Below are 72,089 nucleotides of genomic sequence, written 5' to 3' on the forward strand. Positions count from 1 at the left end.
CCATCGAACCTTAACAATTGGTATCTTGTTTTGCTTAAGTCTTTTAACCTCACGATCCATTATTTCGACGGGTTCTTCGATGAATTGAAGTTTTTCGTTGATTTGGATTTCATCTAATGGAATAGTGAGATCTTCTTTAGCAAAACATTTCTTCAAATTCAAGACGTGGAAAGTGTTATGTACAGCCGCGAGTTATTGAGGTAACTCAAGTCGGTAAGCTACTGGTCCGACACGATCAATAATCTTGAATGGTCCAATATACCTTGGATTTAATTTCCCTCATTTACCAAATCGAACAATGCCTTTCCAAGGTGCAACTTTAAGCATGACCATCTCTCCAATTTCAAATTCTATATCTTTTCTTTTAATGTCAGCGTAGCTCTTTTGTCGACTTTGGGCGGTTTTCAACCGTTGTTGAATTTGGATGATCTTCTCGGTAGTTTCTTGTATTATCTCCGGACCCGTAATCTGTCTATCCCCCACTTCACTCCAACAAATCGGAGACCTGCACTTTCTACCATAAAGTGCTTCAAACGGCGCCATCTCAATGCTTGAATGGTAGCTGTTGTTGTAGAGAAATTCTGTTAACGGTAGATGTCGATCCCAACTGTTTCCGAAATCAATAACACATGCTCGTAGCATGTCTTCAAGCGTTTGTATCGTCCTTTCGCTCTGCCCATCAGTTTATGGATGATAGGCAGTACTCATGTCTAGACGAGTTCCTAATGCTTGCTGTAATGTCTGCCAGAATCTTGAAATAAATCTGCCATCCCTATCAGAGATAATAGAGATTGGTATTCCATGTCTGGAGACGACTTCCTTCAAATACAGTCGTGCTAACTTCTCCATCTTGTCAACTTCTCTTATTGGCAGGAAGTGTGCTGATTTGGTGAGACGATCAACTATTACCAAAATAGTATCAAAACCACTTGCAGTCCTTGGCAATTTAGTGATGAAATCCATGGTAATGTTTTCCCATTTCCATTCCGTGATTTCGGGTTGTTGAAGTAGACCTGATGGTTTTTGATGCTTAGCTTTGACCTTAGAACACGTCAAACATTCTCCTACGTATTTAGTAACATCGGCTTTCATACTCGGCCACCAAAAATGTTTCTTGAGATCCTTGTACATCTTCCCCGTTCCAGGATGTATTGAGTATCTGGTTTTATGAGCTTCTCTAAGTACCATTTCTCTCATATCTCCAAATTTTGGTACCCAAATCCTTTCAGCCCTATACTGGGTTCCGTCTTCCCGAATATTAAGATGCTTCTCCGATCCTTTGGGTATTTCATCCTTTAAATTTCCTTCTTTTAAAACTCCTTGTTGCACCTCCTTTATTTTAGTAGTAAGGTTATTATGAATCATTATATTCATAGATTTTACTCGAATGGGTTCTCTGTCCTTCCTGCTCAAGGCATCGGCTACCACATTTGCTTTCCCCGGGTGGTAACGAATCTCAAAGTCATAATCATTCAACAATTCAATCCACCTACGTTGCCTCATATTCAGTTGTTTCTGATTAAATATGTGTTGAAGACTTTTGTGATCGGTATATATAATACTTTTGACCCCATATAAGTAGTGCCTCCAAGTCTTTAATGCAAAAACAACCGCGCCTAATTCCAAATCATGCGTCGTAAAATTTTGTTCGTGAATCTTCAATTGTCTAAACGCATAAGCAATCACCTTCGTTCGTTGCATTAATACACAACCGAGACCTTGCTTTGATGCGTTACAATAAATCACAAAATCATCATTCCCTTCAGGCAATGACAATATAGGTGCCGTAGTTAGCTTTTTCTTCAATAACTGAAACGCTTTCTCTTGTTCATCATTCCATTCAAATTTCTTCCCTTTATGTGTTAATGCAGTCAAGGGTTTTGTTATTCTGGAAAAGTCTTGGACGAACCTTCTGTAGTAACCAGCTAGTCCTAAAAACTGGCGTATATGTTTCGGAGTTTTCGGGGTTTCCCACTTTTCAACAGTTTCTATCTTTTTCGGATCCACCTTAATACCTTCTTTGTTCACTATGTGACCGAGGAATTGAACTTCTTCCAACCAAAATGCACACTTTGAAAACTTAGCGTACAATTCTTCCTTCCTCAATACTTCTAACACCTTTCTCAAATGTTCACCGTGTTCTTGGTCATTCTTTGAGTAAATAAGTATGTCATCAATGAAAACAATGACAAACTTGTCAAGGTATGGTCCACACACTCGGTTCATAAGGTCCATGAACACAGCTGGTGCATTAGTTAAACCAAACGGCATGACCATAAACTCGTAATGACCGTAACGTGTTCTGAAAGCAGTCTTTGGAATATCATCTTCTTTCACCTGCATTTGATGATACCCGGAACGTAAGTCAATCTTTGAATAAACAGATGAGCCTTGTAGTTGATCAAATAAGTCATCGATTCTCGGTAGTGGGTAGCGGTTCTTGATGGTAAGTTTGTTCAACTCTCGGTAGTCGATACACAACCTGAATGTACCATCTTTCTTCTTGACAAACAAAACAGGAGCTCCCCACGGTGATGTGCTTGGTCGAATGAAACCACGCTCTAAAAGTTCTTGTAATTGGCTTTGCAGTTCTTTCTTCTTGCTGGGTGCGAGTCTGTAAGGAGCACGAGCTATTGGTGCAGCTCCTGGTACAAGATCTATTTGAAATTCAACGGATCGATGTGGGGGTAATCCCGGTAATTCTTTCGGAAATATATCGAGAAATTCTTTTGCAACGGGAACATCATTGATGCTCTTTTCTTCAGTTTGTACTTTCTCGACGTGTGCTAGAACAGCATAGCAACCTTTTCTTATTAGTTTTTGTGCCTTCAAATTACTAATAAGATGTAGCTTCGTGTTGCCCTTTTCTCCGTACACCATTAAGGGTTTTTCTTTTTCTCGTATAATGCGAATTGCATTTTTGTAACAAACGGTCTCTGCTTTCACTTCTTTCAACCAGTCCATACCGATTATCACATCAAAACTCCCGAACTCTACTGGTATCAAATCAATCTTAAATGTTTCGCTAACCAGTTTAATTTCTCGATTCCGACATATATTATCTGCTGAAATTAATTTACCATTTGCTAATTCGAGTAAAAATTTACTATCCAAAGGCGTCAATGGACAACTTAATTTAGCACAAAAATCTCTACTCATATAGCTTCTATCCGCACCCGAATCAAATAAAACGTAAGCAGATTTATTGTCAATAAGAAACGTACCCGTAACAGGCTCCAGGTCTTCCTGTGCCTCTGCCGCATTAATATTGAAAACTCTTTCGCGGCCTTGTCCATTCGTGTTCTCCTGGTTCGGGCAATTTCTAATAATGTGGCCCGATTTTCCACATTTATAACAAACTACATTGGCATAACTTGCTCCGACACTACTTGCTCTGCCATTACTCGTTCCGACACCATTTGTTCCTTTCGTTCTATTAACCCCTGGTCCGTAGACCTCACACTTCGCCGCGCTATGACCATTTCTTTTACACTTGTTGCAAAATTTGGTGCAGAACCCCGAGTGATACTTTTTACACCTTTGGCATAGCTGCTTCTGATTGTTGTTGTTGTTGTTGTTGTTGTTGTTGCGGTTATTATTGTTGTTGGGATGATTGTTGTAGTTGTTGTTGTTGTTGTTGTTGTTGTTATTGTTGGGCCGTTTGTTGTAGTTGCGATTGATGTTGCGATTGTTGGGATAATTGTTGCGATTATTGTTGTAATTGCTGTTGTTGTTGTATTGGTGATTCTTATCACTGTTTTCCTCCCACTTTCTTTTGACTTGCTTCACATTGGCCTCTTCAGCAGTCTGTTCTTTAATTCTTTCTTCAATCTGGTTTACTAGTTTGTGAGCCATTCTACGTGCCTGTTGTATGGAGGCGGGCTCGTGTGAACTTATATCTTCTTGGATTCTTTCCGGTAATCCTTTCACAAACGCGTCAATCTTCTCTTCCTCATCTTCGAACGCTCCCAGACACAATAGGCACAATTCTGTGAATCGTCTTTCGTACGTGGTAATATCAAATCCTTGGGTTCGTAACCCTCTAAGTTCTGTCTTGAGCTTATTGACCTCGGTTCTGGGACGATACTTCTCGTTCATCAAGTGCTTGAATGCGGACCACAGTAGTGCGTACGCATCATCTTGTCCCACTTGCTCTAGATAGGTATTCCACCACGTTAACGCAGAACCTGCGAAGGTATGCGTAGCGTACTTCACTTTGTCCTCTTCAGTACACTTACTTATGGCAAACACCGATTCGACCTTCTCGGTCCACCGTTTCAATCTGATCGGTCCTTCGGTTCCATCAAATTCCAAAGGTTTGCAGGCAGTGAATTCTTTGTAGGTGCATCCTACACGATTTCCTATACTGCTGGATCCAAGGTTATTGTTGGTATGTAGCGCAGCCTGTACTGCGGCTATGTTTGAAGCTAGAAAAGTACGGAATTCCTCTTCATTCATATTCACGATGTGTCGAGTAGTCGGTGCCATTTCCTTCAAAATAGTCAAATGGAACAAGTTAATCATACAGAATATTAAGAGTAGTTAATAGTATTTCATAGCATAATATGAACTCATTTATAAAAGCTTTTTCTTCATATTAGCGTTTTATAAGTTTAAATTCGGGTAGTACCTACCCGTTAAGTTCATACTTAGTAGCTAATATACAATTCAACTACTACAATTCTATATGAAAAACTGACTATAATAATATTTCGCATTCAAACTTTTACACAATATTTTACAAACTTACAATACCGCTTATTTTACATATAGCATGAAATATAGCACACAATAAATTTTGATACAAGATAGTTGTGAAGATAATTCTAGTTAGTACACAAGTGGTTCAGCAAAGGCAATAAAGACACGTAATTCATATGTCCAGAAACAAGTCATGCATTCTGGTTTTACTAAGACTACTTTCCATCCTTGGTCTTGTGGAACATAACCGTTATGGCCGTTGATAAGACAGCGTGTTGTAACATCGTTAAAGGGACGAGGGTTACGTAATGTCCAACAGTCCCATAACAATCTAAAAACCTCATTTCTTACCCCAATTACCGACTCCGTCACTTGTGGGAATGTTTTGTTTAATAGTTGTAGCCCGATGTTCTTGTTCTCACTTTGGTGAGAAGCGAACATTACTAATCCGTAAGCATAACATGCTTCTTTATGTTGCATGTTAGCCGCTTTTTCTAAATCACGAAGTCCAATATTCGGATATATTGAGTCAAAATAATTTCTTAACCCATTGCGTAAAATAGCATTTGGATTCCCCGCAATATATGCGTCAAAGTAAACACATCGTAACTTATGGATTTCCCAATGTGATATCCCCCATCTTTCGAACGAAATCCTTTTATAAACCAAGGCATTCTTGGAACGTTCTTCGAATGTCTTACAAACTGATCTCGCCTTAAATAGTTGTGCCGAAGAATTCTGACCGACTCTAGACAAGATTTCATCAATCATGTTGTAACGACCCGGAAATTTCCGACCAAATTTAAACCTTAAGCTTTATATGTTTCCGACACGATAAACAAAAACCTGTAATGTTGAGTCTAGAAAGTCTGAAATCTATATTTGAATAATCAGTTACTCTTCAACCATGCCTGACGATTTATGAACAATTAATAGTAACTAGATATGTGTGTATATATATGGTAATGTATAAATAATAAATAGTAAATAAATATTATTATAACTATTGAATATTACAAAATTAATAATTTGTAATGTTAAATGTAACTAGAAGATAAAATATAATTATTATAATAGTCTTATTATTTACATTAATAACATTGATATCGATACTGTCTATAAAATTATTATATATAGATATGAAATTGGTCAAACATAAATTGCTATGTCAAATTTTATTAGGGTTGTCTTTATTACTATTATTAATAATATTATCAATTATATAATCTATAGATATAAACGTTTGATAGTATTATTATTAATACCAATACAAGTGTTAGTTGTTATTATTATTATTATTATTATTATTATTATTATTATTATTATTTAGTGTTAAACTTTGTATTTTAATAAAATTTCCAAATATTATCATTATTATTGTTATAATTATTGATATAAAAAGATTACAATTTATTGGTATATTTTTAATAAAATTATTATCATTTTTATAATTAATATCATACTTAGTATTACCATGGTATGATTACAAGTATCATATTTCTTCATATATATATTTCTGTATTATTATTAATTAATACTAATAAAATTAATATTATGAATATTAAATGTATTATTAATTATATTTATATAAAAATCGTTACACAGTTATATATATATCAATGCGTATGGAATTTTATTATTATCTGTTTTGTTTTTATTCTTTATTCCTGCACAACCGTGAATCTCTGTCGAGTACCTATCTTCCTTATAAATTTTCGATCAGTTCCATTCATGGGGGAAACCAGTTATCATTTATCAGCGAAAACCCCTAAATTATCTGATGCTTTTTGAATCAAAACTAAAAACAAGAACCGATATTTTTAGCTCAAACCCATTTAACTTTTGAATCGGTTCGAAGTGAATTGACAAAAAGTAGAATTGCAGAGGTATCCTAAATCAAGTCGAGAATGTTTCCCTAGATTCACAGGACTTAATTCGTTATATTATACTCGATTTCTTGGGTCAAGGTTTATTAGTCTAAAGTCAAATCGAGTGTTTTTGGGTGAAGTTTAAACTTGCTTTGATGAACTGAGTTCAATTAATGTTCTCAACAGATTTTAGACGTGATTTGAAACACAATTTGTGTTATAAACTTTGTCTAAAACGATTTCGTTTTCAAAATCAAATTCAAGGTGGTTCATCGTGATTTTGTTTCTGTTATCCAAATTATTCAGTTTTCTGATTTAAACAAACTAAAGCAACAAAAACGAATTGTTTTCGGGTTCAAGCAAACTGATAATGAGTCGTTTTAATTGAATGGAAGCTGGGTTGGGTCCAAGGTTTTAAGTTTGGATTTGGTAAAAATTGTTATACGCATAGGAGGACCCTGGTCGAATTCAGTTAAAGGGAAGTAGAAGCAGCAGGTTATACGAGTTATATGAATTAGGAAAAAGATTGTAACAGAAAGAAGGATGAAAATAAAATAAGCGAGTTATAAACAGAAAAGCAAAGCAGACGGATTGGTTTGGGTGTTGGGTCGATTAACGAGAGGTCACGGGTTCGAGCCCCATCATGGGCAAATCTTTTTTGACAAGTTTTCAAAAGGGTATAATTTTTATACTTCTATCTCTTTTATTATTATTATTATTATCTATCATTATTATTGTTGTTAATATGTAATTATTATAACTACCAACCTTAATAATAAAATTATTAGTATAATTATTATTATTATCATTATTGTTATTATTGCTATCATTAAAATAAAAGTAATAAAATTTATTAGTATTTTCTTTAAAATTTGTATTATTATCATTTCATAAATTACTAGTATCATTATTATTGTTAATAATAAAAGTATTATTGATATTATCATTATTATTAGTTTTACAAAAATTATTATTTTGTTATCATTAAAACTATTAATTTAATTATTATTACTATTATTAAAATAATAGTAACTATGCAGATAAAAGTATTAAGTGACGTTGTCAAGTTGATATTTATAAAAATAAAGAATATAGAAATAAAAATATATTTAAATTACATAACTTGATTATTATATATATAAAACGAATATATATAAAATACTACTAACTAATTTATTTATTAATATCACATACAAATTTTTATGTATATTAATAGTAATATATATATATATACTTGTCTAATTGTTGTTATAAGTTTTAATAAATATATATAAATAATATAGGTTCGTGAATCGAAGGCCAACCTTGCACATGTTAAATGATGTTATATGTATTTTTACTACAAAATACAGTATGGTGAGTATATAGTCCCTTTTAAACTTTAAATATTTTTGGGCTGAGAATACATGCGCTGTTTTTATAAATGATTTACGTTATGGACACAAGTGACTCAAATTACGTTCTACATGGGTTTGAATCAAAAATCCCCTAGCTTGGTAACTTTAACTATTGGTTTATGAACTGGTAGGCGCGAATCCTAAAGATAGATCTATCGGGTTTTACACCCCCACCCAGATGTTGTTCTAGTAAACTAGAAGAACGGGTGTTTAGTACTTCGAGGTTAACGGAACGCACTTGATTCGGTGCACATATTATTATAACTCAGGGGTACACACTCTTGTTAAGGCTAGTTACCGGGTGCCTACTGCTTGGAATGCTTTTCATACACTTGCGAGTGTATTATGTTTATAAACTTTAAATCTTGTGGTCCATAGTTATAACGCTGCTAGCATCAAACCTATATATCTCACCAACTTTATGTTGACTTTTTAAAGCATGTTTATTCTCAGGTACGGATTAAGTCTTCCGCAGTGCATTAGCTCATACTAAGGACCTTTTTTTGGAGTCGATCATCGCAATGGAACCAGATATTGATGATTCCGTCTAGGGGGACTTGGACGGGGTCTGACAGAATGGTATCAGAGCGTTGGTCTTAGTGAACCAGGTCTTGCATTAGTGTGTCTGACTAGTAGTTGTTAGAATACATTAATGGGTCTGGACTTTGACCGTGTCTACATGTCAAAAAGTTTTGCTTATCAGTCTTAGTCGGAAACCATCTGCTTATTATCCTTAGGAAATTTCCTGCCTATCATTCTCAGGTCTAGACACGTTCTACTGCATATAGTGCATCGATAGTGTATGGACGAAATTCATATCTTAGCGTATCTGATAATTCCTATCTTGGAGTATCTGTAGATTTGCCTGTCATATGCCGTAGGTTCCTCTGTAGTCTACGAAATCTTTAGTATTATGTATATAGATATTCTACATAGTTAGAATATCATCCTATATTCGAAAATTATTTCACATCGAAGAACTATTCCATTCATCGACTTTCTCTTGGCAATGAACCTGAAAGCACTTACCGGCGAACCTGTTCGAGAAACCATTTACCCTCTCATTTCTAGAAATATCCCGTTACGATTATATATTTCGAATCTTACTCACCCGCTCGTTTCAATCGTCAAATCATCCTGACATAATATAAGAAGTTAACGAACTACGTGATCGAGTAATGGCTTTGGAGAATCTGGTGTGGAGACACCAGCAGTAGTACCAGCAGCATAATCCGTACCACCATCCTCAACGCCGACAATATTCTTATCACCCCAACCACAAACACGTCATAAATTTCAACATCACAAACTATACCTCGGATATCAACCTCACCCGCCTCAATATTACCATCTGTACTCCGAGTATGAACTTCGTTTTACATATCGTTCCACATTGAATACCTTCGCTTTACGTATCGTTCCACCTCATATATTTTCATTTGGCATGGTGATTGTGTAATTTCTAAAGTTTTAGAGATTATGTAATCTAGTATTAACTATAAATCAAGTGAGTTTAATATCTTATTGACTCATTAAATCTATGATTACATCCGAAGAAAATATATATGCAAGTATATTTTCATAAAGATTGTAATTAAAAATTCTTTTGTACAAACTGTTAATGATGAAAATATTTTAACGGGTGGGTAGTACCCGAGGAATATTTAGAATTCACATTAATAAGTTACACTATACATTCTTCGAATCTGATTCAACAATCATTTACTATCCTACTTACAACTACCGATATACATATCCGTTCACCACAGAATAATCATTTCTATTCAAATTTCATATTTGGATTTTGACCTATCAGAATCCAACAAGTGGCATAACGAAGAAAACAATGGACAAAAATAAAAAGTGTTAGAAACAAACGAATTAATTAATTGGAATTGTGATAGGATTTCACGCTAACTGTTCCGGCTAACTGTTCCCAGCTAACTGATTAACATTTAATTTATCGCAATTTACATTCTCGCAATTTACATTCTCGCAATTTTATTTATCGTCATTTAATTTCTGTTATTTATTTTACGCACTTTATTTATCGTCATTCTGTTATTTACGCATTTTAAATATCGGGACACGTATACAAGGTTTCGACCTATCATATCGACCCATCTATATATATATTTCGAAACGACCATAGACACTCTATAGTTGGCTATACAGGGTTGAGGTGGATTCCAAAATATATATATGGTTTGAGTTGTGATCGACACTGAGACCGGTACACGGGTCACGATACGTATTATTTAATTCGAATATTATATATTAAATTATATATGAATCATTGAATTATTGGACGGACTGCTAACTTTGGACAATTAAAATGAATTAAAATATTGATTATAACATATGAAACTAAACAATTCTTCAAGTTTGCCACTTGATTTCATTCTAAACCTCATTTGTACCTCGACAATCATAATCTTCGTTCGAATCTTTTCATAATTCTTGAAAACACCTCGATCGAGAAGTTGAACCAGCCGCACCTCGTTTACGGAAGAAAGATTTATGCACCTTAATAACTTTCGAATCCAAATTCATAGTTTAACACATATCGTGTTGAATCCTTTGCCATTTATTAGCAAAAACAACCCTACAATTTCTTTTCGGGAAGCTAATTTTGTCACAGCTCCACTTCGACTTCTCAGTGAGACTACTCTTATCTAGATATTTATACCTTGTCCTTCCGCCGTCGCTACCGGAGAACTTTTTATATTTCGCAACATCATCAGCAGATGTACCAGCAACTCGTTATGTTTTTGGCGAAATCCGCAAATCAGTATTTTGAAATTCTCGTAGAAATTCTCCCGTCATACCTACAACGTATATCCCTAAGAGTTACATATTTCGAATTTGAAGTTCTGAAAAACACCCTGAACTGCGAACTAGTTCATGAAATGCCGACGAAGCAGCATGTTGTGGATGGTCTTAATGACCAAAAGTTGATAATAGAAGGAGGAATGTTAGGAACGCTCGATAGAAAATTTAGTGCTGAAAAATGGATTGGGCTAACCGTGAAGGAAACAAAGAACAAATACAAGGAATGAACCTGCCTTCAAATAATGCAAATGATTCAGTGTCTGTTGAAACCGTCAGTATGAACCCTACTCCTTATTCTAAACTTTTTCAGATGATATTATTCATCATCATCTTATCTTAGATATTATAAGATATCTTCATATTTTCCGCTATACATATTCTCCATAATTCTAAAGATATTTTCACAGCTATTCCTATCTGCAATCATCTATCTCCCCGTAATATCTGCGTTACAACATAAAAGAAACTGTGGTAGTTTCTAAATTCTGAAATCTTAAAGTTTAAAATATGAATGTTTTGAAGCAGTGTTGGGAACTGATGCGTGAATTAGTATAATATAATGAAACTTGATCAACTTCATTATATTACAGTAAGTCATGTTGAGTTTCTAATGGAATGTGATGATTCACAGTACCATCATCATATGCCATGTTACACGGCTCATACATTCTATTCAAACTCTAAACATATCAGGAAAATATTCTCTTGATGATTCGATCTTTTTCAGGGTATTCTGGTAACTTGACAAATCAAAATCGTGCTATTACCATTTCTTTCTAAGAGCATTAGCATGTTCATTTCAAATTTCATACCTACGAATTTCGGATCATTACTCGCTTGACTCGAAGTCGGGAAGAGAAAACGAAAGCATGAAACTCCGAAAAATAATGAAGGATATAAAACCCAACAACCACCCAGGATTTACAAACCATGTATATCAATACGTATTGCAATGTAAAGACACGGGAGAATTAAAAACATTATAATTCCGAGGAAATGATAGAAGTGAATAGATTCTTCTGGCGGTAAATGAAAGAGAAAAATGAAATATATGAAAGTTAGAAGTATAACAAGAATCAGAACGGGATGGAGCAATTTAAGGAATACTTTAAGGTATGAATTGAGAGAGAAATGATAGAAGAAGTGAGGTATGGAAGTAAGGAAAGAAAGGAGTGGATTTATAGTAATATATCCGACAGAGAAATCGAAACAGATTGCCGCATTAAATCAAAGAAAATCCTGATTTTCTAAATCGCCGAAACACCAAATCTTACTGTGAAGATTTTCTTTAAATCCCGTGAATTCCGACAATAAATCATAATTACGTCATCGGTTAGAACGATCATATTTTTATTCATCTCACTCTTTTACGATAGCTTCACTTTTATTCTCCGCATAAACAAATCGTTTTATCTATATCTCTTAATAATGATAAAACTCCATTATTACCTTGTATTCGTCATAAAAACATTTCTATTGTTATCCATGACGACCTCTATCAAATTTCGGGGACGAAATTTCTTTAACGGGTGGGTACTGTAACGACCCGGAAATTTCCGACCAAATTTAAACCTTAAGCTTTATATGTTTCCGACACGATAAACAAAAACCTGTAATGTTGAGTCTAGAAAGTCTGAAATCTATATTTGAATAATCAGTTACTCTTCAACCATGCCTGACGATTTATGAACAATTAATAGTAACTAGATATGTGTGTATATATATGGTAATGTATAAATAATAAATAGTAAATAAATATTATTATAACTATTGAATATTACAAAATTAATAATTTGTAATGTTAAATGTAACTAGAAGATAAAATATAATTATTATAATAGTCTTATTATTTACATTAATAACATTGATATCGATACTGTCTATAAAATTATTATATATAGATATGAAATTGGTCAAACATAAATTGCTATGTCAAATTTTATTAGGGTTGTCTTTATTACTATTATTAATAATATTATCAATTATATAATCTATAGATATAAACGTTTGATAGTATTATTATTAATACCAATACAAGTGTTAGTTGTTATTATTATTATTATTATTATTATTATTATTATTATTATTATTATTTAGTGTTAAACTTTGTATTTTAATAAAATTTCCAAATATTATCATTATTATTGTTATAATTATTGATATAAAAAGATTACAATTTATTGGTATATTTTTAATAAAATTATTATCATTTTTATAATTAATATCATACTTAGTATTACCATGGTATGATTACAAGTATCATATTTCTTCATATATATATTTCTGTATTATTATTAATTAATACTAATAAAATTAATATTATGAATATTAAATGTATTATTAATTATATTTATATAAAAATCGTTACACAGTTATATATATATCAATGCGTATGGAATTTTATTATTATCTGTTTTGTTTTTATTCTTTATTCCTGCACAACCGTGAATCTCTGTCGAGTACCTATCTTCCTTATAAATTTTCGATCAGTTCCATTCATGGGGGAAACCAGTTATCATTTATCAGCGAAAACCCCTAAATTATCTGATGCTTTTTGAATCAAAACTAAAAACAAGAACCGATATTTTTAGCTCAAACCCATTTAACTTTTGAATCGGTTCGAAGTGAATTGACAAAAAGTAGAATTGCAGAGGTATCCTAAATCAAGTCGAGAATGTTTCCCTAGATTCACAGGACTTAATTCGTTATATTATACTCGATTTCTTGGGTCAAGGTTTATTAGTCTAAAGTCAAATCGAGTGTTTTTGGGTGAAGTTTAAACTTGCTTTGATGAACTGAGTTCAATTAATGTTCTCAACAGATTTTAGACGTGATTTGAAACACAATTTGTGTTATAAACTTTGTCTAAAACGATTTCGTTTTCAAAATCAAATTCAAGGTGGTTCATCGTGATTTTGTTTCTGTTATCCAAATTATTCAGTTTTCTGATTTAAACAAACTAAAGCAACAAAAACGAATTGTTTTCGGGTTCAAGCAAACTGATAATGAGTCGTTTTAATTGAATGGAAGCTGGGTTGGGTCCAAGGTTTTAAGTTTGGATTTGGTAAAAATTGTTATACGCATAGGAGGACCCTGGTCGAATTCAGTTAAAGGGAAGTAGAAGCAGCAGGTTATACGAGTTATATGAATTAGGAAAAAGATTGTAACAGAAAGAAGGATGAAAATAAAATAAGCGAGTTATAAACAGAAAAGCAAAGCAGACGGATTGGTTTGGGTGTTGGGTCGATTAACGAGAGGTCACGGGTTCGAGCCCCATCATGGGCAAATCTTTTTTGACAAGTTTTCAAAAGGGTATAATTTTTATACTTCTATCTCTTTTATTATTATTATTATTATCTATCATTATTATTGTTGTTAATATGTAATTATTATAACTACCAACCTTAATAATAAAATTATTAGTATAATTATTATTATTATCATTATTGTTATTATTGCTATCATTAAAATAAAAGTAATAAAATTTATTAGTATTTTCTTTAAAATTTGTATTATTATCATTTCATAAATTACTAGTATCATTATTATTGTTAATAATAAAAGTATTATTGATATTATCATTATTATTAGTTTTACAAAAATTATTATTTTGTTATCATTAAAACTATTAATTTAATTATTATTACTATTATTAAAATAATAGTAACTATGCAGATAAAAGTATTAAGTGACGTTGTCAAGTTGATATTTATAAAAATAAAGAATATAGAAATAAAAATATATTTAAATTACATAACTTGATTATTATATATATAAAACGAATATATATAAAATACTACTAACTAATTTATTTATTAATATCACATACAAATTTTTATGTATATTAATAGTAATATATATATATATACTTGTCTAATTGTTGTTATAAGTTTTAATAAATATATATAAATAATATAGGATCGTGAATCGAAGGCCAACCTTGCACATGTTAAATGATGTTATATGTATTTTTACTACAAAATACAGTATGGTGAGTATATAGTCCCTTTTAAACTTTAAATATTTTTGGGCTGAGAATACATGCGCTGTTTTTATAAATGATTTACGTTATGGACACAAGTGACTCAAATTACGTTCTACATGGGTTTGAATCAAAAATCCCCTAGCTTGGTAACTTTAACTATTGGTTTATGAACTGGTAGGCGCGAATCCTAAAGATAGATCTATCGGGTTTTACACCCCCACCCAGATGTTGTTCTAGTAAACTAGAAGAACGGGTGTTTAGTACTTCGAGGTTAACGGAACGCACTTGATTCGGTGCACATATTATTATAACTCAGGGGTACACACTCTTGTTAAGGCTAGTTACCGGGTGCCTACTGCTTGGAATGCTTTTCATACACTTGCGAGTGTATTATGTTTATAAACTTTAAATCTTGTGGTCCATAGTTATAACGCTGCTAGCATCAAACCTATATATCTCACCAACTTTATGTTGACTTTTTAAAGCATGTTTATTCTCAGGTACGGATTAAGTCTTCCGCAGTGCATTAGCTCATACTAAGGACCTTTTTTTGGAGTCGATCATCGCAATGGAACCAGATATTGATGATTCCGTCTAGGGGGACTTGGACGGGGTCTGACACATGTCTCCGGGTAGGTCTCTTAAAATATCGGGTTGTCTATCCATTTTGTGTTTTTATACTGTAAAATAGACAAGAGTTAGATTTATAAAAAAAAATACTTATTAATACAAGCAATTTTTTTTACATATATCATAAAGCATATATTACACCACACGAATACAACTATCTTATTCCGACTCGCTCATTTCTTCTTCTTCGGTTTTGGTTCGTTTTGCCAAGTTTCTAGGGATATATGATGTTCCCCTAATACGAGCCGTCGTTTTCCACATTGGTTTAGAAAAACCTGGTGGTTTAGAGGTTCCCGGGTCATTGTTACAACTTAAGGACTTCGGGGGTTGACGATACATATAAAGTTCATCGGGGTTGGAATTAGATTTCTCTATTTTTATGCCCTTTCCCTTATTATTTTCTTTTACCTTTTTAAATTCAGTTGGGGTAATTTATATAACATCATCGGAATTCTCGTCAGAATCCGATTCATCGGAGAATTGGTAATCCTCCCAATATTTTGCTTCCTTGGCGGAAACACCATTGACCATAATTAACCTTGGTCGGTTGGTTGAGGATTTTCTTTTACTTAACCGTTTTATTATTTCCCCCACCGGTTCTATTTCTTCATCCGGTTCCGATTCTTCTTCCAGTTCCGACTCTTCTTCCGGTTCCTCTTCGGGAACTTGTGAATCAGTCCATGAATCATTCCAATTTACATTTGACTCTTCATTATTATTAGGTGAGTCAATGGGACTTGTTTAGAGGTAGACATCTATCACATAATATCAAACGCGTTAAGAGATTAATATATCACATAATATTCACATGTTAAAAATATATAGTTTCCAACAAAATTTGTTAAGCAATCATTTTTCAAGTAAACACGGTCGAAGTCCAGACTCACTAACGCATCCTAACAAACTCGATAAGGCACACTAATGCAAAATTCTGGTTCTCTAAGACCAACGCTCGGATACCAACTGAAATGTCCCGTTCTTATTGATTAAAAACGTTCCATATTAATTGATTTCGTTGCGAGGTTTTGACATCTATATGAGACGTTTTTCAAAGACTGCATTCATTTTTAAAATAAACCATAACCTTTATTTCATAAATAAAGGTTTAAAAAGCTTTACGTAGATTATCAAATAATGATAATCTAAAATATCCTGTTACACACGACCATTACATAATGGTTTACAATACAAATATGTTACATCGAAATCAGTTTCTTGAATGCAGTTTTTTTTACACAATATCATACAAACATGGACTCCAAATCTTGTCCTTATTTTAGTATGCAACAGCGGAAGCTCTTAGTATTCACCTGAGAATAAACATGCTTTAAACGTCAACAAAAATGTTGGTGAGTTATAGGTTGAACCTATATATATCAATTCGTAACAATAGACCACAAGATTTCATATTTCAATACACATCCCATACATAGAGATTAAAAATCATTCATATGGTGAACACCTGGTAACCGACATTAACAAGATGCATATATAAGAATATCCCCATCATTCCGGGACACCCTTCGGATATGATATAAATTTCGAAGTACTAAAGCATCCGGTACTTTGGATGGGGTTTGTTAGGCCCAATAGATCTATCTTTAGGATTCGCGTCAATTAGGGTATCTGTTCCCTAATTCTTAGATTACCAGACTTAATAAAAAGGGGCATATTCGATTTCGATAATTCAACCATAGAATGTAGTTTCACGTACTTGTGTCTATTTTGTAAATCATTTATAAAACCTGCATGTATTCTCATCCCAAAAATATTAGATTTTTAAAGTGGGACTATAACTCACTTTCACAGATTTTTACTTCGTCGGGAAGTAAGACTTGGCCACTGGTTGATTCCCGAACCTATAACAATATATACATATATATCAAAGTATGTTCAAAATATATTTACAACACTTTTAATATATTTTGATGTTTTAAGTTTATTAAGTCAGCTGTCCTCGTTAGTAACCTACAACTAGTTGTCCACAGTTAGATGCACAGAAATAAATCGATAAATATTATCTTGAATCAATCCACGACCCAGTGTATACGTATCACAGTATTGATCACAACTCAAACTATATATATTTTGGAATCAACCTCAACCCTGTATAGCTAACTCCAACATTCACATATAGAGTGTCTATGGTTGTTCCAAAAAATATATAGATGTGTCGACATGATAGGTCGAAACATTGTATACGTGCCTATGGTATCTCAAGATTACATAATATACAATAAAAGTTGATTAAGTTATGGTTGGAATAGATTTGTTACCAATTTTCACGTAGCTAAAATGAGAAAAATTATCCAATCTTGTTTTACCCATAACTTCTTCATTTTAAATCCGTTTTGAGTGAATCAAATTGCTATGGTTTCATATTGAACTCTATTTTATGAATATAAACATAAAAAGTATAGGTTTATAGTCGGAAAAATAAGTTACAGGTCATTTTTGTAAAGGTAGTCATTTCAGTCGAAAGAACGACGTCTAGATGACCATTTTAGAAAACATACTTCCACTTTGAGTTTAACCATGATTTTTGGATATAGTTTCATGTTCATAAGAAAAATCATTTTCCCAGAAGAACAACTTTTAAATCAAAGTTTATCATAGTTTTTAATTAACTAACCCAAAACAGCCCGCGGTGTTACTACGACGGCGTAAATTCGGTTTTACAGTGTTTTTCGTGTTTCCGGGTTTTAAATCATTAAGTTAGCATATCATATAGATATAGAATATGTGTTTAGTTGATTTTAAAAGTCAAGTTAGAAGGATTAACTTTTGTTTGCGAACAAGTTTAGAATTAACTAAACTATATTCTAGTGATTACAAGTTTAAACCTTCGAATAAGATAGCTTTATATGTATGAATCGAATGATGTTATGAACATCATTACTGCCTTAAGTTCCTTGGATAAACCTACTGGAAAAGAGAAAAATGGATCTAGCTTCAACGGATCCTTGGATGGCTCGAAGTTCTTGAAGCAGAATCATGACACGAAAACAAGTTCAAGTAAGATCATCACTTGAAATAAGATTGTTATAGTTATAGAAATTGAACCAAAGTTTGAATATGATTATTACCTTGTATTAGAATGATAACCTATTGTAAGAAATAAAGATTTCCTGAGGTTGGATGATCACCTTACAAGATTGGAAGTGATCTAGCAAACTTGAAAGTATTCTTGATTTTATGTAACTAGAACTTGTAGAATTTTTGAAGAACACTTAGAACTTGAAGATAGAACTTGAGAGAGATCAATTAAATGAAGAAAATTGAAGAATGAAAGTGTTTGTAGGTGTTTTTGGTCGTTGGTGTATGGATTAGATATAAAGGATATGTAATTTTGTTTTCATGTAAATAAGTCATGAATAATTACTCATATTTTTGTAATTTTATGAGATATTTCATGCTAGTTGACAAATGATGGTTCCCACATGTGTTAGGTGACTCACATGGGCTGCTAAGAGCTGATCATTGGAGTGTATATACCAATAGTACATACATCTAAAAGCTGTGTATTGTACGAGTACGAATACGGGTGCATACGAGTAGAATTGTTGATGAAACTGAACGAGGATGTAATTGTAAGCATTTTTGCTAAGTAGAAGTATTTTGATAAGTGTATGGAAGTCTTTCAAAAGTGTATAAATACATATTAAAACACTACATGTATATACATTTTAACTGAGTCCTTAAATCATCATTAGTCGTTACATGTAAGTGTTGTTTTGAAACCTTTAGGTTAACGATCTTGTTAAATGTTGTTAACCCAATGTTTATAATATCAAATGAGATTTTAAATTATTATATTATCATGATATTATCATGTATGAATATCTCTTAATATGATATATATACATTAAATGTCTTTACAACGATAATCGTTACATATATGTCTCGTTTAAAAATCATTAAGTTAGTAGTCTTGTTTTTACATATGTAGTTCATTGTTAATATATTTAATGATATGTTTACTTATCATAATATCATGTTAACTATATATATATATATATATATATATATATATATATATATATATATATATATATATATATATATGTCATAACCCGTCCTTAACCATAAGAACGCGTTAGATAACGTATGATTTCATTGCGAGGTATTGACCTCTATATGAGACATTTTTGAAAGAAAACTGCATATATTATACATTACAAACCATAACCATTATTTTTGTTACAAGCTTAAGACAATAAAAAGAAGATTAACGTTTAGCGATAATCTTCGACTTACAAACTTTACAAATGATGACAACAACACGGTTTCTAGCATATTTTACAATACAACATCTCGGATATGCAGTTTTATTTTTGACACAAACATGCGTACGCAAGATCCTGGTTAGATCCAACATGATGCAACGGAAGCTTTAGAAATCACCTGAGAATAGACATGTTTTAAAAGGTCAACATAAAGTTGGTGAGATATAGGTTTAATGCCGGCAGCAATATATATATAGACCACAAGATTTCGTATATAAACAGTTTAATAAAAGTATTCTAAGTGGTTGAGCACTTGGTAACCATACTTAACATTTTCACGTCGCATATTCCCTTTAATATGAAATCTTACTACACCGTACCAAGTGTAGTCACAAAACGAAGTACTGTGCAACCGTTGAATACTGGTCGTCCAGTCCGGTTGGGGTTGTCAGGCCCGATAGATCTATCAACAGGATTCGCGTTTACAATACCGCTGTAAATATTAGTTACCAAGCTACAGGGAAGTATGCCAGTGGTACAACTCAACGTAGAATATATTTTTCAGTTACTTGTGTCCATAACGTAAAACATAAAATACATGTATTCTCATCCCGAAATATTTAGAGTTTAAAAGTGGGACTATATACTCACCCTTGTCTTGATGATATATATATTTTGACTCGGTCTTCCGGTTGATATCACGAACCTATCCATATATAATATATCAATACCTTTTCTTTTTAAACAAACGTTATATATATATATATATTTGTTATACTTTTAATACTTTGAATATTTCCTTAGTCCGAAGTTAGCAGTCCGAGGTTAGCAATTCAATTTTAATGGTTCATTTTTAGATGTTTAATATACCCGCAATGAATAAATACAACCCCCAATGAAATAAATAAAACTCCCGTAAAACCCCATCATAAATGTATTGGTCGAGATTAATCTTGACCCATGGTACCGGTGTTGTCAAATGACGTGTTGCGTACATAAAGTACCGGTGTTGTCAAATGACGTGTTGCGTACAATCATGGGATCTTATGATTAATCTTCTCGTGTTGTTTACGGGTGATCCTGAACCATATAAAATTGAATTGTAAGTACATATATATAAAATATCATGTTATCTTAGAAGTATGTGATTTTATGTAAATTTTTCCAATGAATCCCGAAGTCATTTAAGTCTTGGATAACCAATTTTGTTTCGGTCATAGTTTCTTCGTTACAAGTCCGTTTTCGTTGATTCAACTTGCCATCTCCTTGGATCGAGTCCCTCTTTAAGACTATGAACTGTAAATACCTTAGTTTGTATTCAAAATCATACGGCATAAGTGAAACATTAGTGAAACATATGAAGTTAAACATTTTTGGTTACAACAAAATCCTTTAATGACCATTTTTCTAAAAATACTTATACTTTGAAAAACCAAGTTTTACCTTGTTAAATTAGCATATACATAAGTTATATTACAGGTCTTGAAGTATTTTAAAAGTTAAGTTAGAAGGATCTATTTAGTTTGCAAACAAGTTTGAAAACATTCAAACTATGTTCTTGTTGTTAAACTTTTGTACCACAAAATAAGATAGCTATATATATATGAATTGAATAAGGTTATGAACATAGATTCTACCTCAAGTTCCTTGGATAAGTTTGCTGTAAAAGAGGAGTAAGAAGCTAGAATCAAAAGGGTGATAGAAGTGGATGAAAGATTGGAAGTAAGTTGGTGTTCTTGGAGGGTTTTCTTGAAGTGTTTTTGTATGGTTTTCTTATGGTGTTTTAGTATGGTTTTTGAAGCTAGATCTTTATGGAATTTTGCTGGGTTGTTATGGAGTTTAGAGAGTAAGAAAGAGTGTGTGTTTTAGCTAGGAAATTGAAGTAGTAAATGAAGCAAAATGATCATGTATATATACTACAAAAAAACGTGGCATAAGGAGTATATGGACAAAATTTTCAAGTAATCATTTTATGTATCTAGTCCTAATTGTTTCCAAATACAATTACCTAGCTCTAAGGGCATGAACATGGCTGGTTAGGTGGTGATTTTGATGTGTATTTACTATTAGTAAATACGTATAGAAGCTAGGTATGATACGAGTACAAATACTCTAAATATACGTATAGAAATTTTGTGAAAAATGGAATGAGGATTCAAATATAGCTATCTTTTGTGAATACACTTATATGATTTTATGTATTTAAGTTCTTAAAAGTGATTAAATACATTACTTATACAATATATGTATAAACATTATAGTCTTAAGTATTTAAGTCAAATAACGTTACGTATTGTTATCGTTTTGAAAACTTAAGTTAGTAGTTTCAAAATACACATATAACTTGTTGTTATTAATACAAAATGAGATATTAAAACATTCATTAATCATGTTAAATATGTATATATACATATATATATACACAAACGTATAATTATCATATATTGTATAGTTCGTGATATCATCGGTCAAACTAGACGGTCAAACGTTGTGTAAAACTCTTTTCGGAAATATAAGTCTCGACAATTTGGATTGCTTATCATGTTGGCAAGGTTTAATTTATGTAAATATTAATCTTATAAGTATAGAATGATCGAAAAAGTGCGGGTCGTTACATTACCTCCCCGTTAAATAAATTTCGTCCCGAAATTTTAAAATTGTACCTATTTTGCGTCATCGAGAAACAAATGCAGATACTTTCGTTTCATCTGATCCTCTCGTTCCCAAGTAAACTCGGGACCTCTTCTAGCATTCCAACGAACCTTAACAATCGGTATATTGCTCTGTTTGAGCTGTTTAACTTCACGGTCCATGATTTCAATTGGTTCTTCGACGAATTGTAGTTTCTCGTCGACATGGATTTCTTCAAGAGGAATGGTGAGGTCTTCCTTTGCAAGACACTTCTTAAGGTTTGAGACGTGAAAGGTATTATGTACTCCGGCGAGTTGTTGCGGTAACTCGAGTCGATAAGCTACCGGTCCAATGCGTTCGATGATCTTGAACGGGCCTACGTACCTTGGGTTCAGTTTACCCCTTTTGCCGAAACGTATTACACCTTTCCAAGGTGACACCTTTAGCATAACCATGTCCCCGACCTGAAACTCTAATGGTTTCCTTCGAACATCGGCGTAGCTCTTTTGGCGACTACGGGCTGTTTTCAATCTCTCCTTGATTTGTACAATCTTCTCATTCGTTTCGTGTATGATCTCGGGACCCGTTAATTTTCGATCTCCTACTTCATTCCAACAGATAGGAGATCTACACTTCCTTCCGTACAATGCTTCGAATGGCGCAGCTCCAATGCTCGCATGATAACTATTATTATTCGAGAATTCTGCTAACGGTAGATATTTATCCCATCCGTTTCCAAAATCGATCACACATGCCCTGAGCATGTCTTCAAGAGTCTGAATTGTTCTTTCACTCTGCCCGTCGGTTTGCGGATGATATGCGGTACTCATATCCAAACGAGTTCCTAGTGCCTCCTGTAGTGATTGCCAAAACTTTGAGGTAAATCTACTATCACGATCGGATATAATGGAAATAGGTATTCCATGCCTTGAAACAACTTCCTTTATATACAATCGTAATAGTTTCTCCATTCTATCTGTTTCCTTTATAGGCAAGAAATGTGCAGATTTGGTAAGACGATCAACAATTACCCAAATGGTGTCGTATCCCCAGGCAGTCTTTGGTAACTTCGTGATGAAATCCATGGTAATACCATCCCATTTCCATTCTGGGATTTCTGGTTGTTGAAGTAACCCTGACGGCTTCTGGTGTTCTGCTTTGACTTTGGAACAAGTTAAACATTCCCCAACATATGTTGCAACGTCTGTCTTCAAATTAGGCCACCAATAATGCGTCTTAAGATCTTGGTACATCTTTCCAACTCCAGGATGTATCGAATATCTTGTCTTATGTGCCTCGTTCAATATCAACTTCCTTAATCCACCCAACTTCGGTACCCAAATACGATTTGCAAAATATCGAATTCCATCTTCCCGCATAACGAGTTGCTTCTCATACTTCTTCATTATTTCATTTCCTTTATTTTCTTTAGTAAGTGCTTCTCGTTGAACTTCTTTGATTTGTGAGTTGAGATTCATGCGAATTTTTATATTCATTGCTCGAACTCGAATTGGTTCTCGTTCCTTTCTGCTTAAAGCATCGGCCACCACGTTCGCCTTTCCGGGATGATAACGAATTTCACAATCATAGTCGTTTATTAACTCGACCCACCTACGTTGCCTCATGTTCAATTGTTTCTGATCAAAAATATGTTGAAGGCTTTTATGATCAGTAAACACAGTGAATTTAACCCCATACAAGTAGTGTCTCCACATCTTTAATGCAAACACGACTGCTCCCAGTTCTAGATCATGCGTCGTATAATTCCGCTCGTGAATCTTCAATTGTCGGGATGCAAATGCAATTACTTTCTTTCGTTGCATAAGAACACAACCAAAACCTTGTCGCGAAGCGTCACAATATATTTCAAAATCATCGTTCCCTTCTGGTAACGATAAAATAGGCGCCGTAGTTAACTTCTTCTTCAGTATTTGAAATGCGTTCTCCTGCTCCGAGGTCCATTCATATTTCTTCCCTTTTTGTGTTAACGCTGTCAACGGCTTAGCTATTCGGGAAAAATCTTGAATAAACCTTCTATAATAACCGGCTAAACCCAAAAATTGGCGTATCTGTGTTGGTGTCTTAGGAGTCTCCCATTTTTCAATAGCTTCAGTTTTTGCTGGATCAACCTGAATTCCTTTGCTACTAACAACGTGGCCAAGAAATTGTACTTCTTTCAACCAGAAAGCACACTTAGAAAATTTAGCATAAAGTTGTTCTTTTCTCAACAACTCCAGTATCAACCTTAAATGCTCTTCATGCTCTTGCTCACTCTTGGAATAGATAAGAATATCATCAATGAAAACGATAACAAACTTATCTAAATACGGACTACAAACTCGATTCATGAGGTCCATGAATACAGCTGGCGCATTCGTCAATCCAAACGGCATAACCAAAAATTCGTAATGACCATAACGTGTTCGAAAAGCAGTTTTCGGAATGTCCTCTTCTTTGACGCGTAGTTGATGATAGCCCGATCTTAAGTCGATTTTTGAATAAACACATGATCCTTGCAACTGATCAAATAAGTCATCAATTCTCGGTAGTGGATATCGATTCTTGATAGTTAACTTATTTAATTCACGATAGTCTATACACATCCTAAAAGATCCATCTTTCTTCTTAACAAACAAAATTGGAGCTCCCCACGGTGAAGTACTCGGTCGTATGAATCCACGGTCCAGTAATTCTTTTAACTGACTCTGAAGTTCTTTTAACTCGGACGGTGCAAGTCTATATGGAGCACGAGCCACTGGTGCAGCTCCTGGTACTAAATCTATTTGAAATTCTACCGATCTAAATGGAGGTAATCCCGGCAATTCTTCCGGAAAAACTTCAGGAAAATCTCTTGCCACAGGCACATCGTTGATACACTTTTCTTTCTTTTCAACTTTATTAACATGTGCTAGAATAGCATAACATCCCTTTTCTAAACACTTCTTGGCTTTCAAACAGCTAATGAGTTTTAGCTTTGAATTACCCTTCTCTCCATAAATCATCACTGGCATTTTATCCTTACCAGGAATACGAATTGCCTTCTTGGCACAAACAACTTCCGCTCCTATTTTGGACATCCAGTCCATGCCGACTATTACATCAAAACCTCCTAATTCTACGGGTATTAAGTCGATTTTAAACGTTTCTCCGGCTAGATTTATTTCACAACCACGACAAATTTTATCGGCTTTAATTAGTTTACCATTAGCTAACTCAATCAAGTACTTAGCATCTAGAGGTAATGATGAACAATTCAATTTAGTGTAAAAATTTCTACACACGTAACTTCTATCGGCGCCAGTATCAAATAAAATAGATGCTGATAAGTTATTAATGGTAAACGTACCCGTAACAAGCTCCGGGTCTTCACGTGCCTCTCTAGCATTAATAACAAACGCTCTTCCACGTGCAGGTCCGCCATTCTGATTCGGGCACTGACTCTTATAGTGACCTTGTTTTCCACAACCAAAACAAGTAACGGTAGCCAAAGCAGTTCTATTTGCGTTGGTGGCAGGAGTTTTGTTACCATTTGTAACGAGAGCCTTACAATCTTCAGCAAGATGACCCTGTCGATTGCATTTGGTGCACAACACACTACAGTAACCAAAGTGATGTTTGTGACATCGGTTGCATAAAGGACTTTGTCCTTTGTAACCAAAGCCTGAACCGCTACCCGCACCTTTCGTGGTTTCTTGTTTCTTATAAGGTTGTTGTTGGTTACCTCGATCATAACCTCCATTCCACTTTTTCTTGTTCCCCAATACCTTCACCTCAGTATTGAATGCTTTCTTGTCCAAAATGACCTGATCCATTAGCTCGTTCGCCATGGTTATAGCTTCATGAATTGTCTTAGGTTTCGACGCCGTAACGTTTGCCTTGACCTTTTTGGGCAAACCACCTTTGTACATTTCAATCTTCCGTGCTTCGGTTGGAACCAATTCAGGACATAGCAAAACTAATTCCATGAATCGCTGGTTGTAGTTGGTGATTTCAGTACCAACCACCTTCAAACTTCGTAACTCATCTTCTAACTTAATAACCTCATTCCTTGGACAATACTCGGTGATTATCATTGCTTTGAATTCTTCCCATGGAGTATCATAAGCTACATCTCCTCCTACCGCCTTCACATAATTCTTCCACCATGTGAGTGCACTATCTTGTAAAGTGCACGATGCATACTTGGTCATGTCTTTTTCATCACAACCGCTGATTTTGAACACCGTCTCCATCTTTTCTATCCATCGGGTTAAACCGATAGGTCCTTCCGTTCCACTGAATGATGATGGCTTGCAAGCTTGAAACGTCTTGTAGGAGCATCCTACACGAGGATTTGGATTAACTGCAGCAGCTCTTGCAGCCTCAACCCATAACATTCTGTCGTTCACTCGCTGGTTGATGAGTTCCTCGAGTTCTTGTTCCGTCATTCGATTCAATCGCGCCATTTCCTAATGAAAGAAAATAATTATTCACATGGAATATTATAGATGTAGTGTGTATTTATAGTACATTTATAGCTTGTTAATAATATGAACCAGGTATTATTATAAAAGCCTTTTCTTCTTATTAGCGTTTTATAATTATATCTTGGGTAGTACCTACCCGTTAATGTTCATACTTAATAGCTTAGTACAGAATCAATTACTACAATCTAAATAATACTTAACCATGGAAAATTATTGCATTTCATACTTCGCTATTTTACATATGCTTACATCAAACTTTAAACAAACCACACTAATAATATTATACAAAACATTATGTGATTCCATGGTTTAATACGGCAGCGCATCATTTGGTCTATTTCCCAAAACATTTATGTCCAGGGAATCCCCCAACGCGAATCCTAGCTGTCTCCCTACGTTTTGGCTGAGGTGCCGAAGAACTAGATGCGGGGATAGCACTAATAGGAATAGCGGGGATAGGGGTGGTAGTGTTGAGTGGAATTGGTGCCACTTCATTCTCATTAAACTCGGGATTTGGATTTTCTAATTCACTAGCTTTTCGTTTCTTTCCTAGTTCGAACTCGTCTTTTGTAATTTCCTGTATTTCTTCCTCGGGTTCACTTTCCTCCTCGGGTTCACTTTCCTCCTCGGGTTCACTTTCCGATATTTCTATAGTTGGTTCATCCGGAAATTGTGAGTCTTCTCCAAAAATACCACTTTCGTCATCGGATATGTTAATGACTGAAACACAATCTGAAGGTTCTGATTCGGAGTCGCTGAATGTGATAATAAGTTTCGAGCCCGACATCTATCACATAACAACTAACCCATTAGTACTTACATAATATTTACATATAAATTTTTAACCAACAGTGATAAGCAATGGTTTTTTTTTAAAATCAGACCCGGTCAAAGTCCAGACTTTACTAATGTATCCTAACGACTTCTTGGTTAGACACACTAATGCAAACCTGGTTCGCTAAGACCAACGCTCTGATACCACATGTCATAACCCGTCCTTAACCATAAGAACGCGTTAGATAACGTATGATTTCATTGCGAGGTATTGACCTCTATATGAGACATTTTTGAAAGAAAACTGCATATATTATACATTACAAACCATAACCATTATTTTTGTTACAAGCTTAAGACAATAAAAAGAAGATTAACGTTTAGCGATAATCTTCGACTTACAAACTTTACAAATGATGACAACAACACGGTTTCTAGCATATTTTACAATACAACATCTCGGATATGCAGTTTTATTTTTGACACAAACATGCGTACGCAAGATCCTGGTTAGATCCAACATGATGCAACGGAAGCTTTAGAAATCACCTGAGAATAGACATGTTTTAAAAGGTCAACATAAAGTTGGTGAGATATAGGTTTAATGCCGGCAGCAATATATATATAGACCACAAGATTTCGTATATAAACAGTTTAATAAAAGTATTCTAAGTGGTTGAGCACTTGGTAACCATACTTAACATTTTCACGTCGCATATTCCCTTTAATATGAAATCTTACTACACCGTACCAAGTGTAGTCACAAAACGAAGTACTGTGCAACCGTTGAATACTGGTCGTCCAGTCCGGTTGGGGTTGTCAGGCCCGATAGATCTATCAACAGGATTCGCGTTTACAATACCGCTGTAAATATTAGTTACCAAGCTACAGGGAAGTATGCCAGTGGTACAACTCAACGTAGAATATATTTTTCAGTTACTTGTGTCCATAACGTAAAACATAAAATACATGTATTCTCATCCCGAAATATTTAGAGTTTAAAAGTGGGACTATATACTCACCCTTGTCTTGATGATATATATATTTTGACTCGGTCTTCCGGTTGATATCACGAACCTATCCATATATAATATATCAATACCTTTTCTTTTTAAACAAACGTTATATATATATATATATTTGTTATACTTTTAATACTTTGAATATTTCCTTAGTCCGAAGTTAGCAGTCCGAGGTTAGCAATTCAATTTTAATGGTTCATTTTTAGATGTTTAATATACCCGCAATGAATAAATACAACCCCCAATGAAATAAATAAAACTCCCGTAAAACCCCATCATAAATGTATTGGTCGAGATTAATCTTGACCCATGGTACCGGTGTTGTCAAATGACGTGTTGCGTACATAAAGTACCGGTGTTGTCAAATGACGTGTTGCGTACAATCATGGGATCTTATGATTAATCTTCTCGTGTTGTTTACGGGTGATCCTGAACCATATAAAATTGAATTGTAAGTACATATATATAAAATATCATGTTATCTTAGAAGTATGTGATTTTATGTAAATTTTTCCAATGAATCCCGAAGTCATTTAAGTCTTGGATAACCAATTTTGTTTCGGTCATAGTTTCTTCGTTACAAGTCCGTTTTCGTTGATTCAACTTGCCATCTCCTTGGATCGAGTCCCTCTTTAAGACTATGAACTGTAAATACCTTAGTTTGTATTCAAAATCATACGGCATAAGTGAAACATTAGTGAAACATATGAAGTTAAACATTTTTGGTTACAACAAAATCCTTTAATGACCATTTTTCTAAAAATACTTATACTTTGAAAAACCAAGTTTTACCTTGTTAAATTAGCATATACATAAGTTATATTACAGGTCTTGAAGTATTTTAAAAGTTAAGTTAGAAGGATCTATTTAGTTTGCAAACAAGTTTGAAAACATTCAAACTATGTTCTTGTTGTTAAACTTTTGTACCACAAAATAAGATAGCTATATATATATGAATTGAATAAGGTTATGAACATAGATTCTACCTCAAGTTCCTTGGATAAGTTTGCTGTAAAAGAGGAGTAAGAAGCTAGAATCAAAAGGGTGATAGAAGTGGATGAAAGATTGGAAGTAAGTTGGTGTTCTTGGAGGGTTTTCTTGAAGTGTTTTTGTATGGTTTTCTTATGGTGTTTTAGTATGGTTTTTGAAGCTAGATCTTTATGGAATTTTGCTGGGTTGTTATGGAGTTTAGAGAGTAAGAAAGAGTGTGTGTTTTAGCTAGGAAATTGAAGTAGTAAATGAAGCAAAATGATCATGTATATATACTACAAAAAAACGTGGCATAAGGAGTATATGGACAAAATTTTCAAGTAATCATTTTATGTATCTAGTCCTAATTGTTTCCAAATACAATTACCTAGCTCTAAGGGCATGAACATGGCTGGTTAGGTGGTGATTTTGATGTGTATTTACTATTAGTAAATACGTATAGAAGCTAGGTATGATACGAGTACAAATACTCTAAATATACGTATAGAAATTTTGTGAAAAATGGAATGAGGATTCAAATATAGCTATCTTTTGTGAATACACTTATATGATTTTATGTATTTAAGTTCTTAAAAGTGATTAAATACATTACTTATACAATATATGTATAAACATTATAGTCTTAAGTATTTAAGTCAAATAACGTTACGTATTGTTATCGTTTTGAAAACTTAAGTTAGTAGTTTCAAAATACACATATAACTTGTTGTTATTAATACAAAATGAGATATTAAAACATTCATTAATCATGTTAAATATGTATATATACATATATATATACACAAACGTATAATTATCATATATTGTATAGTTCGTGATATCATCGGTCAAACTAGACGGTCAAACGTTGTGTAAAACTCTTTTCGGAAATATAAGTCTCGACAATTTGGATTGCTTATCATGTTGGCAAGGTTTAATTTATGTAAATATTAATCTTATAAGTATAGAATGATCGAAAAAGTGCGGGTCGTTACAATATATATATATATATATATATATATATATATATATATATATATATATATATATATATATATATATATATATATATATATATATATATATATATCCATATATATGTCATCATATAGTTTTTACAAGTTTTAACGTTCGTGAATCACCGGTCAACTTGGGTGGTCAATTGTCTATATGAAACCTATTTCAATTAATCAAGTCTTAACAAGTTTGATTGCTTAACATGTTGGAAACATTTAATCATGTAAATATCAATCTCAATTAATATATATAAACATGGAAAAGTTCGGGTCACTACATTCTACTCTTCCTTCTATCATTTTGGTTCGCTTAACTGATTTATGGTTAGGGCTAGATTAGATAATCTCTAAGACTTTAGAGATTACATAATCGCCGCGGAATGTTTCTCCAATGAATTTATGAATTAATACTTAGTCAGTTATTGTTGTTGGTACTCCTTGGTATCTATGGTGCGTGTGACGTTGATGCTCGTGGGACAGATTGTGAAGTTGAGGTTTACGACGCGGTTGTGGTTGGAGGTGGTAATGGTACTGTTGGCGTTGATGGTGGTGGTACTGGTTATGCTGCTGATCCTTCTGCTGGTGTTTGTAATCTCTGCACCATATTCTCCAAAGTCACTTCCCGAGCGCGAAGCTCGTTGACTTCTTCTATTACACCGGGGTGATTGTCAGTTCGGACGAGCGGATAAATTAAATCTAAAATTTGATGTAATATATAATCGTGACGAGATACTATGAAAATGAGCGAGAAAATGGTGTTTCGGACAGGTTCGCCGGTAAGTGCTTCAGGTTCTTCGTCAAGAGGGCAATGTGGTGGATGGAAGGGATCACCTTCTTCTTGTCTCCAATGATTGAGGAGGCTACGAACCCATCCTCAATTCATCTAGAATAGGTGATGACTGATTGGTTGATCTATTCCGGTCACACTGCTTTTGGAGCTTGAATGGGATTCCATTTCGGAATCTGAGTGACTTGAACTGATGACGAATTCCATTTTGTTCGATTGGATAAAGGATATTTTTTTTCGATATGAAATGATTTTGGCTAACGGATAGTATTCTAATTACATAGTATATATAGATATATATATATGTATATATATATATATGTATATATATATATATGTATATATATATATGTATATATATATGTATGTATATATATATATATATATATATATATATATATATATATATATATATATATATATATATATATATAGATCAAAAGATTTCGTAGATTACGGAGGCCTTTGCAGGATACCAACTGAAAGGACCCGTTCATATACATTATAAACGATTCACAATAGTTGATTACATTGCGAGGTATTTGACCTCTATATGATACATTTTACAAACATTGCATTCGTTTTTAAATGACAAACTTTCTTTACATCGGAAATTGACAGGCATGCATACCATTTCATAATATCCACTATCCAACTATAAATTGATTTAATAATAATCTTTGATGAACTCAATGACTTGAATTCAACGTTCTTCGAAATATGCTATGAAAGACTCCAAGTAATATCTTTAAAATGAGCAAATGCACAGCGGAAGATTTCTTTAACACCTGAGAATAAACATGCTTTAAAGTGTCAACCAAAAGGTTGGTGAGTTCATTAGTTTATCATAATCATTTATTTTCATCATTTTAATAGACCACAAGAATTTCATTTCCAGTTCTCATAAATATACGTCCCATGCATAGAGACAAAAATAATCATTCATATGGTGAACACCTGGTAACCGACATTCACAATATGCATAAAAGAATATCCCCATCATTCCGGGATCCTCCTTCGGACATGATATAAATTTCGAAGTACTAAAGCATCAGGAACTTTGGATGGGGCTTGTTGGACCCGATAGATCTATCTTTAGGATTCACGTCAATTAGGGTGTCTGTTCCCTAATTCTTAGAATACCAGACTTAATAAAAAGGGTCATATTCAATTTTGATAATTCAACCATATAATGTAGTTTCAATTACTTGTGTCTATTTCATAAAACAGTTATAAAAATAGCGCATGTATTCTCAGTTCTAAAAATATATATTGCAAAAGCATTTAAAAAGGGAGCAAATGAAACATATAACGTCATTGAACAAGTGCAAGGTTGGCCTCAGATTCACGAACCTATAGTAATTATATATATTTATGTCTTTGTCAATATTTGTCTAATAAATTAAGTTAAGTCAAAGTGTACCACAATCCTAATGCTCGAGTCTAATATGCAAAGGTTGACAAAAGTTAGTTTGACTTAAAATGATTTCAAAAATTTATAAATGATTATTATATTATTTAAATATGGTCGTTTTATATTTTTAAAATATTTTTAAAAGATTTAATAGAGTAAATAATATAATTCATTTATTGATAAATAAAATTTTATATTAAAATATACCTTTATATATCTTAAGTAATAAAATTTATAAAGTTTATTTAATATCATAAAAATATGGTGATAGATTCTATTGAGGTAATTATATAATTTGTATCACATCTTTATTTGATAAAATAGCATTGGTAATAATAATAAGTAGAAGTTGTATTATTTTGTATTAATAATTATTATTATTCTACTAATAATAATATTTATATTTACGAAAATGGTAATATAACAATATGGTAATTCTTATTAGTAATTAAATTTTATATTAACATTAATATTCCTATTAAAAATAATAATTTTTGTAAAGATGATATTTTAATATTAGTAATAATAATTTTAATAATAATAGTGCTAAAAATAATGAAAAATGATAATTTTATCTAAATCAATAACTTTAAATTTCATCATGATACTCATACTTATTATTTCCTAATCAATTTGTTAATAGTTTTTAAATTGTCTTTTATATCGCGTTCATTTTGATGATAATAATAGTAATCTTAATAATTAAGTGTTACTAATATTAGTTTTAATTATAATAATACTAATAATAATAAATATTATGATAATACTAATAATTATTTTAATGGTAATAATAATAATAATACTGATTATAACTTTAACAATAATAATGATAGTAATAATAAAAATAACAACTTTTAATGTTAATAATAATAATAATAATAATAATAATAATAATAATAATAATAATAATAATAATAATAATAATAATAATAATAATAATAATAATAATAATTAAATAAAAACTAGAACGACGATAATAGCGACGATAATAATAATCATTTACAAAAATTTATTTTACTATAACTTCTAATCCGTCCATCAAAACCATTCGGTATCTAAAGAAAAAGTTCTTAATTTTTCGCTAGCTTTCTAAGGACATGCATATCTTATACCCTTTCTCAATTGCAGGTGTAACTTAATTCAAGATTCAACATTATCTACCTAAGGGTAATATCAAAAGTACAAGCATGCATAATCCTATTTTCTCGAGCACTAGTCAGAGATACACTATTAATATGTAAAAATTAATTTACAAGTACTCACGTATCAATATTGAGATTCAATATTGTGGTAAAGGTTCGAAGACGCAACGGAGATGACAAACACTAGATTGACCTCACGGGCATATCCATGTACCATACCCATCACCTCCATAGCCATAACTCATAATTTCCTTAGCCCTATCCTACTCATAAAACTTCTCTTGAAATGACCCGCTCATGACCTCGTCGTAATATTTTATGTATATTTTTTACTAATAATAATATTACTAAAATAATAATCATAAGATTAATAATAATAATAATAATACTAATCTTAGTAATAATAATAATAATAATATAATTAATAACATAAATAATATAATACGGAGTACTTTGTTTGATGAAAATGGATGAAATGAATTGCAAAAATCGATTTTTAGAGGCAAACCTTCACCACCTAACCACCTCATGCTGTGACCGGCTCTCATTCGTCCTCTTTAATTGCCGACACCCATGTTTGATTTACATTACATCATACGTAAAACTTTATATATTATTTAATATATATTATATTTAATCTTTAGAATTAATTAAATATTATATTATATTTACGCTCATGGTAAAAATATAATTTTTACAGAAATGACACGGTCGTGGTCTCACGACTCATCTACCACTTTCGGTTTTTCGAGCGCATTTTCGTACTTTTAGAAAACTAGCCTTTTACATTACACGACGTGTACCTTTTACAAAAATTAGACTTACTTATCAATAATTTATCTCTATAAAAATATCACTTATAAAATTTAGCGTTGTGGTCATTTACTTATTTAAATCAAAGTCTCGTTGTTTATCAAAATATTTTATTTTAAATTAAACGTTTTGTGACATGTACCTTTATTAATAACTAGACTTAAATTAATTAAAAACTAACCCACTCAAAGTGTAACTTAATCTTTTGAGTGTTTTGGTCATTTCCTTTATAATTCATAATCTTGTTATTTATCAAAGCCTATTTATTAATATTAGTTTAAAATCAAAACGTTTTATGACTAATTTAAAATATAGATATATATTTAAAATTTATCTAATAACATACTAGTTAACTTTTCAAAACCAATTATATTTCAAAGTTTGTTTTATAATCGTTTAGAAAATATTATAACACGTTTTCTTTATACTTTAAGGCTTTAAATAGATCCAATTTATTTATGCACTAACGTTTTTAAATATCAACCGCATCACTAAGAGAGTGTTACTATCGTGTGCTTAATGAATCTAGAAAACATATATTCTAAATACAAGTCGCAGGTTTTCTATATATATGACTAATAATCGAAATACCAACTTACGCTATATAAATAAATATATTTTAATAACCAGTTCTATTATATCGAAAAACGTTTTCACACGTTTGAAAATAGATAAATCAATGTATTATGAAATTCTATTCTCCACTAACTTTTGTCTAACTCTAGATAAGTGACACCTTGTTCTTATTTGAAGATCAATTCACCATTATTTCTGAATACCGTTAAAAGTAAGAGTTCTCTAATTCAAAGTGGACCTCGTAACAGAGACTCGTAATGTCACGACCCTACTTTTTCTGTTATCTTTTCCGTTAATTATTTAACGACCGTTAACTGTTATTCGTGCTATGTCATTTCTATGCCCTATATTATTTTATTAATAATAATATATTAATTATTAAATGTTATGTGAATAATTGTATTCATATTTTATTTTATACGTTTCTACGTGTCGCGGATTTCTATCCGGCGAATCTTTTCGGTTTTCAAACCAACGGTCGCGTTTTTGGGATATATAAATCCTAATTATTTTAAATATGATATTTTAAGATCATATTATTATATATAGTATTTATATTTATTTTTCGTCGCGCGTTTGTTATCTTTCCGAATTTTTAATCGGGTAAGTGCGTTTTCGCCTTTCGGGACTCGTTCGGGCTTTCGGGCCATCATGAATTTACATTTATGTGAGATGGACAAAGTGGGGCCCACCCCACTAAGAATTTCGGCCGAAGCCTCATGGGAGGGGGGAGTAATTCCCTTGATTTCTTTTTTTTTGACAATTCATTCTATCATTCCACAAAAATTATCAAAACCTAATTTGCACTTTGCTCTCTTCTCCTCTTCCCTTGCCCCTTGGCCATCACCCATCACCCCACAAACCTCATCATCTTCATCAATTTTTCAAGCTTGGATCTAGAGATCGTTCATACAATCGCGTTCCTCGTTCCGTTCTCTACGCGATTATACTAATTGATTCTTGATTAGGGTATAAACCCTAACCCTAGAACTTTTAATTTTTATTTATTTTTCTGTATTTTATGTTTATATTATTAGTATGATGATTATTAGTTGTTGTAATGTTGATTGTATGCGTAGAATTGCTCGATTGCATATTTTTCGGTTTGATAAAATTGGGACAGCAGCTTTTTCGTATGTTTCTGATATTGTAACTGATTTTGATGACAAAATAAAGTATATAAATGAGTTCCTCTCATCAAGACATTAATTTTAGACTCCGGATTCATGTCGTTTCGATTCCTGGAACCCTAATTATGATCAAAATGGTATTTTGTTAAGATTGAAATGTGATTTTGGTATGAACCAGGTTTAGTCCGACTTTGTGACCATATTTGGTGACTTTAGGGTGTGTTAGTGTGTTAGGACTGATGGTGGGGCGAACTTTCATGTTCGGGTCATCTCAATCCGAGCCACGAATCACCCGTTACGTCTAAAACACGTTTTTGATTGAATTGAAGTTCCAAGTAGTGTATTGGCTGTATATCACAACTTGTGGGCTGTTCATGGTGTGTTCTTGAGTGTACCAAAGTTTCGGGTGGTTTTCTTAGGCGGAGATATATGTAAGGCTCGCTGAAAACCGACACCCGGGGCTCAGGATACGACCCGATTAACTTTCGATTTAAAACTTGTGATTAATTATTAAACTTATGTTATAAATAATGGAATTCATTATCAATTAATTATTTATGATAAAAAAAAGTAATTATTATTATTTACAACTTATGATATATATTTATTATATCATTTAATTAATACTTATGATTTAATTAACATTTTAATTAAACTTATGATTAATAATACTTTTATTATTAATGGAAAATACTTATGATAAGTATTAAACTTATATTATGAGATTACTATAATAAGACTTATAATAAGGATTAATTAATTATTTAATTATTATAAGGCTTAGTTATTATTTAATTATAATTTAATTATTAAATACTATGATTTAATAATTATAATTAGAAACTTATGATATGATTAATAATTCATTATTAATTAATAATACTTATGATATGATTTAAAATTTATTATTAATTAATAATACTTACATTATGACTAATATTTAATTAATTAATTAAATACTTATGTTATATTAGTTATATCATTTAAACTTATATTAACTTTAATAATTCATTTTAATTTAATTAAACTTATGTTATGACATAATTAGACATATTTAACTTTAACAAACGTTATAACTTACATTATTATTATAATTTACACTTTTAAAATTTACATTGACCATGTTTGACCAAGGTTGACTTTTGAGTTGACTTTCGGTTGACTTTGACTTTCAGTTGACTTTTGTTGACTTTCTAATTAAGGAAACTTTCTTAACTTATAAACTTTCCTAAAATAGCAACTTTCTAAAAATAGAAACTTTCCAAAAATAGAAACTTTCCAAAAATAGAAACTTTCTAAAATAGAAACTTTCCAAAAATGGAAACCTGCTAAAAATAGAAACTTTCTAAAAATAGAAAGTGTGTGTCCGTAAGCTGTTCTGAACAAACCGATGCATATTGAGTATTGTTCTATGTCTACTTGCAACATGTACAATAGCTATCATACTAAGACTTGACCTAAGTTAGTTATTTATATCGACCTGCTTTATTTATAGGTCGGCGTTGTGATCATTCCTGATCACTGTACTACATTTGCTGTTCGCTTAATTGTGTTGGTTACTTCATTACTATTAAGGTGAGTTATAGTCCCGTTTTTACATACTTTTCAAAGTATATTTTTGGGATGTGATTACATGCATTTTATTTCACGTTTAGACACAAGTGACAATTAAATTTAAATTATTCATTGTGAGTTGGACAAAAATATTCCCTATTCTGGTAACTATAATCATTAGTTTCTACCGGTGAACGCGAATCCAACGGATAGATCTATCGGGTTTGACAACCCCATTTCGAGCTAGTCGCGCTAGCAATTTATAATCGGAATGTTTAGTACTTCGTATTTTGTTGTAGATACACTGTCCAGTGTATATTTTTATTGTGTTTGGCAAGGGTAAATAAAGGGTTAAGTGGTTACCAGGTGGCTCATTGATAATGGAATAATGTTTAATGTTTTCTAACATTTTTAAATCTTGTGGTCTAAAGTTTATTCAATTATTTAAACCTATAATTCACTCAACCTTAGTGTTGACAGTTTACTCGCATGTTTTCACAGGTACTTGAGTTTATGTGATGCTTCCGCTGTGTTTAGAAGAGTCTGCATGCATTTGGGCAGATTTTTATGAAACATTATGAATCTTTGGCTTGCATTCTATTTTTGGATAATTTTAACTTGTGGGTTGTTGACAATGTTTTTGTGTCAACTTTGGATTATTAATATGTTGGGTTACTTTTAAACTACATATTTTGGTATGCTTTCCTTTTTGGGAAACTTTTGATATAAAAGAATACAATGTCGTTTGTTAAATTCATTTAAGTTCAATCAAGCTGTGGGACCAAGTGACAGAGCCATTAAGTGTTTTGACGGGGCCATCACAGTTGGTATCAGAGCTCTGGTTGTAGGGAACTAGGCGGTCTTAATGTGGTCAACCCGTGGTTCTTAGGGTGCATTAGAGTCTAGTCTACAGCCCGACCCTTTTGCTATAGCATTATTATGCATTTCATTTCGTATGAGTTATATCATTAGCATTTATATCTTTTGGTATGTGGTTTGCGGTTTTACTGTTTGCAGATGTCGACTTCGAGCGATAACTCAGTTGCTGCTCCTGCTCCTCCGGCTGCTGCCAGACGCCGTGCTGGTCAACCAGAGATCGATGATCCTGTTCACTACTACTTTTCCACCCTTACCTATATGAACAGGGCTTACAATGAAGTGACGCATATTAATGCTCTTAGTGATTGTATGCGTACTTTGCCACACAACGAGATGATGGACCAGATTCGAGCTAGTATGGATTCGTTTGTTAGCTTCAAGAACAATGTTGGGTTCGAGACTCGTAAGCGTAACCGTGAAGTTGACGCTAGGTTCAAGGCTCTAGAGAGCACAGTTCGTGGTTTGAAGGAAGAGTTGGAAGAAGTGAAAGGAAAGTTGCGGAAGTATGAGCCACCTGCTGAGACTCATGCTGGCCCAGCTTATCACACCCGCTCTAAGCAGATGTGATATGATGATTCATGATTGATTACTTATTTCATAAGACTTAATGTCCTTTCATACATACATTTTTGGGTTATGTACGACGTTTTGTCGAGGATTTTATTAAGGTTTTGTTATGGGATGTTTTTCATTATGTATGGATGGTTATTTTTATGACATCTATTATCATTATCACATTTTATTTCTGAGGTTGTGACTCTTGGCATGTTATATTATGCGTAATGTAGATCATGTATGTTAGGTGCTATGTATGTTGTATGATGTTATCATAAAATATGTATGTATGTGGTGGTTATTTCTAAAACAATCATAACTGTCATGTTATTACTCATAGTGTTTACTGACTATTATTTTAATGGTTAATCTTTTCATGTTCGATCTATTCCTTTATAACACTGGTATTATTCTTAGTACTAACGGTTGTGTTATTCTGTTTTGAAGATCATGCCTACTAGAGAGTCCAACGAAGCCCGTATCCAATGTCTTGTTACCGAAGGGATAGCTGCCGCTATGGCAGCGAATGCTAATACTAATGCTAATGCGAACAACAATCAGGTGGGATGCTCCCACAAAACGTTCATGGCAAGTTTCCCACAGGAATTATGTGGTACAGAAGGACCCATAGGACTTACCCGCTGGTTCGAGAAAATCGAGTCTATCTTTAGGGTTAGCCATGTCCGAGAGGAGGACAAGGTTATTTTTGCTAGCTGCACTCTTAAGGATAGTGCATTGACCTGGTGGAATAACTTGGTTAACAGTTTGGGAAATGATGTGGCTTATGGTTTAACTTGGAATAATTTTAAGGAAAGAATGATCACCCGCTACCGACCTAGGGGTGAGCTTAAGAAGTTAGAGGTTGAACTTAAAAACTTGAAAATGAAGGGCACCGAATTAGATGCCTACGAGCAGAGGTTCTTTGAGTTGACTTTGTTGTGCCCTAATGTTTATGCCGATGAGAATCTTAAGATTGAAGCTTACATTGATGGGCTCTCCGAGAAAATTGAACATGGGGTTGAATCTAGTGAGCCCCAGATGTGACGACTCCGTCAAAACACTTAACGGCTCCGTCACTTGGTCCCACAGCTTGATCGAAACTCTATATGAATTTAATAAAACAACCTTGCATTCTTTATTTAAAAATGATTTCCTATAAAGGAAATCTACTAAAATGTATAAGTTTAGAAAAACTATACAATAATACTTTAACCAAAAGTTGACCAAAATAAAGTCAACAAACAACCACTTTTTAATGTAACAAAATAGAATGCAAGTTAATGTTTAACAAAAGCTGCCATCATAAATATGCAGACTCTCTAAGCACAGCGGAAGCAATCAATCATGAACCTGAGAATAAAACATGCGAGTAACTGTCAACAAAAATGTTGAGTGAATTATAGGTTTAATATTGCAAACAATATTTAATTTAAACAACAAAAATTTATGTTTGAAAACATAAAAACTCCTTTTTGGACCACCAAATTATATGCTAAAAACATATAATAAAACATTATTCCATTTTTCGTGAGCCACCTGGTAACCACTTAACCATTTATTTACCCTTGCCAAACACAATAAATAATATACACCGAACAAGTGTATCTACAACAAAATACGAAGTACTAAACATTCCGATTATAAATTGCTAGCGCGACTAGCTCGAAATGGGGTTGTCAAACCCGATAGATCTATCCATAGGATTCGCGTTCACCAGTAGAAACCAGTGATTACAGTTACCAGACTAGGGAATATTTTTGTTCAACTCACAATGAATAATTTAAACCAACTTCCACTTGTGTCCAAAATATAAAATAAATTGCATGTATTCTCATCCCAAAAGATTTAAAATAGAAAAATGGGACTATAACTCACCTTAATAGCAACGAAGTAACCAATACAATTAAGCGAACAGCAAATGTAGTACAGTGATCAGGAATGATCACAACGCCGACCTATAAATAAAGCAGGTCGATATAAATAACTAACTTAGGTCAAGTCTTAGTATGATAGCTATTGTATATGTTGCAAGTAGACATAGAACAACACTCAACATGCATCGGTTTGATCGGAACAGCGTACGGTCACACACTTTCTATTTTTAGAAAGTTTCTATTTTTAGCAGGTTTCCATTTTTGGAAAGTTTCTATTTTTGGAAAGTTTCTATTTTAGGAAAGTTTCTATTTTTGGAAAGTTTCTATTTTAGGAAAGTTTCTATTTTTGGAAAGTTTCCAAATTTAGAAAGTTTCCATATTTAGAAAGTTTCTATTTTTAGAAAGTTTTGAAGTTAGGAAAGTTTCCTTATTTAGAAAGTCAACATAAGTCAACTGAAAGTCACAGTCAACCGAAAGTCAACTCAAAAGTCAACCTTGGTCAAACATAGTCAACATTAATTTTAAAAGTGTAAAGTATAATAATAACATAAGTTATAATGTTAATTAAAGTGAAATATGTATAATTATGTCATAACATAAGTTTAATTAAATAAAAATGAATTATTAAAGTTAAGATAAGTTTAAATGATATAATTAATATAACATAAGTATTTAATTAATTAATTAAATATTAGTCATAATATAAGTATTATTAATTAATAATAAATTTTAAAACATATCATAAGTATTATTAATTAATAATGAATTATTAATCATTTCATAAGTTTCTAATTAAAATTATTAAATCATAAGTATTTAATAATTAGATCATAATTAAATAATAATTAAGTCTTATAATAACTAAATAATTATTTCATATTTATTATAAGTCTTAAAATAATATTCTCATAAAATAAATTTAATACTTATCATAAGTATTTTTCATTAATAATAAAAGTATTATTAATCATAAGTTTAATTAAAACGTTAATTAAATCATAAGTAATAATTAAATGATATAATAAATATATATCATAAGTCTTAAATGATAATAATTACTTCTTATATCATAAGTAATTAATCAATAATGAAAATCATTCATTTTAACATAAGTTTAATCATTAACCATAAGTTTTAAGTTTAAAAGTTCATCGGGTCGTATCTTGAGCCCCGGGTGTCGGTTTCGGGCGAGCCACATATGCATCTCCGCCTACTCAAACCACCCGACACAATTATGTACTCAAGAACACTCCAAGAACAGTCCCTAGGTCGTGGATATCAGCCATGACAACACTTGGGAATTCAATTTACTCAAAACAGTGATTTAGGCACAACGGGCGAACCGTGGCTCGGATTTAGGTGACCCGAACATGAAAATTCGTCCCACCATTAGTCCTAACCAAATGAGACACCCTAAAGACACCAAGGATGATCACAAAGTCGGACCATACCTTGTTCTTGCCCATAACACCTTTCAATCTTTACCAAATATCAAATTAAGCATATCTAGGGCTCCGGGAATCGAAACGACATGAATCCGGAGTCTAAAATTAATGTCTTGATGAGAGGAACTCATTTATATACTTTATTTTATGATCAACATCAGTTACAATATCAGAAACACACGAAAAAGCTGCTGTCCAAATTATATCAAACCGAAAACATATGTTTACGAGTAATTCTATGCATACAAACACCATTACAACAACAAGTAATCATCATACTATTAATTTATAATCAAAATACAGAAATATAATGAAAAATCAAAAGTTCTAGGGTTAGGGTTTATACCCTATTCAAGAATTGAATGGTATGAACGCGTAGAGATCGTTGTGTAGAATTCGGTTATGTGAATGACTTGATGATCCAAGCTAGAAATCAAATGATGGTGATGATGTTAGAGGTGAGATGGGCGATGGCCAAGGGTGAGGAGAGGGAGAAAGATGAGAGCAAAATTAGAAAATTAGGTTTGAGAGAAAAAGGCTAGTAAAGAAAAATGAAAATAAGAATAATGTAAAAAAAAATATCACAAACCACCCCACCTAAGGGGGATTTCGGCTGAATGGGGGGTATAGGGTGGGCCCCCTTGGCCCAAAATTGAATTTTGATAAATTTCTTTTAGCCCGAACGTCCGATCGAAGCCCGAAACGCGAAAACACCGTTACGCGATTAAATATTCGGAGAGATAACGCACACGCGGAAAATAAAATATATAAATACTATATATAATCATATGACATAAAAATATCATTTTTAAAATAATTGGGATTCAAAAATCTCAAAAGTCTGACCGTTGGTTTGAAAATCGAAAAGATTCGCCGGATAGAAATCCGCGACACGTAGAAACGTACAACTTAAAATATGAATTCAAATATCCATATAACACCTAATAAATAATATATTATTACAAAAATAATAATATAGGTCATAGAAATGACGTGGCACGAATAACAATTAACGGTCGTTAAATAATTAACGGTAAAAGATAACGGAAAAAGTAGGGTCGTTACACCAGACTATTGAGGCCGCAATGTGGATGGCTCATAAGTTGAATGATAAGATCTTGAGAAGAAGCAAGGCTGCTGTAACCGAACCCAGTGAAGAGGCTGTTAAGAAAGCTGATAATGGGAAGAGAAAGTGGGATAATAACCGCAATCAAAACCAGAGTCAGCAGAAAAAGCAGGATACTTCTGGTTCGAATAACCACAGTCAGCGTGTGTGTCCCCGTTGTTACAAGGCTCATGATGGTTTCTGTACCGTGACTTGCAAGAGGTGTTCCAAATAGGGACACATTGCTAAGAATTGTACGGTGCTTCTGCCGGGTTCTGCTACTTCTGCCGCAGGTGGTAATAATGGTAATAATGCTGGTAATAGAGGCAGTAATGGTAATGGTAATGGTAATGGAAAGTCGAATAATGGTGGTAATCCGAGAGTTTGTTACGAGTGTGGGAAGCCGAGGCATTTTCGGGATGCCTGTCCCAACAAGATGACTGCAGAGACTGCACGTGGCAGAGCGTTCAACATTAACGCTAGGGATGCTGAGGAAGATCCTAAACTTGTTACTGGTACATTCTCAGTCAACGATTTATCAGTTTATGTACTATTTGATTCAGGGGCTGATTTGAGTTTTGTGTCGAGTAAATTAAGTCCAAAAATCAAAACACCGTTAACTCCTTTAGACAATAGTTATGTTGTTGAAATAGCTAATGGTAAAGTGCTTACTGCTAAGACTGTGCATCGTAAATGTAACATTAGTTTAGCTGGTAGAGATTTTGAGATAGATTTGGTACCGATTGAACTTGGTAGTTTTGATGTTGTCATTGGGATGGATTGGTTATCTGAGAATCGTGCTGAAATTGTGTGTTATGATAAAGCTATTCGTATTACTAATGTGGTTGGAGAGCCGCTGATGGTTCTTGCAGATAAGAAATGCCGACAGTTAAATCTTATTAGCTGTTTGAAAGTTCTTAAACATCTTCGCAAAGGCTGTCATGCTATTCTAGCCCATGTTGTTGATTCCGAAAGAGAAATGAAGAGTGTTGGTGATGTTAATATTGTTAGAGATTTTCTCGAGGTATTTCCCGAAGATTTACCTGGCCTTCCGCCGCAACGCGCGGTAGAATTTCAAATTGATCTTGTTCTCGGTGCTGCTCCCGTAGCACGTGCTCCTTATCGTCTTGCGCCTTCTGAACTTCAAGAATTGTCAAGTCAACTCCGTGAGTTGCTAGACAAGGGTTTTATTCGTCCTAGTTTGTCCCCTTGGGGAGCTCCTGTTCTGTTTGTTAAGAAGAAGGATGGTTCTTTTCGTTTGTGCATTGATTATCGTGAGTTGAACAAGCTTACTATTAAAAACCGTTATCCCCTTCCGATAATTGATGATCTGTTTGATCAGCTTCAGGGTTCATCTGTTTATTCTAAAATCGATCTTCGTTCCGGCTATCATCAGTTGCGTGTTAAAGAATCTGATGTTTCAAAAACTTCTTTTCGCACCCGTTACGGTCACTTTGAGTTTTTTGTTATGCCGTTCAGATTGACGAATGCACCTGCTGTGTTCATGGACCTCATGAACCATGTGTGTAGACCCTATCTGGATAAGTTTGTTATTGTGTTCATCGATGACATCCTTATTTATTCGAAGAATGATGAAGAGCACGAAGAACATTTGAAGTTAGTGCTTGATCTGTTAAGAAAAGAAGAGTTGTACGCTAAGTTCTCTAAGTGTGCATTCTGGTTATGAGAAGTTCAATTCCTTGGACATATTGTTAGTAAGCAAGGGATTCAAGTTGATCCTGCTAAGATTGAGGCGATTAAAAGGTGGGAAACTCCGAAAACTCCTACCCAGATTCGTCAGTTCCTAGGATTAGCAGGTTACTATCGAAGGTTCATTCAAGATTTCTCTTGTATCGCAAAGCCTTTGACTGCTTTAACGCATAAGGGGAAGAAGTATGAGTGGAAGGATGAACAAGAGGCTGCTTTTCAGATTTTAAAGAAGAAGTTGACTACCGCTCCGATATTGTCACTACCTGAGGGTAATGATGATTTTGTTGTTTATTGTGATGCTTCGCGTCAGGGCTTTGGCTGTATTTTGATGCAGCGAAAGAAAGTCATTGCGTATGCGTCACGCCAGTTAAAGATTCACGAGCAGAACTATACAACTCATGATTTAGAGTTGGGGGCCGTTGTTTTTGCGCTTAAGATTTGGAGACATTATTTGTATGGGGTCAAGAGTACTGTGTACACAGATCACAAAAGTCTTCAACATATCCTCGATCAGAAATAGTTGAACATGAGACAACGAAGATGGATTGAGATGTTGAATGATTACGATTGTGAACTTTTATATCATCCGGGTATGGCCAATGTTGTGGCGGATGCGTTGAGTCATAAAGAAAGGGCTGAACCTCGCAGGTTTAGGGCCTTGAATATGACAATTAGAGCAAACCTCGCAAGGCAGATTCTTGAGGCACAACAAGAAGCCTTAAAGGAAGAGAATTTTGTGAAAGAGAACGTAAGAGGTATGGCTAAGAAATTTGAGATTCGAGCAGATGGTACTAGGTACTTTGCAGGACGTCTTTGGGTTCCGAAGTTTGGTGAACTGCGACAACTTGTTTTGGATGAGGCTCATAAGTCTAGGTACTCTATTCATCCTGGTTCAGGAAAGATGTATCATGATCTTAAGGAGCTGTATTGGTGGCCAAATTTGAAAGGTGATGTGGCTACGTATGTGGCTAAGTGTTTGACCTGTGCTAAGGTTAAAGCTGAACATCAAAAACCGTCTGGACTGTTGGTACAACCTAAGATCCCCGAGTGGAAGTGGGAAGGAATTATAATGGATTTTATTACTAAGTTACCGAGAGTTGCGGGTGGCTATGAAACTATTTGGGTGATTGTAGATCAACTCACTAAGTCGGCTCACTTTTTTCCGATTAGGGAAATAGATTCAATGGAGAAACTCACTCGTTTGTACTTGAGGAGATTGTTTCTAGGCATGATGTTCCTGTATCCATTATTTCGGACCGAGACAGTCGATTTGTATCGAGGTTTTGGCGATCTTTACAGGAAGCCTTGGGAACTAGATTGGATATGAGCACGGCTTATCATCCTCAAACGGATGGTCAGAGTGAAAGGACCATTCAGACGTTGGAAGATATGTTGCGAGCGTGTGTAATTGATTTTGGTAATGGGTGGGATAAATATTTGCTGCTAGCTGAGTTTTCCTATAACAACAGTTATCACGCAAGTATTCAAGCCGCACCGTTTGAAGCTCTGTACGGTAAGAAGTGTAGGTCTCCTGTCTGTTGGAATGAGGTTGGGGATGCTCCACTCACAAGTCCAGAAATTATTCACGAGACTACCGAGAAGATTGTACAGATTAAGGAAAGGTTGAGAACCGCTAGAAGTCGGCAAAAGAGTTATGCCGATAGGGGAAGGAAAGATGTGGAATTTCAAGTTGGTGATCATGTTATGTTAAAGGTTTCACCTTGGAAGGGTGTGATCCGTTTTGGTAAGAGGGGAAAGCTAAGTCCTCGTTTTGTTGGACCGTTTGAGATTGTTGAGAGAGTTGGACCGGCGGCTTATCGTTTAAAGTTGCCACAAGAACTCAGTGCTGTTCACGATGTTTTTCATGTATCGAATTTAAAGTAGTGTTTGGCCGAAGTCGATAAGACTATTCCTTTGGAAGAGCTTCATGTTGATAAGCAACTACACTTTATTGAGGAACCTATTGAAATTATGGATCGAGAAGTTAAGACTCTTAAGCAGAGCCGAATTCCTATTGTCCGGGTTAGATGGAATGCTAGACGCGGTCCCGAGTTCACTTGGGAGCGTGAAGATCAGATGAAGCAGAAGTACCCGCATTTGTTCCCAGATGCTGAGTCAACCCCTGCACCTGCTTAAATTTCGGGACAAAATTTCCGTAACGGGAAGGTACTGTCAAGACCCTACTTTTTTCGTTATCTTTTCCATTAATTATTTAACGACCGTTAACTGTTATTCGTGCTATGTCATTTCTATGGCCTATATTATTGTATTAATAATAATATATTAATTATTAAATGTTATGTGAATAATTGTATTCATATTTTAATTTATACGTTTCTACGTGTCGCGGATTTCTATCCGGCGAATCTTTTCGGTTTCAAAACAACGGTCGTGTTTTTGGGATATTTAAATCCTAATTATTTTAAATATGATATTTTAAGATCATATTATTAAATATAGTATTTATATTTATTTTTCGTCGCGCGTTTGTTATCTTTCCAAATTTTTAATCGCGTAAGTGCGTTTTCGCGTTTCGGGACTCGTTCGGGCTTTCGGGCCATCAGGAATTTACATTTATGTGAGATGGACCAAGTGGGGCCCACCCCACTAAGAATTTCGGCCGAAGCCTCATGGGAGGGGGGAATAATTCCCTTGATTTCTTTTTTTTTGACAATTCATTCTATCATTCCACAAAAATTATCAAAACCTAATTTGCACTTTGCTCTCTATTCCTCTTCCCTTGCCCCTTGGCCTCGCCCATCACCCCACAAACATCATCATCTTCATCAATTTTTCAATCTTGGATCTAGAGATCGTTCATACAATCGCGTTCATCGTTCCGTTCTCTACGCGATTATACTAATTGATTCTTGATTAGGGTATAAACTCTAACCCTAGACCTTTTAATTTTTATTTATTTTTCTGTATTTTATGTTTATATTATTAGTATGATGATTATTAGTTGTTGTAATGTTGATTGTATGCGTAGAATTGCTCGATTGCATATTTTTCGGTTTGATAAAATTGGCACAGCAGATTTTTGTTGTGTTTCTGATATTGTAACTGATGTTGATCACAAAATAAAGTATATAAATGAGTTCCTCTCATCAAGACATTAATTTTAGACTCCGGATTCATGTCGTTTCGATTCCCGGAACCCTAATTATGATCAAAATGGTATTTTGATAAGATTGAAATGTGATTTTGGTATGAACCAGGTTTGGTCCGACTTTGTGACCATATTTGGTGAGTTTAGGGTGTGTTAGTGTGTTAATACTGATGGTGGGGCGAACTTTCATGTTCGGGTCATCTCAATCCGAGCCACGAATCACCCGTTACGTCTAAAACACGTTTTTGATTGAATTGAAGTTCCAAGTAGTGTATTGGCTGTATATCATGACTTGTGGGCTGTTCATGGTGTGCTCTTGAGTCTACCAAAGTTTCGGGTGGTTTGCTTAGGCGGAGATATATGTAAGGCTCGCCGAAAACCAACACCCGGGGCTCAAGATACGACCCGATGAACGTTTGATTTAAAACTTGTGATTAATTATTAAACTTATGTTATAAATAATGGAATTCATTATCAATTAATTACTTATGATAAAAAAAAGTAATTATTATTATTTACAACTTATGATATATATTTATTATATCATTTAATTAATACTTATGATTTAATTAACATTTTAATTAAACTTATGATTAATAATACTTTTATTATTAATGGAAAATACTTATGATAAGTATTAAACTTATATTATGAGATTACTATAATAAGACTTATAATAAGGATTAATTAATTATTTAATTATTATAAGGCATAGTTATTATTTAATTATAATTTAATTATTAAATACTATGATTTAATAATTATAATTAGAAACTTATGATATGATTAATAATTCATTATTAATTAATAATACTTATGACATGATTTAAAATTTATTATTAATTAATAATACTTACATTATGACTAATATTTAATTAATTAATTAAATACTTATGTTATATTAGTTATATCATTTAAACTTATATTAACTTTAATAATTCATTTTAATTTAATTAAACTTATGTTATGACATAATTAGACAAATTTAACTTTAACAAACGTTATAACTTACATTATTATTATAATTTACACTTTTAAAATTTACATTGACCATGTTTGACCAAGGTTGACTTTTGAGTTGGCTTTCGGTTGACTTTGACTTTCAGTTGACTTTTGTTGACTTTCTAATTAAGGAAACTTTCCTAACTTATAAACTTTCCTAAAATAGCAACTTTCTAAAAATAGAAACTTTCCAAAAATAGAAACTTTCCAAAAATAGAAACTTTCCAAAAATAGAAACCTGCTAAAAATAGAAACTTTCTAAAAATAGAAAGTGTGTGTCCGTAAGCTGTTCCGATCAAACCGATGCATATTGAGTATTGTTCTATGTCTACTTGCAACATGTACAATAGCTATCATACTAAGACTTGACCTAAGTTAGTTATTTATATCGACCTGCTTTATTTATAGGTCGGCGTTGTGATCATTCCTGATCACTGTACTACATTTGCTGTTCGCTTAATTGTGTTGGTTACTTCATTACTATTAAGGTGAGTTATAGTCCCGTTTTAACATACTTTTCAAAGTATATTTTTGGGATGTGATTACATGCATTTTATTTCACGTTTAGACACAAGTGACAATTAAATTTAAATTATTCATTGTGGGTTGGACAAAAATATTCCCTAATCTGGTAACTGTAATCATTGGTTTCTACCGGTGAACGAGAATCCTACGGATAGATCTATCGGGTTTGACAACCCCATTTCGAGCTAGTCGCGCTAGCAATTTATAATCGGAATGTTTAGTACTTCGTATTTTGTTGTAGATACACTGTCCAGTGTATATTTTTATTGTGTTTGGCAAGGGTAAATAAAGAGTTAAGTGGTTACCAGGTGGCTCATTGATAATGGAATAATGTTTAATGTTTTCTAACATTTTTAAATCTTGTAGTCTAAAGTTTATTCAATTATTTAAACCTATAATTCACTCAACCTTGGTGTTGACAGTTTACTCGCATGTTTTCACAGGTACTTGAGTTTATGTGATACTTCCGCTGTGTTTAGAAGAGTCTGCATGCATTTGGGCATATTTTTATGAAACATTATGAAACTTTGGCTTGCATTCTATTTTTGAATAATTTTAACTTGTGGGTTGTTGACAATGTTTTTGTGTCAACTTTAGATTATTAATATGTTGGGTTACTTTTAAACTACATATTTTGGTATGCTTTCCTTTTTGGGAAACTTTTGATATAATAGAATTCAATGTCATTTGTTAAATTCATTTAAGTTCGATCAAGCTGTGGGACCAAGTGACGGAGTCGTTAAGTGTATTGACGGGGCCATAACACGTAATCCTAATTCAATGTATTTGATGATTCAATCATTTGTTATTATCTTTTAATCTCGTCGATTAACTTACATCGAACAAATACGTTCATGTAAAGTATTAATCATTCAATACCTTGATAGCATTTCCAAATTCATAAAATAGATCTCATAGCTTATATTCATATTAACTAATCCGTTCAATGTTTCATTAATATAACTCAATTTAATAATCACACATATGTATACGTATATCTAATTATTTACACATAATTGTTCGTGAATCGTTAGGCATGGTCAAAGGATATTTGTTTACATGAATATTGTTTCAAAACTTTCGAGACTCAACATTACAGATTTTGCTTATCGTGTCGGAAACATATGAAGATTAAAGTTTAAATTTGGTCAGAAATTTCCGGGTCATCACACATATATAATACTATAATCCCATAAGTTACGGAGGAATCTACGGAAGCTGTCAGGCAAAGGTAACAATAACAGATACACTAAGATATGAATTTATCTATACACTGTCTATGCAATAGAGGCAGTAAGACGTGTCTAGACTTTAAGGATGATAAGCAAATAATTTTCGACACTAAATGATAAGCAAAACTTTTGACATGCAGACACGGTCGAAGTCCAGACCCACTAATGTATCTAAACAACTATCAGTTAGACACACTAATGCAAAACCTGGTTCGCTAAGACCACCGCTCTGATACCAACTCTAACGACCCGTTCATGTAAAGTACTTGACCTCTATATGATACATTTTACAAACATTGCATTCGTTTTTAAAAGATAAACTTACTTTACCCTGAAAGTTGACGGCATGCATACCATTTCATAATATATCCAACTATAATTGACTTAGTAATAATCTTGATGAACTAGGTGACTCGAATGCAACATCTTTTGAAATATGTCATGAATGACTCCATGTAATATCTCTAATATGAGCAAATGCACATCGGAAGATTTCTTTCATACCTGAGAATAAACATGTTTTCAAGTGTCAACCAAAAAGGTTGGTGAGTTCATTAGTTTATCATAATCATTTATTTTTATCATTTTAATAGATCACAAGATTTTTATTTCCATTTCTCATAAATATACGTCCCATGCATAGAGACAAAAATCATTCATATGGTGAACACCTAGTAATCAACCTTAACAAGATGCATATAGAATATCCTCATCATTTTCGGGACAACTTCGGACATGATAAATTTTCCATCATTCCGAGAAAACTTCGGACATGATAAATTCGCCATCATTACGGGAAAACATCGGATATGATAAATTCGCAATCATTCCGGGAAAACATCGGACATGATAAATTCGCCATTATTCTGGGAAAACGTCGGACATGATAAATTCGCCATCATTCTGGGAAACCATCGGGCATGATAAATTCGCCATCATTCTGGGAAAACATCGGGCATGATAAATTCGCCATCATTCCGAGAAAACATCGGGCATGAAAAAATTCGCCATCATTCCGGGAAAACATCGGACATGATAAATTCGCCATCATTTCGAGAAAACATCGAACATGATAAATTCGCCATCATTCCGGGAAAACATCGGACATGATCAAAAGGGCACATTCGATTTTGATAATTCAACCATAGAATGTAGTTTCGATTACTTGTGTCTATTTCGTAAAACAATTATAAAAGAATTTCATGCATTCGCAATTCAAAATATATCTCAAAAGCATTTAATAAAGCAGTTATAAAAACAGCGCATGTATTCTCAGTCCCAAAAATGTAAAGAGTAAAAGGGAATCAAATGAACTCACCATACTTTATTTTGTAGTAAAAATACATATAACGGCATTGAACAAAAGTAGGGTTGGCCTCGGATTCACGAACCTATATCATTCGTATATATATTAAAATATATAATCGTATTTGATCAAATTTATATATTTTGTTATGGTACTTATTTGATATATATAATTTAATTAACGTTATAATATTATATTAGTTAGAACATAATATTATGTAATATTAGTATAACTTATAATAAATATGTTTTTATAAAAATATCTTCTGTTTGTAAAAATTGATATTTGTAGTAATACGAAGTTAAGGATAATGATAGTAATAATAATAATAATAATAATAATAATAATAATAATAATAATAATAATAATAATAATAATAATAATAATAATAATAATAATAATAATAATATTAATAATAATAATATTAATAATAATAATAATGATGATGATGTTAACTTTTAATAATGATATCCAATTAATAATTTAATTAAAAATGTTAATTTCGATGATAGTACCAATTTTTAATAACATGATAGAATTTAAAAGTAATGATATTTTTAGTATTAATGGTAACAATATTAATACTGATAATAATAATAATTATAAAATATCCATTTTACTACTAATGATAATGATGATAATAAGTTTAATAATAACAATACTAATAATTATATTAATACTAGAGATGATATTATTAATAATTACATTCTTATCATTGATAATAATAATGATAATAATACTTAAAGATAATACTAAAATGATATTAATATTCATGACACTTATATTAATACTAATGATAACAATAATTATAATACCAATATTGTAAATATGATAATAATAATGATAATAGTTATAATACTAATAATAACAATTATAATAATAATAACATTAATAATAATAACAATACTAATAATAAATAAAACTTTTATATAATGAACTACCTTCTAAGAATTTTATAAAAAGACTTGCACCGAACCGGGATCGAACCCTCGACCTCTCGCTCACCCGTCAAACACTCAAACCGCTCCTCTGTTTCTATTTTTCTGATTAAAGTTACCCCTTAAATATATATAACCCGTACTCTACTGTCGATAGCTTCTTCCTTCCTCATAACAATCGATCCCTTACAGTTTAAATCCAAAAATCAATGTTTTAGATTCCCCAATATAATTAAAACTAGTCATTATTTTGTATTTGCAATAATTGAAAATGAAAAAAATAAAAAAAATTAAAGAGCCAGTCTGCTGTTCGACGGACCAAGAAGAAAAAATAAATAAAATAATACTTGATTCAACGATGCATACACTTTTACGCTATAATTTCTACATGAAAACGTTTTCAAATCACATCTAAAATCTATTGAAATAGTCAATTAATCTTAAAACATCCAAAATCAGATTCAATTTTACCAAGAACGTTTTCTTTGACTTTTAAAACTTAACTTTAACTCGACAATTCGATGTCATCAAGAAGAATTGGAACTAGAAAACTTACAGGAACTTTAATTGGACGATTCCTAACTCAACTGTAATTTTAGATTTTGATAAATGATCCAAGATTGAGTTTTTGATTAAATGGCTCGTAGTAGTGAAGAAGAATAAAGAAAGAAATGAAAAAGAAAAAATGTATCTGCTCCTTTAGTAGGAGTGGGTGATATAACGCTATTTGAAGAATTGATTCCACAATATCGATCGATCAAAGTATTATGGTAGGGCTACTGGAATTCGACTGCTTCATTCACAGGTGTAACAGCAAATACAAATAAGAAAGAAAAAGAAAAAGGAACCGAATCAGATGTTTAAAAAAAAAAATTACGCGTGCAAATATCTGAAGTTATATATGTATATAATTGTATTTATATATGTATTCTTATATATATCTGAAATTCTATAATTGTATATGTATTTATATATATCAGTATAAATATAACCTTGTATTGTTTATATCTATACCTGTATTTTAGATATATAAAGAAAATATAATAAGATTAATTTTATAACATTAATATTTAATATAAATTTTAATAATAATAATGGAACTAATAATAATAAATAATACTGTATCAATTTATATATATCAAGTTTCACATTTGTATGTTATATTGATAATAATTTTGATATTACTATTGAAATTACTATAACATTTATTTCTAACTTGTAATTACATTTAACATGTTACTATTACAATTTATTAACTTTATCACATTTACTAGCTATCTAATGTATTACATATTTAATATTTAGTTATTTTATGTATTTTACAATATACATGTAATATTATAGAAGTCATATATATATTTATTTTACTAACAACTTCATTTTTTATATACTACTTTACATATTCAACTCAATTGATTAATTTGTATTTTATTTTACATACCTAATTCTAATGTTTCAGTTGTATTTTACTATTTCCCATTATTATATATACTTTCGTTATATTATATTATATGTACCCTTTTATTTACATACAATTGTTCGTGAATCGTCGAGCACAGTCTAAAGGTAAAATGTATACATGAAACAGTTCAAACTTTCTGAGACTCATCATTACAGACTATGCTTATCGTGTCGAAATATATAATAAGATTAAGTTTAAATTTGATCAGAAATTTCTGGGTCGTCACACCAAAAAGGCTTACAAGTGGGCTAGTTAAATGGACTCCTTAATACCTTAATGGATTTTTTAATAGGTATATTATTATCATTATCATTATTAGTATTATCATTATTTTTATTTTTATTTTTATTATTATTATCATTATTATCTTATAACATTTTTATTATTTGTAGTATTATTATTACTATTAATATTATAAGTATGATCAATTTTTTATTATCATTATTTTTATTATTTTTATCATTATTATTATTATTATCATTATTTTTAGTACTATTATTATTATTATTATTATTATTATTATTATTATTATTATTATTATTATTATTATTATTATCATTATTATAACAAATAAACATTTTTTATGAAAATATATAGATATTAATATAATTATGTATGAAAATATTAATTTTAATACATAATATATAAAAATGAAACATTAATAAATATATTTATAACACTATTATATTATAATAAATGATATATATATTATGCTTATTATAATATTTATAAACAATTATTTACTAAAATATTTAATAACTATGTAATATGTTAATATTAATACTTATCATGATAATTAAATAATAAATATTAATATATTTAATATAATCTAAATTTTTTTATCACGATTATATGTTTTAATATATATAACTGATATAGGTTCGTGAAACCGAGGTTAACCCTGCATTGTTCAGTTCCATCGTATGCATATTTTACTACAAAATATCATATCGTGAGTTTATTTGATCCCTTTTACTCTTTACATTTTTATCTTAGAAAACACGCAATGTTTTAATAACTGTTTTACAAAATTTATATGCGTGGGTTTCATTTGCTCCCTTTTTAAATGCTTTTGCAATCTATATTTTTGGGCTAAGAATACATGAAATGCTTTTATAAATGTTTGAATAAATAGACACAAGTAAAACATTCCTCGAATAAATTGTTATACCGAATATCACCCCCTTTGTAGCTTGGTGATGTGTTAAGACGTGACCCTTAAAATGTAGACAATATGCTTAATAATTAACACATAATACATGCAACTATAACCCGATCATGTAGTAATTAGCAAGTACATTAACCAGTTCATACCACAGGGAGCAGTTTGTTTTCAAGGACTTTAAACAATTAATCATTCTAAAAGGGAATTTGTATTTGAAGTTGGAATTCGTTTAATACTACAATAATCAAGATATAGTAAATAACAGGAATGAGAATGTGGTGTTTACTTCTATGCTTGATAAATGACAGGAATTGTTCTTTTGTAATTAAAACGGATATTTCATAGTTACAAGTAATTAGTTTATATCAGTTTCACAATATCTATAAACTTAAGAGCTATGTTTAATCAACAAGATTCTTTCGTGGTTGAATTCACATAAAACCTAGTTTACTAAGATGACTCTAAGTAAACTACGTGATTGTATATCCTAGATATCATTCAATTAACATCCTATACTCACATATAGGTGGCTAAATCACTAGGTGTTAAAGTATAAGCTATGGCCTTTGATAAACTCACATAAACCAAGTCATAACTTACATAATTGAACTAGGATACAAGGATGGTTACAACAATGGATCTTTTAAAAGAACATGGTGATTTAGATTGATTAACTAACTAGACCCAACCCGGTTAAACTCACGTGAAACCTAAATTACAACAATCACTTGAGGTAATTTCATAACTATGTTGCTTTGGAACTTATTCAATTACCGAATTCAACACATAACAAAATCACTTAAGCTTATGCATCTAATCGTCTAGATTACTAGGTGTATTGAAGTATAGATTTTTTTCCTAGTTAACTCACATTAATAGGTTTGCAATCTATATAATTGAAGTAATGAACTAAGCGAGCATAACAATGGTTCTTATGGTTGAACTAGATTAATAAATCAATCAAAACATACTTGTAACTATTATAACATCAAAATATAGAACAATCCCAAGCCATAAATCTTATATTGAAGTAAAAACACAAGGTATTTAGCTAGACATGATTAAAACAAGAACAATACAACAATTCATATACTTGAAATTCATAAACATACCAAGAAGTGAATGAAAACAAGAATACCAATCGAAATAGATGAACTAGCTTCAATCTCGGTGTTGAAAGAGTGTTACTTCCTTCTTGACAAGCCTTAGAACCCCTCTTAAGCTTTCTTATACGAGCTATTTACTGATATATGATGTGTGTTTGAGTACAAGGGATAACCACCATTAAATAGGCTCAAAAGTTAGGTAGAATAGTGTTTTGGAGAGGGATGCGCCGCATCCCTTTAGTGATGCGCCGTATCACTTTAGGCTCAAGTGTTTTCTAGCTCGTTTAGCACTCAGGAACTGTCGGAAGGCAAGGGATGCGCCGCATCCCCTCACAGATGCGCTGTATCTGACTCCTTGGATGCGCCTCATGGATCAGAAACCCCGCATCTAAAACTTTCGGCATTTTTTGGTCTTGGATGCGCCGCATCTAAAGCAGATGTGCCGCATCTACCTCTAAATAATAGTAATTTTCCAAAATGAGTTTGTAGAGCTCCGAGTTACGGACTTCTGGATTCACCCTTTTTCGAGTTCGTATGACCGAGTTATGGCCAAAACGGTGCAGGTGCGCAGAATCTTCTAAAATCAGCAATATTTTCCATAAATCTTCGCTTCAACACTCGCAACGAATTGTACACTCATTTTAACTTATTACAATACACAAGTACAACAATTATATACCAAATGATACAAAATCGGATAGAAATAACGACAAAAAATATGTATAATTTTGGCGTTATCAAATCCCCACACTTAAACCTTGCTTGTCTTCAAGCAAGACTTATAAGAAATCGATATTTACTATAGTGAACACATGCATTTAATTGAGAACACAAAAAATGGGAATCACACTCACACGATATAATACACAAGTTTACACTAGTCACACGAAGTACACAAAACACACACGTTATTTTGGAACACAAGAACTCACACTATATGGACCACACACTCGGATCACACTCACACTTTTTTATTTATTTCACAATGTAACACACGCACGCGTTTGAGTATACACACACCTTTTGAGTAATCACGCGAATTGAAATCACACCAAAGTCGAAAGGTGAGTTTTAAAGTCCACATTTCTTTGAAAATTTGGATCCTTAGGGAAATGAGGACCTTTGCGAAAAATCTTTGATATTTTGAAAATTAGTCATGTTAGTTTTTACACTAATCAAGTTTTCCGGTTTTAACCTCAAAGTCCGGTTGAGGGTAACTGAAAACCGAAGCCTCAGTCGGCGCTTAGCAAGCTACTCGCCCCCATGATTGAAGTATCATGGAACTTGAAACCGGATGTCCTAAAAATGGTTTTACACAATATAGTTCATAAAATAGCATAAGTTTTAGAAGAAACTATATTGTGTCCAAATATCATCGGTGAACCATGAGTTTGCACACCTCAATTTGTTATGGCATATGTATGTTAACCGAGGTCAAACATAGATGCGGTTGATCTTTACGGAGATCATCCATCTGGGGATTAGATTCATTAGTCTTAAAAGCTAATTTGCATTGTGCCCCCCATTGTACGAGATAGATCCATCTCATGGTTAGGATAAGTCTGACCACCAAAAACCCTGTTTGATGCTGAGGTGAGGTGGATTTCCAGCCGATTATAAAGATGACTTTTCAAGATTTTCATCAACCTACAGCTGTTCTGGACTACATCTTCTAACATAGGTTAGCAAGTGTGTCATTGGCAAACTTGACTTCCTTCAAAATCATTACATAGATGAGCATTGGATTGGATTGTTAGAACAACAAAGTACTTGATGATTATTTTCATTAAGAATGTGGTATAGCATGATGATTATCTCTTTTATATGACTACTAGTTTTATGATTTTTAACAAAATAAACTCAATCATTTGGTTGTTTCTTAATTTGTTTTGTGATAATAATTTCGGTGTATACACCTAGTTTTAAAATCTACAAATTTTAAACAAAATTTGAATTTATGAAGATAAAAGTTCAAAAATTTTCACCATTTTAAGCTATTTTAACCAAAATCAAAACCCGAAAGAATTTATAACCTCCTCCCTACACTTGAGTTCATGTATCGCCCTCGTTACATGAAATCAAAATAATTTAAATTCAAGAGGGTTAAAGAGTGTATAAGAGTTTATTACTTTCAAGGTTTAAAACCGAAGTTCAAGAGATGATAGCGCTGAACTGAATGCCAGCATAAGAACATCGTCCACTTCTTGCTACCACGAATCATTCATTAATCAAGTATGTGCTGAACTTACTGCCAGTCTTTGAAATTTGCAGCAATTAGCACAATGCTCACCTGTCACAAACAAAACAAATATCTCACTCAAACAAATGGTGTGGTAATCCATGTACCAAGCAACCCCACTTTAAATTACCTAAGGAAGCTAAATTATCTAAATTATAATAATTGAAGTTACCATCATCCTAATACACACCAAACATAAAGATAAATTGTTTTGAAACATAAGAAACATAATTCAAATCATTAAACAAATCACACGAGGGGGACTATATACAATTTGTGAAGTTTATTAGTGAGTCGTTCACGCGACTCCACCCCAATGTTAACTAATGTCGGGGTGATAAACATCACCCTTCTTTACTCCAATAGAACCATTACCGCAACCATTCTCACCACTAATTTTTGACAATAACCAAGAGTCCAAAAATCTTGACTCTTCAACCAATTTTTTCAACTTATCTTTCTCAAATGTCAATAAGTTTGATACCAATCTCTTTCTCAAATGTTCATCTTTTTCCGACATAGCATTTCTAACCCTACCATATAACTTCTTCATGGTTTTCTCAACAACACTATCATTGGGCGGTTTACTATCTAGTTTCTCCTCATCACCCTCCCCACACTTAGCTTGTTGACTAACGGGTTTGACATTATCAACGACATTAACTGAAATTATAGGTGTGGGTTGTGGGTTCATACTAAACTCAGTTTGATAGGTTGCACTTTTGCCTCTATCCTTCAAAACTAGTTTTCCTGTTTTCTAGTCTGTTAAAGCACCTGCAGTTGCTAAAAATGGTCTACCTGAAATGATAGGTACAAACTTATCTTCTTTCATGTCTACAACTACAAAATCAGCTAGAAACTCAAGTTCACCTGTTTTTACTACTAAGTTTTTAGCAATCCCTATAGGTTTGTTAACCGACTAATCAATGAATCTAATGCCTGAATTGGTCAGTTTAAGTTCACCTAAGTTCAAACGCGAGTAAATGGAATAGGGCATGAGATTTATACTCGCACCTGAGTCAGCTAATGATCTAAGAGTCTTAGATTCATTAAGCTTACAAGGTACTATGAACGGTCCGGGATCACCTAACTTAGGTGGCAACTCATTCTTCTTCACAATAGCAGCACATTCTGCTTTAAGAAACGCAGATGATCCCTGCTCACATACTCCTTCTTTTGTCATCAAATCATTCAAGAATTTCCCATAGTTTGGCATACCTGTAATAACATCAACTAAAGGTACATTTACATAAATATTATTCGTATTTAAAGGCTTACAATGATTCTCCTTTGGTTTGTCGGATGCAAGTGCTTGTGGGTATGGAATGGATGGTTTGTAGTCTTCCACTTTAGGTGCTTGCTTCACCGTATCTTTCGCTTCTTCCTTGATCATCTTCAAATTATCATCAACCCTAAACTCGAAAGGCTCGGTGGTTTCCATTTTCTTTACTTCTGCATGATTTCCCGACATCAACCTCACCAAATAGTCACCATACTCAGGAGTTATGTCACCAACTCGGATCCCTTCATCTTCACATGTTATACTCTTCTCACTTTCAACTCAGATACCGTCAATCTCTTGATAAGGAGTGTAATCCGTCATATTGGATAAATCAGAACATATAAACTCATCACACTCTTCATCATCATCTTCACACCCAAGAGTAAAAATAGGACTATGCTCTGGTGTCTTGAAACTTGCTTCATCCTCACAGAAATTATAAATAACAATCACTTGTGAATATGCTGGAGCTTGAGGATCCTTCTTCTTTAGTATAACCGGAGCGTTACTTGCACTCGGTGGTCTAGGTTGGTTCATGCCATGACTAGGATTCACTTGTGTATTCGATGGAAGAGTGCCCGGTGGCCCCTCCCCTAGTAATTGTGATATCCTACCCACTTCTCTTTCAAGAGTTTGAATCGTAGTTTGTTGACTTTGTATTTGTTATTGTACAAGATTTCCACTTTCTCCTTGTTTTACCATGAAATCCCTAAGTAAATCTTCTAAACCTGGGCTAACATGAGTTTGATTTTGCTGTTGTGGGAATTGATTTTGATTGTAAGATGGTTGATTTCTGTTGTTAAACCCTGGTGGTCCATTTTGATATGAAATTTTTTTTAAGTTGTTTTGATAACCCGAATTTCTTCCTTGGTAATTATAATTGTTGGACCCCAAAGCTCATTCTTTTTGATAACCATTAGAACCTTGATTCCCTGAGTAATCAATGAAATTTGCTTGCTCCTCCATTGAACTTCGATCGCAATCCTTAGTAAGGTGCGGTCTTTGACATAATTCACAACCTACTTTTATAGCATGCATTTCTTTAGTCATCTTCTCCATTTGTCTCTTTACGGATTCTAGTTGGACTTTCACCACTCCAATTTCATCACTACTTTCGGCACTAGCAACGATTGATGATCTAGAGAACTCCATCTCTTGATGCCAATCATGTGAATGCGCTGCTATATCGGCAATGATGGTGTGAGATTCTTCAGGTGTTTTCTGAAATGTCCCATTCATATTGATTATAAACGTTCCATATTAATTGATTTCGTTGCGAGGTTTTGACCTCTATATAAGACGTTTTTCAAAGACTGCATTCATTTTTAAAACAACCATAACCTTTATTTTATCAATAAAGGTTTTTAAAACATTACTTAGATTATCAAATATTGATAATCTAAAATATACTATTTACAACGACCATTACATAATGGTTTACAATAGAAATATATTACATCGACATATGTTTCTTGAATGCAGTTTTTACAAAATATCATACAAACATGGACTCCAAATCTTGTCCTTATTTTAGTATGCAACAACGGAAGCTCTTAGTATTCACCTGAGAATAAACATGCTTTAAACGTCAAAAAAATGTTGGTGAGTTATACGTTTAACCTATATATATCAAATCGTAACAATAGACCACAAGATTTCATATTTCAATACACATCCCATACATAGAGATAAAAATCATTCATATGGTGAACACCTGGTAACCGACATTAACAAGATGCATATATAAAAATATCCCCATCATTCCGGGACACCCTTCGGATATGATATAAATTTCGAAGTACTAAAGCATCCGGTACTTTGGATGGGGTTTGTTAGGCCCAATAGATCTATCTTTAGGATTCGCGTCAATTAGGGTGTCTGTTCCCTAATTCTTAGATTACCAGACTTAATAAAAAGGGGCATATTCGATTTCGATAATTCAACCATAGAATGTAGTTTCACGTACTTGTGTCTATTTTGTAAATCATTTATAAAACCTGCATGTATTCTCATCTCAAAAATATTAGATTTTAAAAGTGGGACTATAACTCACTTTCACAGATATTTCCTTCCTCGGAAATAAGACTTGGCCACGGATCGATTCATGAACCTATACAAATATGTACATATATATCAAAGTATGATCAAAATATAATTACAACCATTTTTATTATGTTTTAAAGATTTGAGTGTATTAAGTCAGCTGTCCTCGTTAGTAACCTACAACTAGTTGTCCACAGTTAGATGTACAGAAATAAATCAATATATATTATCTTGAATCAATCCACGACCCAGTGTATACACGTCTCAGGCTAAATCACAACTCAAAGTATATATATTTTTGGAATCAACCTCAACCCTGTATAGCTAACTCCAACATTACTGCATATAGAGTGTCTATGGTTGTTCCAAATAATATATATACATGGGTCGATATGATATGTCAAAACATTTGCATACGTGTCTATGGTATCCCAAGATTACATAATATATTAGAATATATGTATAATACAATATAAGTTAGCTAGGATATGATTTGTATAGATTTGTTAAACATTTCCCGTAGCTAAAAAGATCAAAAATATCCAATCTTGTTTTACCCATAACTTCTTTTTTTAAATCCGTTTTGAGTGAATCAAATTGCTATGGTTTCATATTAAACTCTAATTTAAGAATCCAAACAGAAAAAGTATAGGTTTATAGTCGTAAATTTAAGTTACATGTCAATTACTAAAGAGGTAGACATTTCTGTCGAAAGAACGATAACTTGATGACCATTTTGAAAAACATACTTTCACTTTGAGTTTAACCAAGATTTTTGGATATAGTTTCATGTTCATATGAAAAATAATTTTCCCAGAAGAACAACTTTTAAATCAAAGTTTATCATAGTTTTTAATTATCCAAACCAAAACAGCCTCCGGTTTCACTACGACGGCGTATATCCGATTTTATGGTGTTCATCTCGTTTTCAGGTTATAAATCATTAAGTTAGCATATCATATAGATACAGAACATGTGTTTACTTGATTTTAAAAGTCAAGTTTGAAGGATTAACTTTTGTTTGCGAACAAGTTTAGAATTAACTAAACTATGTTCTAGTGATTACAAGTATAAACCTTCGAATAAGATAGCTTTATATGTATGAATCGAATGATGTTATGAACATCTTTACTACCTCAAGTTTTCTGTATAAAACTACTGGAAATGAGAAAAATGGATCTAGCTTCAAAGGATCCTTGGATGGCTTAAAAGTTCTTGAAGCGGAATCATGACATGAAAACTGTTCAAGTAAGATTTTCACTCGAAATAAGATTGTTATAGTTGTAGAAATTGAATCAAAGTTTGAATATGAATATTACCTTGAATTAGAAAGATAACCTACTGTAAATAACAATGGTTCCTTGATCTTAGATGATTACTTGAAATGGATTAGAAAGCTTGGAAGTAGACTTGCAAACTTGGAAGTATTCTTGATTTTTATGAAACTATACTTATAGAATTTATGAAGAACACTTAGAACTTGAAGATGGAACTTGAGAGAGATCAATTAGATGAAGAAAATTGAAGAATGAAAGTGTTTGTAGGTGTTTTTGGTCGTTGGTATATGGATTAGATATAAAGGATATGTAATTTTGTTTTCATGTAAATAAGTCATGAATGATTACTAATATTTTTGTAATTTTATGAGATATTTCATGCTAATTGCCAAATGGTGGTTCCCATATGTGTTAGGTGACTCACATGGGCTGCTAAGAGCTGATCATTGGAGTGTATATACCAATAGTAAATACATCTAAAAGCTGTGTATTGTACGCGAACGAATACAGGTGCATACGAGTAGAATTGTTGATGAAACTGAACGAGGATGTAATTGTAAGCATTTTTGTTAAGTAGAAGTACTTTGATATGTTTCTTGAAGTCTTTCAAAAGTGTAAGAATACATATCAAAACACAACATGTATATACATTCTAATGGAGTCGTTAAGTCTTCGTTAGTCGTTACATGTAAGTGTTGTTTTGAAACCTTTAAGTTAACGATCTCAATTAATGTTGTTAACCCAATGTTTATTATATCAAATGAGATGTTAAATTATTATATTATCATGACATTATGATGTATGAATATCTCTTAATATGATATATACATTAAAATATCGTTACAACGATAATCGTTACATATAAGTCTCGTTTCGTAATTCTTGAGTTAGTAGTCTTGTTTTTTACATATGTAGTTAATTGTAAACACACTTAATGATATATTTAAATATAATTTTTTCATGTTAAATATAGTGTATCAATATCTTAATATGATACATATATATTTAGTAGACGTTATCATAACGATAGTCGTTATATATATCATTTCGAGTTTCTTAACTTAGTAATCTCATTTCTTATGTATATCACACATTGTTAATATACTTAGTGAGATACTTACTCATCATAATCTCATGTCAACCATATATATATATGTCTATATATACCACAACATGTAGTTTTTACAATTTTGTAACGTTCGTGAATCGCCGGTCAACTTGGGTAATCAATTGTCTATATGAAACTTATTTCATTTAGTCAAGTCTTAACAAGTTTGATTGCTTAACATGTTGGAAACATTTAGTCATGTAAATATTGATAGTGCTAAAAATGAACATATATTTCATAGCATTATTCCTCAAGAAAGACAAGCTTTTAGTTGCAATTGTTCTATTTACAAGTGATATTCGTTTAAATAATAAAAGTGAAGACAAAAGACAGATTCGACGAATTGAAGACGCAAATGACCAAAAAGCTCAAAAGTACAAAATACAATCAAATAGGTTCCAATTATTGATAAGAAACGTCTCGAAATTACAAAAGTACAAGATTCAAAACGCAAAGTACAAGATATTAAATTGTACGCCAGGACGTTCAAAAATCCGAAACCGGGACCAGAGTCAACTCTCAACGCTCGACGCAACGGACTAAAAATTACAAGTTAACTATGTATATAAATATAATATAATATATAATTAATTATATAAATTATATATATGTTATATTTATATAATAATCCATCGGCAAGAAAGGATCCAAAATGAGTGAGCTGTAAAATCAAACTCCGCGAGTTGCGGAGTTTGAAAAGAAAAAAATGGCGCGACTCGGGGAGACTCCCTGGACTAAAATCCCTATAAAAGCCGGCGCAATTCGACGTTTTATATATCCATAATCTATCTCTCTCTCAATATATACGTAAATATATATATATATATATAATTTATATTTTAATTTTAATTTTAATTTTAAATCCTAATAATAAGGGTATGTTAGCGAATGTTGTAAGGGTGTAAGTCGAAATTCTGTCCGTGTAACGCTACGCTATTTTTAATCATTGTAAGTTATGTTTATATTATTTTCATTAATGTCTCGTAGCTAATTTATTATTATGCTTATTTAATACCGAAGTAATCATGATGTTGGGCTAAAAATATTAAAATTGGGTAATTGGGCTTTGTACCATAATTGGGGTTTGGATAAAAGAACGACACTTGTGGAAATTAGACTATGGGCTATTAATGGGTTTTATATTAACTAAATAATACCTTGTTAATTTAATATACAAACTTATAATTTGATGTATTTATATATAACCACATACGCTTAACTGGGTACGGTGGGCGGGATATCTATAAATACCAATAATTATTCATTTTACCGGACACGGAACTGGATTAATAGTTAATAGACTTGTTGAAACAGGGGTGAATTACATTCAAGGGTAATTGGTGTAATTGTTAACAAAGTAGTAAAACCTTGGTTTACACGCAGTCGATAACCTGGTGTATTCATTAAACAAAGTATTAAAACCTTGTTACAATTCGAATCCCCAATTAGTTGGAATATTTGACTTCGGGAATAAGAATAATTTGACGAAGGCTTTTGCTCTTTATATTTATGACTGATGGACTATTATGGACAAATCCGTATGGACATATTAAATAATCCAGGACAAAGAACAATTAACCCATGGGCATAAAACTAAAATCAACACGTCAAACATCATGATTACGGAAGTTTAAATAAGCATAATTCTTTTATTTCATATTTAATTTCCTTTATTTTATATTTAATTGCACTTCTAATTATCGCACTTTTATTGTTATTGTATTTAATTGCACTTCTAATTATCGCACTTTTATTGTTATTGTATTTAATTGCACTTTTAATTATCGTACTTTTTAATTATCGCAAGTTTATTTTATCGCACTTTTATTTATCGCAATTTCATTATCGTTATTTACTTTACGCTTTAAATTAAGTCTTGTATTTATTTTTAATATTTTACATTTGGTTTTAACTACGACTTAAGTTTTTAAAATCGACAAACCGGTCATTAAACGGTAAAAACCCCCTTTTACAATAATAATATTACTTATATATATATATTTGTATTTTTATAAAATAAAACTAATATAGCGTTAAGCTTTGTTTAAAATATTCCCTGTGGAACGAACCCGACTTACTAAAAACTACACTACTGTACGATTAGGTACACTGCCTATAAGTGTTGTAGCAAGGTTTAAGTATATCCATTCTATAAATAAATAAATATCTTGTGTAAAATTGTATCGTATTTAATAGTATTTTATACCCCTTAGCTTTAACTATCAAGTATTTTTGGCGCCGCTGCCGGGGATCAATTTCTAGCTTAAACGCCGGAAGTGCAATGCTAATAAATAAAAAAAAATAAATTTTTATTTTTAGTTTACTTTTATAAAAATACGCTTTTGTAAAAATAAATATTCGAAAATATAAAAAGAAAAAAAAAATATAAATATTTTTAAGAGTTTGTTAAATATTTAAGTTTTATAAAGTTTCTTTATTTTTATTTTATAAAAATATAAGTTTTATTTAAATATTTTGTTTTTATTTAAAACATAAAAATTAAAAAACCGAAAAAAATATACATATAAATCTAGTTTTAAGATTTTTATGTATTTCTATTTTTATTTTAGTTTTTAAAAAAAACATAAGATTTTATTTAATTAATATAAATATTTTATATAAATACTAAAAACAGAAAAATAAAAAAAATATATATATAAATAAAAAACTGACCTGTCGAAATTTGAACCTGGTGCACGTGAACCTGTAACCTCCGCGACTTTCGGAGATATTGAACTGGGCCAACCGCAAGTCGCGGAGCCGTCTGACACGCCCCACACAGAAACCCTAACAGCATTAATTACGGGATAATAATTATTATTATTAATTTTAAACCCTAATTAGGGTATTATTATTATAATATTTAGTTTTAATTAGTTTATTTTTTTATTTAGTTTTATTAATTTATAAAATTAATAGTTTTATAAAATAAATAATATAAAAATAATATTTTTAAAAAATTGTATTTTTTTTACAAATTTTTGTATATATTTATATTTTGTTCATTTTTAATTGTTTTAGCGTAACTTTTGTAATTTTCGCTCGTATTTAGTTTTAGATATAGTTTTTGCCGTAGCTTATTTTTATTTCTAGATTTTTAGGCTTTGCCGTAAAATCCCTTAAGTGCTTTTTCTTTAGACTAAGATTTTTTAAGTTTTAGTACCTTTTTAAGTTATTGCCATTTGGGATATAGTTTTACTTGTAAGCTTTAATATTTTTGGACGCAACTTTTAATTTTTAGTTTTTAGTTCCTTTTTAAGTTTCAACGCGCTACTTTCTTATTTTTATTTTTCGACGCCTTTTACATATGTATCAATTATCACTCCAATTAGTAATCTCAATTTGCAATTTTAATTTTAAGTTAGTGATAGTAATAAGGTTGGGTTAGTCGAGTATTTTAAAGTTTTATAAGTCACTCTTTTTCTTTCTTATTTTTCGACGCCTTTTATTTTCAATTCTTTTCTTTTTTGACCTTTTTCGACGCACTCTTTTTCTTTCTTATTTCTCGCAATTCTAGTTTTAGGACATAGATTTTTATTCTACTTCTTATCTAAATTTCTTAAAATTACGAAAATTTATTTTAAGTTGTTAAATTGATAGACATCAAAATTTTCTGGTTCGTAGTAATAGTTGGATTTGTACATGGACCGGGTTATTGGAGCCAAACAGTACTCAATTATATTGAGACCAAACGAATCCTGCCCCTCTGCTGCATCTTTTGGCTATTCGAAACGTGGGCAAAATCAGAAAAGTTTATTAATTGGATAACTTATATAATTTTTCTTTCCTTTTAAAAACTAATAGGATATTCAGTGAATGCACAGAGCAAGACGTTCACCACCTTTTGTACGTTCACCACCTGTAACTAGATCAAGACATTTAGCAAATATTGCCGCCGTTGATTTTTCTTTAGAATCGTCATCCAGTCGACCAAGTACTCCAATCCAAATTTCCGATAATCCATTTTTTGAACCCGACCTCACAATTGAGATTCCGGAGAATATTCAGGGACAATTCATAGATCCTGAACCATTAATCTTTCCTCCGGAACCACCAATCATTCAAACAGAGATTGTTGAGGAACGAACCATTAAATCAGAATCCTCTAGTGATTCAGATTCAACAAATTCAATTATGGAGAATCTGGAACCTTTATGTATGGAAGACCGAATGAGAGCTAAACGCACTGGCCAAGGTCACACAATTACTCATCCAGACATTAATGCGCCAGATTATGAAATCAAAGGACAAATTCTACATATGGTAACTAATCAATGCCAATTTAGTGGTGCACCGATGGAAGATCCAAATGAACATCTTTGTACATTTAATAGGATCTGCACACTTTTTAAAATAAGAGAAGTTGAGGATGAACAGATATATCTCATGTTATTTCCCTGGACTTTAAAGGGAGAAGCCAAAGATTGGTTGGAATCGTTACCTGAAGGGGCGATTGATACATGGGATGTTTTAGTTGAAAAATTTCTTAAACAATTCTTTCCTGCATCTAAAGCCGTAAGACTTCAAGGAGAAATTGTTACGTTCACACAGAAACCAAACGAAACTCTATATGAGGCGTGGACTAGATTTGGAAAGTTATTAAGAGGATGTCCGCAACATGGTTTAGACACCTGTCAAATAGTACAAATATTCTACCAAGGATGTGACATCACTACAAGAAAAGACATCGATATAGCAGCTGGTGGTTCTATTATGAAGAAAACCGAAACTGATGCTTACAAAATTATTGATAACACTGCTTCCCACTCACATGAGTGGCACCAAGAAAAAGATATCGTTAGATCATCTAAAGCAGCTAGAGCCGATTCTAGCCATGACTTAGATTCCATTTCCGCAAAGATAGATGCTGTCGAGAGATGAATGGAAAAGATGACTAAAGATATTCACTCAATACGAATTAGTTGTGAGCAGTGTGGTGGATCACATTTGACAAAAGATTGTCTCAGTATTTAGCTAACAATGGAACAAAGAGAGAATGTTTCATACATAAACCAAAGGCCTGGAAATAATTATCAGAATAATTATCAACCGCCAAGACCGATTTACAATCAAAACTAGAACTATAACCGAAATATTCCATACAACAACCAACAAGGTCCAAGTAATCAACAAGTATTCAACAATACTTACAATCAGCAAAGACCTAATTTTCAAAACAAACCGCCACAAACCGATGATAAAAATCCAAATTTAGAAGATATGATGACGAAGCTAGTTGAAACTCAAACGCAGTTTTTCACATCTCAGAAACAAACCAATGAACAAAATGCTCAAGCATTTAGAAATCAACAAGCTTCTATTCAAAACTTGGAACAAGAAGTAAGTAACCTAGCAAGGTTAATAGGTGAAAGAAAACCGGGAAGTTTACCTAGTGATACAAATGCAAACCCCCGGAATGAAACAGCTAAAGCCATTACCACAAGAAGTGGTACAACACTTAAACCACCTGAAATACCTGTAATTTCTGATGAAGCTATTCCTACTCCACAAGAACCACAACCTGAACAAGATAAGGAAAAAGAACCGGTAGTTGAAAAGGTTAATGAAGATAACACAGTTAAGGCTAAACCTTATGTTAAACCATACCAACCACCACTTCCTTACCCGAGTAAAATGAAAAAAGAGAAACTTGAAACCGAGCAATCCAAATTCTTGGATATGTTTAAACAGATAAATGTAAATCTTCCTTTCATTGATGTGATTTCAGGAATGCCTAGATATGCTAAATTTCTGAAAGATCTAATCACAAATAGAAAGAAAATGGAAGAACTCTCGGCCGTTACTATGAATGCTAATTGTTCTGCAGTGCTGTTGAATAAGATACCAGAAAAACTATCTAATCCAGGAAGTTTCACAATTCCATGTTTTCTGGGTAGTCTTAGTTCAATAGAAACATTGGCAGACTTAGGGGCTAGTATAAATTTAATGCCGTATTCACTATACGCTAAACTAGACCTTGGAGAATTGAAACCAACAAGAATAAGCATACAACTAGCCGATAGATCAATAAAATATCCTAGAGGGATAATGGAGAACATGCTAGTTAAAGTTGGTACTTTAGTATTTCCAGTAGATTTTGTTGTTCTGGACATGGAAGAAGATTCTCAAGTTCCTCTCATGTTAGGAAGACCATTCTTAAACAAGGCTAAAGCAATGATAGACGTGTTTGGTAAAAAAATGACCCTAAGTATAGAGGACGAGAGTGTTACCTTTTCAGTTGATAGAGCAATGCAACAACCACAATCTGCAGATGATACATGCTATTATATTCAAACTATAGATTCACATGCAGAATTGTTAGAAGAATTTCCAGAATTACAAGGAATAGGAGAATGTTCTTTAGGAGAAGGAACTGAACAAATTGATGAAACTGAAATGTTAGCTACACTAATAGCTAATGGATATGAACCAACAACAGAAGAAATTCAAATGCTAAAAGAAGAAGACAGATATCGATATAAATCATCGATAGAAGAACCTCTGACATTAGAGTTAAAGCCACTTCCAAACCATTTGGAATACGCTTATTTACATGGTGAATCTGAATTACCTGTAATAATATCGTCTTCTCTTACTGAAAATAAGAAATCACAACTCATTTCTGTGTTGAAAGCTCATAAACCAGCCATTGCATGGAAGATTCATGATATTAAAGGAATAAGTTCTTCGTATTGCACACATAAAATCCTTATAAAAGAAGGTCATAAAACGTATGTGCAACGCCAACGAAGACTAAATCCTAATATGCAAGATGTAGTTAAGAAAGAAATTAT

The sequence above is a fragment of the Rutidosis leptorrhynchoides genome, chromosome 11 (assembly GCF_046630445.1).
Source record: "Rutidosis leptorrhynchoides isolate AG116_Rl617_1_P2 chromosome 11, CSIRO_AGI_Rlap_v1, whole genome shotgun sequence".
Taxonomy (NCBI): domain Eukaryota; kingdom Viridiplantae; phylum Streptophyta; class Magnoliopsida; order Asterales; family Asteraceae; genus Rutidosis; species Rutidosis leptorrhynchoides.